This window comes from Harpia harpyja, chromosome 1 (assembly GCF_026419915.1).
Source record: "Harpia harpyja isolate bHarHar1 chromosome 1, bHarHar1 primary haplotype, whole genome shotgun sequence".
NCBI lineage: Eukaryota > Metazoa > Chordata > Aves > Accipitriformes > Accipitridae > Harpia > Harpia harpyja.
The window spans coordinates 40,786,689-40,856,022 of record NC_068940.1 but is presented as its reverse complement, the minus strand read 5'-3'; the positions used below and the strand labels follow the sequence as shown (position 1 = coordinate 40,856,022).

Below are 69,334 nucleotides of genomic sequence, written 5' to 3'. Positions count from 1 at the left end.
TGCTTAACAGCAGTCTTGTTTGAGCTTTTGGGGGGTTGAGATTCACTGGCAAAACTGTGCTTATCTAATCTGAGACTAGAGATCAACATGTAATCTTCTTGGGCAATCACAGCTAACGAGTGCAGTTCAAATGTTAACTTTTGGCCAGCCATGCACAGAGTAAACAAGCTAAAATGTGATTAATTGAAAATCAATTGAAGGGACTTGACATGTGCTCACAGAGATGGCCCAAGCAAAACTAGAGGCTAAATTCAATGGATAAATAACTCATTGTGAGTTATTTGCTCGGCTCTACTTAAGTGGTTGATTATGTGGGTCTTTGGTTAATTGACTTATTGAGTGGCTGGCGTGGGTTTTTGGCTGCTCACTCACTCCCTGCACGTTTTTGCTATTAACTCAGCTGTTTGATGGAACAAGTAGTCTATTGTCTATTTTTTGCTGGCTAGGTTGGTGTTTGGTGGGATATTGGCTCTTGGGCTAATTGAACACATCTGCTGCTGGCTGTATGGTGGCTTGCCGGGTTCATCACTGGCTCTTTGTTTCATTGCCTGTCTGATGTGTTGTCGGTGGCCCAGTTTGTCACAGATAGGATGCTTGCCTACCTAATTTCCTGCTCCTTTGCACTTGAAAACCAGGTTCTTGCTTTTCCCGGTTGCCATTTCGGGTTGCCATTGCCTCTTCCATGATGCTTGGGCTCCCGAGCTGCAGCAAGGACTCCTCCTTGGCAAGCTGCATTCAGTGTATCATCTCTAGGACATCTGAGGATTGTCACTGGGAAGGATGGACACTTTCTGGAAGTCCATTCCCAGCTGTAGCTGTGTTCTGCAGTCCTGGCATGGGTCCATCCTGACCTGTTACTTTTCCCATTGAATTCCTCATTGCTTCTGCTGGGAAATGTGGCACAGGAGCTTTTGGGTTAGAAACAGGTGGGATGCTGGCTCAGACGGGGGCTTCAGCTCAAGTGGGGAAAGGGGAGGGAAACAAGGGGAGCAGGGGAGAAGAGACCTGGGCAGGAAATTATCTCTGGAAGTCTATTAAAAAGCTCAGTTGATTTTGACAGGTGCTCTTCATGCTCTTTTGTTTGTTTTGGCCCCAATCTAACTTTAATTTTGGGGTGAAAGAATATTTTTCCACTGTGGTAAGAACCATTCCTTAGAAAAGCATGCTGGGTAGCCTGGAAATCGGCATCATGCATTGAAATGTATGTTTGAGAACAGAGCCAGGAGCCAGCTGAGGGGACTTCATAAGGGACGAGGGTGGGAAGGAGAGAGAGCCTTCCCTGTGCTCTTCCTCCATGCCTTGCTGGAGCACCTGAAAGCCATTAGCACACCGGTCCCTCAGGGCAGCCCGGCTGGGCTCTGGCTGATGTGAGAGGTGTTGACTGGAGCTGAAGCCGACTTGACAAGGCCCCAGGGAGACACTCAAATTAGCTTGTTTACAGCTCTCCTGCTCTTTCATTTCATCTGCCATGCTTGTAAAACACTCTTACAGAGGAGATAGCAGTGTGTGTGTCCTGCTGTACTTCCTGCTCGTCTGGGGGAGCCTAGCGGGATGCTTGGCAGTGCTGGGCAGCTGTGGCATGTGCAGGCAATGCAGGTGTCCCCCCACAGCCCCCTGAGTGGCTTTGAGTGACCCTTTTGTAGTGTACCCTGTCCCTCAGGCTGAGCACAGAGAATAAATTGGCTCCTGCTGTACAAGCTCTCCAGGTCTAGGTTAAAGTCATGTCCAGGGTGGGAATGCAATGAAATCTGCTCTGGGAGCATCTGTCCCTCAGATGGCACTGCCCTGCGCTTTGCACCCCTTGGAGACCTCAACCTCAGATAGACCAGCCATGACTCAGCGGACCATCCTGAGGGATGCTTGTTGCTCCTCTCAGACACATCATAAACCCCATGGTGTCTGGGCAAAAGCTAGCTGCTTCCCTGGCTAGAGAGTTGGAGAAAGAGCATCCTCCATGTCTGGGCAGTTTCTGTTGCCCCAGCCTCCTTCTGCAATGCCACACAGAAGATATCCTTTGACTTTTTTTTTTTTTTTTAATCCTCTGCTCCAATATGGGGTTTTCCTGGTGAGCTGCAGCAGTGGGTTTGGCTATCGGCCCTTGTGCTGCAGAAGGAGCAGTCCCCTCTGTGCAGCACTGCTCTCCAGCTCGGTGACAGGAGACAAGTTTTTTGTCCTGTGATATCCAGGCCTGGTTCCCCACAGGGGTGAATGATGTCTATGCTCTTGGGCAATTTCTTGGCAATGTGATGGAGGAAAGGGGTGGGATAATGAGGTACCACTGAGGTCAAGCCTTCTGTTTCAGACCTTATCTTGGGTTTTTCCAGCTGTACAGTGCCCAAAAACTCCTAGGTGAATATGATGAATGCAAACCTAAAACTTAGGAGTCCCCTTGAGCAGCCAGGCTCCCTCAGCAGCTGTGCATTCCCAAAGAGTAATAACTTGTGGTCCTGGAGAGTGTGAAGCTTCTGGCTCCCACCACAGACTTGTCAGTAGTGCCCATCTTAGTGCATCTCTGCAGAGCCCTGGGCCAGGCAGGGTGGGAGCAGAGATGAGGAGCACACCTGCCACGGAAAGATCTTGCTCCAGCCATTTGGTTGCACAAGGAATGTGCATGGAAATAATTCTTACATTAGCAGTCAACTCATCTTTTTTCCCCACCTGTCTCATTCTTTCTTTTTTTTCCATTTCTGTGGCTTGTTCACCAGCAGGCAGCCTGGGCTGGGCTGGCAGGAGCTGTCCTCGGGCATGCCAGGGAGTGAGGGAAGATGCTGCCTGTCTAAAGCTCCCTGAAGGTCACCAAAAGGTAAGGGAACAGAATAGGCCAAATTCTACACATTTTTGTTGCTGTCTGAAGTTTCTCCTGTCTTGGAAAATGCCTGCAGGGCCATCTTGCTGGAATCCTGCAGAAAAACATGGGGCTTTGAGAGGGCAGATGAAATGAAGGTGAGTCAAGGGGTTTGGATTTGTTTGTTTAGCTGCTTGGAGAGGCAGTGAGGAAGAAAAAGGTGAGTGATGGGGTGATTCCCACTTAATGTCAGCTAAAACGAGGGAGAGAAAGACAGGAGCAGAGAAAATGGGAAGAGGCTAGACCAGCAACGGATTATGTGCCTCCAGTCTTTGGACTTCAGTGGGCCAGAGATGCCTTCTGCAGACATGGTCCTTGGCTCTCACTTGTAAGAATAAGTTCTGGGAGTGATGCTCTTAGAAAAGAGCCCAAGCTGGGGCTCGGGCCAATGCATGCCCATACCCTGTGGGACACCCAGCAGCTACAGCAGGTTTTCCCTGCCCTTGCTCTGTGCCCTGGTCCTGCTGAGTTTGCAAATGCAAGCCCTGCCATGTCCTGTCCCTTGCTGAGCTCACAGCTTGTTTTAGCCCCTCCATGGTAGCACTGGAAGAGGGGAAGGGAGCCTACCCATCTGTTTTCCAAGCCAGGGGAGGCAAAGCTGCTGGGAGATTTTTGTCTCTCAGCAGCATGGGCTGGGGTGGCAGGTGAGGGCAGCTGTACAGGTGCTGAAAGAGGGTTCATGTACCAGCACCATTAATAGTTTAGATATCGAAGCAGTAAAACATTGATGCTTGTCATGGATGCTGCATCTGTGCTGGCCATGATGTGTCTATATTTATGCAGCCAGTTTCCTGAGGAGCACATGGGTAACGCGGAGCCTTCTGAAATGCTGCTGCAAGAGCTAGATTAGCTCTTCCTGGGTAGATTTACTGTGATAGCTTGTGCAGATCAAGTGATCAGTGATTAAAATCAGACAGGATCTGCCTAAAGAAAGGGCTTGAATTCACATTGCCAAGCCAGCACCCCAACCACTGGGCCAGCTGAGATGCAGCAGCTGGATCAGCTCCACCATGTTTCTGCAAGCTGGTGGCACTCAAGTTCCTCTGATGCTGGCACCTCTGTCCTCCCTGGTTCCTGTCAGCCCCTGCCAGGATGTTTTCTTTAGCTGTTTCCCCAGCACAGCTAGCAGCATGTGGCTCTGCTCTACTGCAACCTGGCTGGACTGCTCTGAATTAAGCAGTGAGCTGCTTTACAAAGCTAAGAGCTGTCCAGAAAGATACTGTAAGGATGGGGATGCAGGGGGAGACCAAAGGAGCTCTGAGGTGTCCTGGAGCCAGCAGGGTTTGTGAGTGCTCAGCCCAGCACAAATATCAGTTACCCTGGGCCTCCAAACTGAGTTTTTTAGCCCCAGTGAAGTGAGGACAAGTATTAATGTATGGATTCTTGTTCTATAGCAAGGAAGAATTTTCTGGATGAAAGCTTTAATTAGATTTGTTTGGACCACGTTCACATGCCTCCTGGGTTCACTTTCTGTGAATACTTTAAATAACAGTTTTATTGGCAGGAACACTTGTGCAAACTGCAAATTTGGGGTCAGCATCTCAGCTGATATAAATCAGTGCAGGCCTCTCCAAGGTGGTGGAGGTACACCAATTTACACCCATAGAAAGGCAGACTCCCTAAATGGATATTGAGAAATTAGTCTTGGAACATAAACTTGGAGTGAAAACCTCAGAGTGTTTGTACTGGAAACCTTATCCTGAGGCTGCAGCAGCTTTCAAATTGCAGCAGGGAGCATCAACCACTGGTCGGCAGGGATCCTGGCATCCTCCAGCATCTCCTCACCTCCTCTGTCTCCCCAGACTGCAGTGCTCTGCTCCCAGCCAGCCCTTCCCATACTGCTCACCCTCTTGTTACCACCATCCGGAGTGAGCTCCGTGGTCTGGACTGGCTGCCCCAGGTGCGTGCAGAGCCCTCATCCTTCTGGGGCTTGATCCAGCCCAGCTCCTGGTGGGGGTTTTGGGGGCGTTGAGTTTGGAGGCTTTGAGGGATGGAAACTAGGGGGGATGGGGCCGAGCCTGGGGATGGCAGGAGAAAAAGGAGGCGAGGGGCCCTCTGATTGCTGTCTCCTGGAGGAACTGGAGCATGCCCAGAAACAATAAATGTCCAGCGATTATTTGATGTGAGTTAGGATGGAAAAGCATCACAGAGGGTGCGTCTGAGACAAGCTCTCACTTTAAACTTCAGTGAACTCTTAAACAAATTCCCATGCTTTTGCAAAGCTGTGTTCCATATGGGCCAGGGCTCCTTGGAGAGGGGGTTGTTCCCTCTCTGGGGATGCAGAACTTGCTCAGGACACCCTTGGCCAGTGCTGCAGACAGGGAGAGGTGAGGTCAGGGATGGCTGGGCTGATGCAGGCGCACAGGAGGGAGCAGAGGTGCTGCCTCAGCTCCCTGTTATTCTGGGGGTCACTCGGGACCACACCTGGCAGGGAGCAGGTCCAGGCCTGGCATTGCTGGCAGGATACTTCACTGAGTGCAACAGTCTTTGCAATCAAACTGTTTCCCAGAACATCTATCTTGCATGATGAAGGCTGCAATATACTATAAGAATGAGCTTTAAACCTAGAGGAAGAGGCAAAAGCTACTCACAGGTTACCACAGGTAAAATTGGAGACCCCAACCATGTTCCAGGTCTTTGTGGACTCACTGTCCATCACTTCTCTGGTCCCAGGCAGTGATGGGGACAGAGCTCCCTGTCCCAGCTGGCATAGCACAGGCTATGAGCAGGGCTGGAAGGGGGCTCGGGTGGGATTTGGGACACCTCCTGGGAGCATCAGCACTCGCAGCCTTTCAAAGCCCCTGATTTCAGTACCCTTGGCTTGGCTGTGGGGCTGAGCTCTCCTGGGAAGCCCCAGCTCCCTCATGGCTGGGCAGCAGGGTGACTTTCCCTGTGCAGAAGCAGACAGAGCAGCAGGGCCAGCTGGAGGGGACCGGAGCCCCTCAGCACTGTGCCTCTGTTGCAGGGGCATCATGGCTCACTGGCTCTCACAGCCCTTTTTAGGCAAATTCTGCATGTCTGGCTGGAGTCCCCGGCTCCAATACCCTCTCTGTGGTGCTACAGGTGGACAGCTCAAAAAACCAAGAGAGAAGTGACTTTCACTGACCTAAGGGATTATTCTTGCTTCCCAGGCCAAGCATCTCAGAAAGAAAGGATGACATCGGGTGTGCAAAGCAGGCTGCGCCTGGCTGCAGGGCTCACGGTGTGCAGATGGACAGTGGCTCCTTGGCAGCAAGAGGAGTGGGAGGCGAAAATTGAAAGAATAACAGCAAAGCAGGAAAACCTCCTAAAAAAAATGCCTTTCCTGATGTCTGCATGTGTCAGATCTGGTGATTCCCTTGCCTGGCCCATTGAAGGCAATGGTGGGGAAGGGGTTGGGGAGATGCTCTGACTTCCCATTCCCTAATCCACTGGACATCCCAAATACTTTCCATCCCAGCAAGTCTCACTCAGCCCAGTCATTTTTGGGGGGCTAGAGACTGCTGGTCCTGAGGTGGTGGTGGGATAGGGCAAGGTGTACAGAGCATGCCTGGAGAACATGGGTCTTTTCAGAGGTGCTTGCACTGCTGGGGAGCCTCTGCCCCACCACAGATGTGACAGCGTGCAAAGCACCAGGAAGAATCACTGGCATCGCAGGGCCTGACCTCCCCTGTGTTCGAGCCACCGGCACCACCCAGGGATTTTCCATCTTGGCACAAAAGTGCAGGGCTAAGCTGGGAGCACTGATCCCACCTGGCCTCAGCAAATGGCACTTGTGGTAGCCAGCCCCAGGCATGAAGCAGTGCTAAAATCAGCAAAACATCAGTGAAATTACCCCCATGCCCATAAATACCACCCAAACCAATTAATTATCTTGCTGATCACCACTGCTCTGCATGTGGGGCCACGGGGAACTGCTCCCTGCCTCCCCCAGGCATTCAGAAACACAGGGAGTTATTTAGAGAAGGGAAATCCCTGTTTTGCTGGGGGGCTGGGGTGCAGGGGGATGAGGGGGGCTGAGAAGGGCATGGGCAATCCAGGCCAGGACTTGTCCTTCGCCATCCATCCCCAGAGCACGGGAGCTGAGCCCCGGGGTCAGGCAGGTAAAGGGCTCTGGGGTCTGCGCAGTCACCTGGAATAAGAAGGGGAGGAATGTGTGGGGACTGCGGCCTCGCTGAGGGGGTTTGGGGTGATGGGGGTTGAGAGGAGGGTGTGAGTGCCTCCCAGGGGCTTTATGGGGAGCAGTGCTCCTCTGGGAATGGGGTGTCACTCCTCAAAACAACAATGCAGTGGAGCGAAGCAGCAGCATCCCCTTCTTCTGAGGCTTGCCTGCCCTGAGGCTCAGGGGGCAGCCCCTGATCGGCCCCAAAGCCACCTCACAGAGCAATCTGGCTCCTTCTCCTGTGGTTTCCATGCAGGGCTTCTGCAGCATGGTGGGGGAGGTCCTGCACACAACTACCCGTGTGCGGATGGTCCCTGCATGCACAGTGAAAAGCATCCTAAACAAACAGTGCAAACCCTCCAAATCCACTCCAGCATCATTTTGGGGAGGGAGCAGGGGAAGGCCGGATGTGGGTAGCCCTGCCCTCACACCCAATAAAGTGTAGCTGTGTCTGGTTTGTATCTAAAGGGGAAAAGAGAGAGAGAAAAAGCCTCTCCGAAATGAGATTCCTTACATGACAGAGTGCTGACATGCTCCGGAGTGATTTTGGCAAGAAACGGCAAGGCTAAGCAGGAGCTAGGGTTTGCAGGATTGTGCAGGCACTCGGGGGGGAGGTTGGGGGGGCTGAAGGGCTGCTGTGCTCCCCGGCCCCTCACCCTACTCCCACCCCTTGCCCTGAAGCTGCTGCCCGTCCTCGGTGCTGACCTTGCCGGGCACTGCCCTGCCAAAAAGGGAACTCTCTGAAACGCAGGTTTTGTGGGTTTATGTTTCTTCCCCTTTTTCTGTTTCCATGGTCCCTCCATCCCTGGCTAAGCCATCAGTGAGAGGGTGTCCAGCAGTCTGGAGCTTTGCAGATTTGGCGCACACTGGCGGTGCAGGTGTGTGTCCCCAGCCGGTGACAGGTCGAGTGTGCACGTGGGATCGATAACTTTGCCTCTAGCTGTGGGGGAAAGGGAGCAGGGAAACATCAGGCTCCCCTGCAAAAAGCCTCCCTCTAACTCCATCACCCCCTGGGCAACGGGGAACCCCTTTGGTTTTGCCCTCAGATGGCAGACTGGGAGGGAGCAGGCAGTGCATCACACCCTAGCACACTTGGGGAAGCAAATGCACACAAAACCCAAATTCCCAGGGAGCAGCTGCATCCCCATCGCTCTCTGGGGATGGTTCTCCAGAGCCACCCCTGTGGTTTAGGGCATTGGTTCCCGGTCTGCACCCCCTCAAGCTGTTTTGCATCATGTGCCTGGTACCTGCACACCAGGGGAGTGCATTTTGGCGCAGGGCTTGTTTACGAGCTGTTGGCTTTGGCCGTGGGCTCTCTTCTGCGCCTTAGCCGAGGGGCTGGATCCCAGTGGGACGGGGCCAGGGGCCACGGGCGCTGCTCCCACTGACACGCAGTGGGGCCGGGGGGATTTGCAGGCGCTTTTTCAAGCATCTGGCGGTTGAATATTTATGAAGTAGGAGAGCAAACCAAACACTGGGAATCAAAGGAAACCAAACCTGATACTTGCAGTTGCTAAAAGAGTCAGGAACCGGTTTCTTCCCACCGGCTGCGGGGCAGGAGCAGCGTGTCCCCCCGGGACAGCGGGGTGGGAGGCAGCAGACAAACCCATCAGCCAGCTCCATCCCAGACAGGCCAAGCTGGGCTGGTGTAACCTGGCGCGGCTGCACGGCAGCCACACTGATTTATGCCCCTGCTGCTGCTCCCGCCCCAAAATATTAATCTCCTTCAGCAGGATCCTGCTCCTAAGGTCTTTTTGGAAAATTCAGTGCTGTCCCTGCATGAGTCTGGTACAAAGAAATAGCTGTTGCTCCCCTGCCTGCAGACAGCTGGAGCTCAGGGAGAGCTGCCAGGGGCGTAGGTAAATCCCTGCCGTCCTGATCCAGCTGCAAGAGGAGGAAACCTCCGGGTGACTGTTCCCAAATGGGCTGAGCATTTCAGAAACGTTGGGAGCTCTGTGCCGCAGCCCCGGCTGCCTCGCCAGCAGCATCGGCACAGGCAGCACAGGAGGCCAGGGCTCGTGCAGCTGGGGTTTATTTCTTCAATCTCTCTGCATTTATTTATTTTGGTTTATTTTAATTATTTTTAATAGTTTCTCTGAGTGCTCCCTGTGGTCTTTTTTCTTATTTAGGGACTTGAGGAAAGCTGGAGCAGAAGGGAAATATTATCAGCCAAGCTGGGATTTCTACCACATGCAGGAGTTTCGTGGCAGGTCCTCCCCTGTGCCCGTCACCACCCTCCACCCACACTCATACGCTGCCAAAGCCAAGAAAAGGGTTTTCTCCATTCACTCAGCCCTGGGGAGCAAAGCAGCCAGTCCTTTCCCTGGCCCGGCTGCTACCTTTGCATGACCACCAAAGCTTTGCCAGTGACTTGCCCGTGTCCCTGCTCTGGGGCCATCAGGAGGACACCAGTAAGGACCTGCCCACCCGTTGCAGGAGGCAGTGCAATGGGCAGCATTGACTTTATTCTTTTCTACAACAGAGAGAAGACCTCAAGCTCAAATATCCCATATTTACTGGTGCTGTGGTGTCCTCCAGGCCTCTCCATGCTGATGATTTCAGACCCATCCTGGTAATGCCCTGCTATCCCCAAGGCTGACAAGCCTCACCCCCCAGTGATACAGCATCACTGTTGCCTTTGGACATGGAGCCTATGCTAAACCATCGCTATCCCCCAAGGCTACTGGTCCACCTTCCCTGGTTGCCAAGCAGGGCTTTCCAAAAGGCTTTTGGAGTCACTTAGGGATGCGCCAGAAAGTCTCACCCTTGGGGATTTCATTACTGAAAATTGCTGTAGGAGCAGGGAATATCTATTAATGTTCCTCATCTCCGGCAGCGTGGAGGATGGAGGGAAGCCTGGAGCCGCTCGGCAGTGGGACCCACAACGCCAGCAGAGGCTGGGTGCTGGGCTCAGCCAGGATGCCGTATTGCAGCAGCTGCTGCTCCCAGAGTTTCTGTGGATCGAGCACAAACCCCAGCATTACCTCTCGGTAGGCTTTCTGGCTCTGAAGCCTCAGGATTTCCAGCCTATCTGGGGACCAGTTTGCTGGGATGAGTTTCCAACAGTGCCTGTGAGCCTGCCCAGCCGCTCGTCCCAGGGGATGTGGGGGCAAGACAGGCAGATCTTCCTCACACTGATGGCACAGCTTTGGGCTGCTTGCACCATCCCCAAAGGAGGCAATACCAAGAGTTTTGTGTAGTTCATCACACCAAACATATGGGAAACATCTTCAGACCTGGGGTGTGGGATACATCCCTGGGGGCTGCCTGTGGTGGGGGCTTCCCTGGGGCCCAGGGGTGGCTGAGCTGGAGGTGCTGCTTCTGGGGCGAGCAGCTCCCAGCAGCTTTTCTCCCATGGGCTTGCTGTTCCCTTTCTCCTGCTTTCTACCTAAACAAGTTGTCAAGCGTTCAGCAGCCACCTCTGCACAGGGCCAGTCCCACATAGGCGATGTGAGAGAAACAAGTTCCCCCTTCCTGGGGGCCAGGTGGGACAGGGCCACACTGTCCCCCAGCCGCATGGACAGGGATGCCTCCAGAGCCACCCGGAGAGATGAGCCCTGGATAACCGGGAGCAGTTTGTAGACACAGCACCCTGGACCAAGGCAGTGGTGGGACCTGTGCCATCCCACATGGCACCCCCCATGGTTAGGGTCCCCCCCCCTACCTACAGCACTCCCTGGGGACCTCCGAAAGGCAGGGGTCCAATATAACCCAAGGGAGATGCCATGCTGGCATATGCTGAGGAGCCTTCTGTATCTATGTGCACTCCTCCATCCGCTCCCAAAGCCCATGCCCCCCAACCTCCAAGGTAAAGCCTGGCCATGCTGGGGTCCCCAAGCTGCTCCTTATAGGAGCTGGGGCTTGCACAGCCCCCCCAAAGCTGCAACAGGCTGAAGCACCACAGAGCAGGAGGCGAGGAGAAGGCTCTGCCAGCTCCCCGTGGCGGCTCACCCCCCTCCAGCACAACTCAAAGCCCAGGTGATGTTAAGGGGGTAAAACACCCCGGTCTGAGCGGTCGCCGTGCTGCCAGAGGGGCTGGGCACAGGCTAAGGCTGGGCAAATGCAGGGGGAAACCTGGGGGGCATCTCCCAGGCAGGCAGGGTCCCCCGCCACCACCTCCACCCACTCAGTGCCTCTGGATGGCTCAGGACATGTTTTCCCTTGGATCACTCCAGACCCCCAGTTACATGGGTTTTACTGCCGGTTCCTTTGGCTGGGTTTTTATGAGCCCACCACCCCACGGTGCGGTCTGCAGGGGAGCGAAGCTGCCAGGACAACACCTGGTCTTGGCATACCAGAGCCAAGGGGAGCTGGGAAAAGCAGTGGGTCGAGCAGCGGCATTTCACCTGTCTGCCTCATCCCATCCCTCGTGATGGAGAGGGAGGTGTACAACCCCACTGGGTGTCCCAGCTGGGTCCCTCCCTTTCCCCATGGCCTTCACTCCCACTCCCACCTCCTCCGCTCCATCTCCCACCCCGCAGCAGAGGGAATCTGGCTGAGAAGCCCAGATCTGACATCATCCCGCAAAAACAGGAGAGTTTCAACATGTATGATGGGAACGGTGCAAACGCAACCCATCTGTTGGAGCCTTTCAATGAGCTCCCATCCCGCTCCCAGCTCCCCATCCATCCTCCTGCCCATGGCTGGGCAGTGCTGGGATGCGGGTTGCATTGTTGGGGTGGCACAGAGTGGGGAGGGTCAGTAAATCACTTTGCTAACCGGAGATGATACTGCAGGGGCTCATGTGGAGGCCATGCCCTGGAGATGCTGTCAGGAGGGTGTGGGATGCTGGAGGTATTACCAGCCCCAGTCCCTGCCAGCTGCCTGCCAGTGTAGGGACTGGGCTAACTAGGAGAGCCCTGCAGTGGGCAGTGCTCCTGGGGATGGGGTGCCCAGAGAGCCCACAGGTGTGACACCCAGGGGGAAGGGCTGGATTCAGGTCCAGGCAGCCTGGCAGCCTTTCATTCCCTCCTGCTGGTGGGGGGGGGGGCGGTGGGGCACAGAGTGGGATGGGGAGGGGAGGATGAGCAGCACTGCAGAAAAATACATATCCACAATTTAGTAAGACCCCCCCCAAAAAAATGTCTCCCAGCTGGGATTCATCAGGGAGAGCTTTCAGGGAGTAATAACAAGGAAAGCAGACCCCAGCCAGCACAGTAATACCTTCGTGCTGGCTGGGGCGAGGTGTGCTCCTGGGAAAGCAGGTTGAGCAGCCGAGCTCCCGCAGAGCGGGGACGAGTGGTGCCTCTCCAGCAAGGCAGGAGCTGCCGGGGCAGAGCATGCCCTGAAGAAGGGCTGTCTTGAAAAGCCATGTGCAGGCAGCCAGAGCATGGGCTGTAGCCCTGCAGGCAGTCCCTCTGCTCAGAGCCACCATGGAAGGGCTGGGGGCTGGGGAACGGGGTCCTGTTCTTTCCCAGGACTGGTGGTATTAAGCCTAAAAAGGGAATTCTTGGAGTCTTTACCAAAGAAGGAAGGCTGGCTGCACTGCCGGCAGGCAGAGCCGGGGGAGGGATGCCATGGCACAGCCCACAGGTTTTGGGGCTCGCTCCCCTGCTTGTCCTGGGCACCCCTTGAATGCACTGGGGCCAGATCCAGGCCAGAGGTGCTGCGGAGGCTGGTGCTGTGCACTGCCCTCCTCGGGGCCATGGCAGGGACTGAGCTGCCTGGATCCTGTGCATTGCGTGCAGCAGGTGTGGGGAGGCAGTGGGGGACGAGACCTGCAGTCCCCTCCATAAATTCACCCCGTTCCTTCCCTGCCTGCACCTGCACGTGTTTAAGCAAAGCTCCCATGGGGCAAAGAAGAAGGAGCCATAACCCAGCTTCCCACTCCTCCCAGGATCGTCCTCCTTCCTTCATCCTCCGCCTTTCACCCTCTGTCCTCTGCCCTCCATCTTCCATCCTCCATCCTCCATCCTCCACCTTCCATTCTCCACCCTTCATCCCTCCACCCTTCATCCTCCATCTTCCACCCTCCATCATCCACACTTCACTCTCCATCCTCTGTCCTCCACCCTCCACCCTCCCTCCTTCAAGCCTCTTGGCACCAGGTGAGGCAGCAGAGGAGAGCTCTGCCCTGGGGTGTGCAGAGACTTTCCACTGCCCTGCACCCCATGGAGGGGTCCTGGCCCCTCTCCTCAAGCTGGCAGATTTATTTCACACCTCCTCATCTCTCTGACCTTGTCACCATCACCAACCAACTGAAGGTCAGAGACAGGCAAAGCATCCTGTGGCTGGAGAGCCACGCCATGAGGCCAAGTGCTGCCCTGAACAGCGAGTGCTGCTGCCATGCAAAGGTCCCAGCAAGGACCAGCCAGAGGCTCTGCCTGGGGCGAGGGCTCCTGAGCTATTTTATAGTGAGGGGTTGCAGCTCTTGATGGGCTACAGGTCAAATGCATGGTTATTAGAACTTAGTAAATGTGGTTTTAACAACCATCTGGCACTTCTTTTATATGCAATAACCATCCCATTACATCGAAATAAAATCCACATTTAAGGCACTTAATTGCATAAGTGGCCTTTAGCTTTTTCTCTCTCATCTCATAAAAAAAAACCTTCCCATTTCCATCTGTCACAGCAGAAGAGCTTGGCTGCAGGTCTCCAGCCTCCTCTCGAGGCTGAGCTGGTGCATGTGGGGTGTTTCAGCCCCAGGGGAAGATGCCGGAGCCAGCCGGGCCCCAGCGCCTTCCCCCAGGGCGGTGGTGGGGTCAGCCACCATGCAGCCTCTCAGAGGGGTCCCCAGCATCCCTGGGGATTGGGTGGTCATCTCCTGTTACGGGATAGAGCAAGGGCAGAGACTCATCTGACAGCTTGAACAGAAGAGAAATGCCATCACACAGGTGATTTTTGAGATCACTTTAGTTTGGCTTCACTCCAGTCCTGGGGAAAAATCTTCCCCTCAGCCCGGTTTCTATCCAGGAAGGGCAATGGCATGGGAAATGCCATCACATCTGGCGGAAATGTGTCATTTGGTTATGGCAAAATGCAAGGTGATGCAAACCCAACTTGGCAAAACAAAAGTGCTTTCTGGGACAGAATTATCAAGATCAGATGCTCTGATGCAGAACATTTTTTTCCTTCCCCCAGGAAAGCTATAGTGACAGGATTTTGCAATGCGCTTCAGAGGAGCTACATCTCCCAAGGGAAAATGGGAGAGGAGTAACCCAGTGCAAGGGAGCAGCCTCAGCGTGGGAGATGCTCAAGGGCACAGATGGGTGCCTGTATCCTCATCTCATCATGCCCATCCATGACGGATGGGTGCCTGTATCCTCATACAGGTACCCATCCATGCCATGAGCATCTCCCGTGTTGAGGCAGTCAAACATGTTCAGGCTAAATAATTGGGGGATTTAGGTGAGATTGGTGGTTCAGCGCTGTGGAAACAGAGCTGATGGGCAGCATGTCTTGGCTGGGCTTTATAAACCACCAGCAAAGCCATCTCAACCACACCTTGGTGTCACCCAAAGAGGAGCCAACATCACGTCACGGCTCCAGCACAGAGGGAGAACCAAGGGCATCTAGGCAGAGCGGGGAGCAGGCTGCCTTCTTGGCAGTGGCTTTCCACATGAAGCAGCTCCGCGGCTCCTTGATTTCCCCCAGTGAGGCCAAGAGCCCTGTCCACGTTACACTAAACGCCTCAAAACCCGGGGACAGCAGAGGCGGAGGGGCGGCGGGATGGGTGTGGAAGTGGGAGTTGCACCAGCTCCAGGGGATCTTCCCCAGAAAGCAAAAAGCACAAGTTCCCAGTGCCCTCTGCAGGAGGAAGCACAGCCCTTTTCCCCAAATTTTGGGGCCTTCCAGAAGGGCAATGAGCAGTGGGATGGGTGTCTGTCACACACAGCTTGCTGTGTCTCCCGTGGGACAGCTGAGCATGGGACAGGGACCCGGAGGCCTACCTGCCCATCCCCAGGGGCTTGTGGGGAAGAAGCCATTTTGCACATTGATGTGTGCGTTGCTTCGCTGCAGGAGCGTGGGGTCCCCGATAGCGTGGCCGTGGCCGCTCCCAAGAGTCACCTGAAATAATCAACATGGGGCAAATTGATGGGGCTATTTATTCCTGAGGCGAATCCAGCTTGGTTAACTGAGAGGTTTGGTTTTTGCATGGCAAAGCTGGGTCTTAAACTTACACTTGCTTTTTTTGCCTCTTTTTTTACTTAGTACTTAGGGAAAAACAAGGGGGGGGAGAAATTAAAAGATGGAAAATAAGGCTCCCCTAAAGCAGGGATTGCTGAAATGATCCCTTAAACCTTGCACGCCTCCATCAAGGACTCTGAGCGAGCAGCATTGCACAGATTTGCTTGTTCACTTGCAAACACCCTTCCTGAAGCCTCGCTGCTGCCTCGGGGAGCTCCCTCCCTCGCCCCCAGCCCCGCGCCAGGAACGATGGCACTGGTCCCGGGGTCTCACCGATGAAGCTCAGGAGAAATACCCGCTCCAGGCTGTCAGAGGTTGCCCACCCCCACCCCAGGGAAGCATGCAGCAGGGCACTGCCCTTTCTGCCCCTGCTTTGCTGGCAAGAGAAAGCTTTTTGGCAAGCAGCAGCCGAGGAGCTGGTGGCTTTGCCAGAAGCTGGCTGTGGGGGTCAGCTGTAATTAAGAGCAGGAGGTTACTGCAGGGGGTGACGGGAGAGGCTAATACCCCCTGCCAGTCACTCGAGGGTGGCAGAGGTAACTGCATCTTGGATTTATTGGCAGCCCTGCATTTCTCAGTGGCTCTTCTGGTGAGTCCCAAGGTCTTTGGGGGTTTGCTGATGCCCCAGGAGACCACTGCCCTTCCCTCAGGCGTGTAAGCACCTTCCCACCACAGCTGCAGGAAAGATGCTGAGCCCCACGGAGCTGGTGGGACACAGGGAAATGGTGCGCTGGGGCTCTCAGGTCAGTGGCGTGGGGAGCTCCTGAAGGTGTGGGCTGCCATGGCACGACACAGCACTGCAGAGCCCATGGCACGGTACAGCACAGCAGGTACGGCATGGCAAGGCACGGCATGGCGCAGCATGGCACGGTGCAACACGAGGCAGCGTGGCAGGACGACGCATGGCACGCCATGGTGTGGTGTGGCGCTGCATTGTACACCGTGACATGGTGTGACACCGCATGCCATGGCGTGGCACTGCTTGGCACGGCAGTGCACAGCATGATATAAAATGCCATGGCATAACATAACACACCACATAACATAACGCGGCATGGCATGGCATGGCATGGCGTTGGTGTTGCACAGATTTGCTTGTTCACTTGCAAACGCTCTTCCTGAAGCCTCGCATGCTGCGCTGCATGGCAAGGCAAGGCAAGGCAAGGCAAGGCAAGGCAAGGCAAGGCAAGGCAAGGCATGGCCGTACCCCAAAACCCGGCGCGCCTTTACGCCGCTTCCCCTTTAAGGCGCCAAGGCGCGCTGAGCGCCGCGGGTGGCTTGGCCAATCAGCGCAACCCACATCCTCGCCAGGGGCCGCCCCCGCCCGCCGCCGAGGGCCGCCGGGAGGCCCGTACCACTCCCGCCGCCCAGGGGAGTCGACGTTGCCGCTTCTCTGGCAGCCCCGCTGCTGCCCGGTCCCATCCCGCCTCCCACCCCCCCACCCCGCGGTCTGCTCTTCTCCACAGTTTCGCAGTGCCCGTAGCGGGCGTCCGTGGGGCTGAGGCCCCTTCGCAAAATACGCCGTCCCTCCCGCCTCCCCCGTGGTGCGGGTGCGATGGTGTGGGGCGGGGCGCGGGGCGGAAGCGGCGGCGTGGCCCAGGCGGCGGGCGGCATCATGGCGGCGCCGGGTGGGGCGCGGGTCGCGGTGGGGAGGGCGAGGCGGCGGGCGCGACCCTCGGTACCGCGGGGAAGGGCCGCGGGGTAACTCGCTTGTCTCTCCGCAGGCCCGCGGCCGCGTCTGACGGCGGCCCTCAGCCTCCTCCTCCTCCTCGCCGGTGCCCAGGCCCTGGCCCCCAGCCACCGCCTCACCGCCCGCGACCTGGCCCGGCTGAGGGCGGCGCTGGAGCGGCCCTTCGCCGACCTGCAGGCCGCCTTCTACTCCATCGTGGGCCTCGGCAGCCTGGGGGCGCGGGTAGCGGACGAAAAGGTGAGCGGTTGAGGGGCCGCCGGTGCTGCCTCTCCCCCCGCCCCCAGCCCGCGCTCCGCCGGCTGCCCTGCCCGCCCGGTGCCGTGCGGCTCCGCACGAGGGTGCTTTGCTGGGTTGAGGAGCTCTAGGGGCAGCCCAGCAGCAAAAGATGAGGCATAAGGAGTTTATCTAGCCAGCTCTGCTTTGACAGGGCCGTGAGGAAAATGTAAAGCACACGTGTGTTATGTTCTTAGCGAGTATCGTAGCAAATCCCTGGTAATTACTGACAATCCGTCGGGTGTGCTAGTTGAATAAATTGCATCTTTGTCTGGGCTTTCTCACGCTTACTGCCTCTAAATGGCGGTTTCAGGGCTCGCTTCTCCATAGTCTGTTGTGATATTACTGTAGCTATCAATTTGTTTCACTGTTTTCTGAAAAAGATTTCCACCTGTGCCATGTTTGCTTTGCTATCCTGTTAAATAGGACTCTCATTATTTCGTTTCAGTTCTGACACCAAATTCAGCCAGGTCACATGCTCTTGCTATTTTTGTATATAAAATATGTTCCCTTCTGTGCAGACTAGAAACAAAGGCTTGTGGTATCAACACGATGCTTACTGCCTCTTCATGTCTTTAAGTGTTTCTAGTTTAAATGTTGCAGGTTGTCCTTGTAACAACCTGCTTACGTAGGCATGCCTGCTTACATGCATGTGCATGCTTACCTGTGCGCCTAAGCTGTAAACATAAGTTTGTTCTTTCCTCGTAAATTCAGCTAGTTCAGTGGTTCTAAACCATTTGGACTTCGTTTTTCTTTGAGTGTTGTGTGTTTGCACCGCAAACTCGTAAGTGTGAGGCTCCTGAAGACGTTGCGGTTCACCACACTGCACACCTTGCTGGTCATCTGCAGGCTAGGCTGAGAATTGCTGCTTTTGTTTATGTCAGTGTGGCTGGGTTTTTTAATAGTTCCTAGTTTTGGCAATGATAATACAACCTTTGCTTCTGCAGGTAAACAGTAATTATTTATTTGTTCCTTGAGGTTTGTGATGAGACTTTTTTCTGGACGGTGTACTTCTTTGTGGGGTGAGACTATTTAAAAGGTAGAGGTAGTAAAAATAATAGCTAGGTGTAACACTTGAACATATATCAGTATTCCTAGGTTAACTGTAGCCTGAAAATCCTGTCCTACTTGTAAAGGCCTATGTTCTACATACTCAAAATTATGTATGAGCAGTTAAATTCTTGGTTATTTTCTGATTAAAATGAAATCTTAATGATCCATCTATCTAGTTGTCAGTTAATAATAAGCTGGCTACAGATTAATGAGCAGTCTTATTGTTTGCCTTCATACTGTAGCTGCTTACCCAACTTTTCTTCCTGTATGCTTTGAAATTCTATATTCTGCATCCATTAATGATTATGTGTGATACACAGTTGGGAAGGAAGCCAGCCCACAGAATTTCTGTTCATCTGTTCTCTATCCTGGGAGATTTTCCCTACTAAATATACCTATGGGACTTTTATTTTGGTAGGTTTTATAATTATACTCAATTTAAATATGAATTCTGGTTGCAGTAGAGTTTGTGAAAATCATTTATCTCTCTTAGCAGGAACTGCCTTTGTTTCTGTGCAGCATTTAGCAGAGTAGGACCTGGGGGGGTTCTAGGCTCTTGCGGCATTGCAAATATTACTAGGGGTTTCGTTTGCCTTTTTTCAGTACAAAAGTGTATAGCAGTGTACATGAAATTGTCCTAGAGTGTCATTTAAATCTCCTCTCGGTGGCTTAAGTCAAGACTGTTACTGTAAGTTAACTTCTCTTTCTTCACAGGCTGCATGCAATTTCATCAAATCGCACGTGGACTCCAGCAGTGTTGATTCTCTTTTCTATGCTGCACAGTCCATCCGGGTCCTGTCTGGCTGTGAGGTGAGTTTGGAGCCCTGAGCTCTGAAGACAGATGTTACCAAGGAAGTATTTACCTTTATCTTTTTCTTGGTTTTATTTTACGCATAACTTCTACTTTTAGTGGGTTGTACTCTGTTGTGTCTTGGGTAAATAACTTGCGAAGTGTCTGGGAGTACTCTATACAAGGTAAAGTGTAATGATATAAAGCAAGTATTTGGTCAGAGTAATTCTGAGGGTTTATTTCTTGATTAAACATTGGTGGCTAAGAAAAAAGGAACCAGCACATTTTAATAGAATTCACAGCAGCTGTGTCAATTAAAAACTCTTTGGGTGGATGATAAACTGGATGTAAACTGTGTGTTGAAATGCTGCAATGATACAAATGCAGGTCACCCTTGCTGAATTGTGGGTGGGTTATCCAAGCCCCATTTTTCATCAGTACCACCAGCTGCTGCACAATGATGTGATGCCAGATGAAAAGCAGTAGCAGGTTACCAGGATAAATCTGAATTGTGGATTATCCTGACTAATTGATAGTTGACAGCAAAACTTGGGGATTTAATTGTTTAAACTAAAAGGTAATGAATGATAAAGGGCTTTTTCCCAGAAGCTTATAGTAGTTCACTGATTGAGTGTGTTGCTCCAGGAAGAAATTGGTGACTAGAAGGCCTTGTTTTTTCAAGTGTGAATCAACGTGTTCCCTGTGTTCTTCTGCAGGTTACCATTTCAAATGAGACCAGGGAGCTGCTGCTTGCAGCTGTCAGTGAGGATTCCTCAGTCACCCAGATCTTCCATGCTGTTGGGGCCTTGAGTGGCTTTGGCCTTCCTTTAGCATCTCAGGAAGCACTTAGTGCTCTTACTGCTCGTCTTAGCAAAGAAGAAAATGTGCTGGCGTAAGTCTTTCAGACGGAAATGATTCACTATTGCATGTTTATCCTCTAGGCAGTTGGATTTTGGAGTAAAGGGTATTTTAACACTTAATTTTTATAATATAGATGTAGTAGAGTAGGTGCTGTGTTTTCATTTGGTGTATTTGTTCAGTTCATTATTGTCCCTCTGGGGGAATGAAAAATGTGGTTTGGGGCTATTTTCTGTGTGATTTTGCAAAGGAGCTTATGTATTCAGTTTAGTCAAGAATAATGGTCAGTAAAGAGGACGTATCCCAAAGAAGCCTCCTCTTTTAAAAAGATTCACAACAATTTTTTGACTTAATACCCAGCCATGGTTCTGTGTCATTTATGGTTGCAGTAGACTTGATGCTCTTCCTCAGCCCTGTCTTTTGTACGTTGGCATGCCTGTACTGTGAGGTGGAAAAAAAGTGCCAGTAAGCAGAAGGAATCTTGGCATTTATCACCAAAGAATTAAGTAATTTGACTGTGAAATGAGAGAACAGAGCTTTCCTTAAAAGCTGGGGAAAAAAGGGAAACTTTAAAATGTGCTTTATTAATGAAAAAAATGGATTCCTGGAAACCTCACTAGCAAGTGTGGGGATCTGTGCTGTGCAGGGATCAAAGTTTGGTTTCTTCACTGCCTTTGAATCTATGAGTTTATTGCAGAGCTGATGAAGCTAAAGTGGCGTCCCGTAATGAATTCTAAGTTTCCACTGAATCACTTCAGATTCATTGTCTTGAGTCAACTGAATGCAGTAACACCTGTTTTGCACTTCGTTCAGAATAGAAACTGTAGTTGCTTTGATTTGAATGATGTTTGGCTTTTAAGGAAGGAAAAATCATACAATTGTTTGGTTTTGTTTGTTCTTGTTTAAGAACCATCCAGGCTTTGGAGACGGCATCTTACTTGTCCCAGCAGGCAGATCTAAGTGGCATTGTTGAGGAGATAGAGGTAGGAACATGCTATGCTCTCTAATTATTCAGGAATTTGTTAGACCTCTGTAGTACTGAAAGATGTATTAATGTGAAACACAAAATGAAAAACCAACCTGGCTAATTCCTTGCCTGCATGGTGTGGGTTGGCTTGGCTCTTCCTTTTAAGCAAGTATTTCTTCTGGACTTTTAACTGTTTCACAGTGGACTGAAACACAGGAAGTCATGACTTTTAAATATAATTAAATCCACTAAAGGCTGAAGGTTTCCTTTTCTTCCTGTTTCTAAATGACTATTGCAAAATATGTCAGTGATCCCAGACAGATAGTCTTGAGAACAAGTTTAACAATAGGGTTAACTTCTGTGGATCTACTAGAATGTAATTTAAATTTTAATAACTCTTTCTGTCAGGATCTTGTTGCTCGCCTGGATGACTTGGGTGGAGTTTATCTGCAGTTTGAAGAAGGAATTGAGACGACTGCACTGTTTGTTGCTGCTGCCTATAAGCTGTCGGACCATGTGGGTACGGAGCCAGCAATGAAGGAGGTCTGTATCTGCCTTTTCCTCCCTTCCACACTGTAGCTCACAAAAAGGATCTGCCTAGTCCCTGTTGTGCAGTGCAAGATGCCGGTATAACTGGGTAGAATTTTTACTGTGAAAAATGAGCACACTCAGTGAAAAGGCACATCTCAGAGGGAATGTGAAGTAACAGAATCTAGAAGGAAATTCCACCTTCAAGATCACAGGCTGAATTTGGTTTGTTTTTTTCTTTTTCAAGTGTACAGAAGGAAATTGCAAGTGAGGTCTCGTTTTCTTTATCAAGACTAGCTGTTTAAAAACCCTCTTGTTTCAGAGTTTGTTCTGGCATTTGGCACTTGTCTAGCACTTTCCAGCATTTCAAAGTGTTTTGCAAATGTTATTTACCTGTGAGGAAATGCAGGCACCCTAGTCTGGGGTGCCCAAAAGGGAGACAATATTAGTACCATATGCCTGCAGGAATCCAGATACAAAAACTTGTTGTCTAAAATGAAAGACTGTTGGAAATTCCTTTTGAGCTTGATTAAGCTAGAAATCATTACTGCAAGCTATCCACTTAGTAATTTTTCTCCACAAGTTAACTGAGTTAGATGTACTTTTGATTGAGAATGGCAGCTCCCTAAAGCACAAGCCAAAGTGGCAGGGTTGAGACAGAAGCCAGTGTAAGGCATCTGAGTTCATTCCTGGCTCTCTTCCATGCTGCTGCCAAACTGACTAATGCGAAGTAATTTTGATGTCATTTTTGAGGTGGTGATTCTGCTACACACAATTCAAACTGTCAGCGTCCAAATGATGTTTAAAAAAAAGACCAATTAAGGAAAATTGTTTAGTGTTGTTTCAGAATTGCGCTGTCAGAAGTGCTATTGTTGGGGCTTAAAGCTTTATCTCTTGTGAATGGTGAGAGTGCCTCCAGAATGCCACAAAACTTTCTTTTAAAATTAACATGTAGTATTTGAAAAAATAGCTCCCTTGTTTTTCCCCACAATTTAAATGAGAGTGTCAGTTGCTGATTAGGGTCTGGAGCTATGCCATGCCCTCCATATGAAAGAAAAACACTGCAGGATTTGCACTATGCGGGAGTTCTGTGGCATCTGTCTGGATGCTTTCTCTAGTTCTGGTGTACATTGGTGCTCATTAATACAAGTAGGAGGGTGAAAATTTGATATGCAGTGGGCTTCATTTAAAAGTGTGCTTTGTAGGTTACTAAATTGTATGCCTGTTGCTTTATTTGGGATTGTCTTTGATTATTCTAATTTCTAATCAGAATTTAGCCCACAATTCTTTGCTTGGATCAAAGTACAGGTAACCAATCCCTCTGTTTTCCAGACTAGCAGGGAGTGATGGAAGAATCTGAATAATATGGCATACCCTGCGAAGTGTGGCACAGATGCACTAACCCTACAAAGTCAGACTGCAAAAACAGCTGGGGGATGTGGTCCCACTCCTACTTTGGAGAGGACAGATTAGCTTTGGCACATCCCAGAGCCAGACCTGGCTCTGTGCTCCTGGTGGTACTGCTTTAAAGCTAATCCTCTTAGCTTGAGGACACTGCTGAGCCTAAGGGGATAAGCCTGCATGGGCCCAGACTGGCTCCTTCCAGAGCCATTAGGATGCTTTGCATCACCACTCTGTGGCCTTCCCAGCCTGGCAGGTAGCCAGGACATGTAGCCTAGTCCTTCTCCACTGTATGAAGACAGTTGTATGGCTCCTGGAGCGAAATTATCTTTTTGCAGCTGCACGCAGTCTGGATAGTCGAGCTGATGGCATCTTCCATTCTGAAACATGTAGTTTGAAGAGATAGATCCAAATTCCGTTTTTGGAAGTTTTCAGCACAATTACAGCAATTGTGGTTGGAACCTCCCAGCCAAGAATAAGAATGCTAATGTGACATTCAAAAAGTAGTTAATTTTGGGTTACCTCATAACTTGAGTTATTTTTAAAGCAAGTGGGAAATTAAACAGTCTTTATGAATGGTGTTTTTATTAATAACATTATACTGAGCCAGTCTGCAATGTTGTGGTAAGCTGCTGGTGCTTGTATGTGATTTGCTTTTCCTCTTTCAGGATCAAATTATCCAGTTGATTAATGCAATTTTTAGCAAGAAAAACTTTGAGACACTCTCAGAGGCCTTCAGTGTTGCTTGTGCTGCAGGTTCTTTATCCCAGAACCGCTACCACTTGCCTGTCATTATTGTCCCCGATGGGCCTGCAGCTGTGTCTCACCATCAGCCCATACTCAGGGTGAGTCCTTAGCCCCAAATCTTAACTCATCTCTTGGCTCAGTCTTTAGTATTGTAGGTCTGGGATGACTGAATGTGCAAGGTGATGTCTTTCATTTTTAGCTCCAGGACTCGGGTTCCAGTAGATCTGGGGGTTTAGGGCTTTTATGAAGTGATTCTTTGGAACCTCTGCTTACCAGACACTACCTTGAGAAGGCACTGTGGAAGTCAGCTCTGCTGATTACAAGTTTAGCTTTCCCAATTATGTTAGAAAGAAATAGGTGAATCTGGGATGGTGGGCCGGGGAGAATTCTGTGTGTATAATACAGAGGGGTAGTGAGTTGTCTGTGCTCCCACATTCCTTCTGGGACAAATGGTTTCATGGAAATTCTTGATTTTTTTCTTGTAGCTACAAGTGACCAATGTTATGTCCCAGCCACTGACTCAAGCTTCTGTAAAGCTCGACTATGCCAAGTCTGCATCTACCAAAGCCACTGTCCTTCAACAGAGAGAATTTGCTCTGTCAGGGTAAGAAATCTTATTTTTACAGTTTGTAAGGCAAACAGGTGTTACTTAAACAGTGTTGGACTTATTTTCCTTATGTGTTCTTCCACCAGAGAAATGTTTGTATGATTGAAAACTCAAAATGCTGTAGTTGCGTTTTGTTGGTAACAGGTGACTGAGCACATTTGGTAGTGATGGTGAATTTCTGTTGCTTTTTCTTTTGATTGGGAGTGGGAAATTGCAATGTTCTCCTGACTTCAGGGGAGCTTTGAAGAATTCTTTTCCTGCTGCACTTAGCAATGTTAGTTTTGTGCTGCATTTGTCTGTTTGCCTGCTTAATATAGCATATTTGGAGACTTCTTGGTAGCAAGATGTGACCTATTTGTAGGTTGCTGTTAGTATCCTAGAGGATACTTAGCACCTTGCTTTTTCTGTTATAGAGACGTCTTTGAGCTGAACTTCATGAATGCAAAACCTGCAAGTGGATATTATGATTTTTCTATCAGTGTTGATGGAGATAAGCGATTTATTGCTAACAAAGTTGAGGTGGGTATGCTTTTTGATGGCATTTTAATTCTGTGCCTATTCACTGAAACAGCTTTTTATTTATACCTGTTAAGGATGTCGTATGGCTTTTTTTATCCCATGTTTTTCTGTAATGCATTGGATTTTGACTCAGGATTATGACCAGTAACCATATTAATATATGATCAAAAGAGATTCATGTAAATTTCAAAACTGATTTATCACTTAGATGCTGATCTGACAGCATATGAACAAAGGCTAACAGTGGAGGTATTTATATGGCAGCCCAAAGCAGCTATGCAAAAACAGTTGCTAAGAATGTTAGTTCTTCAAAACATTCAAGATTTGAGTCTCTAAACCTCAAGGCTTGGCGAGCAGTTATCTGATGATTGCCTGATGTATGGAAGCAGAGCATTTGTATAAGCTCTAGAGCTTTAAAAAAAGTCAAAGGTGTCTTTTGGCATCTCCTAACTGTGTATACGGTGATGCTTTTGTAGTGGAGAGACAGTGACCAAAGCAAATGCAAATGAAGTCTTCATTTCATGCATACATATGCCCTTTTTGGTGGCAAAAGCTGTTACACCACATGTTTCTAAAGAAGAGTTGTATATAAACACTCAGAGTTTTACTTTCCTCACGTTTGTTACAGTGAGAAGAATGTGATCTCTGACTATTCATGTAGTCACCCCCAATGTCAACAGCTGAGAATGTTCTTCTTCAATGATGTCTATTCCCAGGGTTAGTTTTTGCCCTCAATCGCATATTTAAGGAAAAGATTAGCTTTTAAAGTCTTCCAACATAGTCGGCTTGGAGTGGGGGAAGGCGCTTATTTACAACTGCTGACCTTTACACTGTGTATCAAATTGATGTTGTCATTGTAGTAGTAATGGCACTTAGGAGTGTCAAAAGGGGATTGATTGGTCCTGCTTAAGCTCACTGCTGGCACACAGAGGTACCAGTAGGAATGTATTAATGCTGTGGTGGCTTTGTGTGAACTGCTTCTAATAAGACGCATTGTTACGGGGGAGGACTGCTGGGGGAACTGCTTTTTTTCCTTACTGTTATTAGCATTAATTGTCCTTAATGCACCATCATTTTGACAGTAATGAGCTAAACCAGTGGGTTATTACTCCGGCAGAGACTACATTTCCTGGCATTAAAATATTTCAGAGATGTTTGTGTACTGTTCAGTTGGAGGGGCTGTGTGCAGCAGCTCTGAGTTGCCTTCACTTAACTTTTTTAAAATTAATATTTCATTGGTCCATCTTCCTTTACTCCCATCTTGGAACAAACTAAAGCTTTACTAAAGTTAGCCTGAATAGTCTACATGTTAATGGATCCATTTTCAGGGGTAACCTCTATCTTAAATTACACTTTTTGTTGTAAGGGAACTGCCAGAATTGTTGTGTTTGAAGTCTGACCTGAATAGTTTGGTTTATGTTTTTACATATTTTTTCCACAGGTTCCCTGTGAATTATTTTTCAGAGTGAGGGTGTGGGGCTGGTTCACATGAGCAAACCTGTAATAACAAATTGTAGTATATGATGAAAAATATCTTGGCAATGAAACTTTAATTCCCCAGGGGAGCATTTGTAAGCTGTGAGAACAAATGTGCTAATTAAAAACTACAGACTGCAGTAACTGCTTATGTTTGAGAGGGGGACTGAAATCAGTCAAACGCACTGAGGTTCACTGCCTAGATGGTCTGTGGTTTGGTACTGGGGAGAGGGCAGGAAGTAATTTCTCTGCTTAGGCTTTATACTGCCTTTAGTGCAAAGGAGTGTGATAAATGACAGGGCTTTATTGGCTGCCCTATGCTAAGGGATAAATGCTGTGACTCTGAAGGAAAGCTTGCTGAACAAAGTGCAGGTCTGGAGGAATGCTTTGGCTTTTGCCTGCTGGTAATAAAATCAGCAGAAACCTGTTAGACTTTAGGAGCCAACAAAGGCGTAATTGGTTGCTGTCTGGAGACCTCTCTCATCTCACATTGCTATCCAGTAAGCAGAAGTACATGTGCACATGCAGTTTTAAGTTGTATTGTATGTGATGTAATCTTTAATAGCTAGTTTCTGCTAGTTCAAAAGGAAAACTAGTTGGATCTGGATAGTTGGACTGTTTCATTAAAAACAATTTTCCAAAGGGCAGCTAACTCCAGCATGACTGAGAAGGTGGTGTCTTCAGAGCTGGCTAATTGTGCAGGGAGAAAGGGGATGGGTTAGGGGTAATGAATGATGCAGGAGCTTTGCCAGAAGGTAAATTGCGGTAGATTCTTCTGTTCAGGTTAGGTTCTGTCTTTGGCTTAGTGTAAGACCGTCTTTGGGGAAGGGGGCAGAAGAGCTAAAGCTTCTGCAGTGAACTTGACCACAATTAGTATATATAAAGTGCTCTGAGTAATTTTCTGTTGTGTTTTGTTGCAGCTGAAAGTAAAAGTTTCCACAGAAGTTGGGATTACTAATGTAGATCTTTCTATCGTGGATAAAGATCAGAGCATTGCGCCAAAAACAACCAGGTAAAACAATTCAGTGTGTGATCCTTTAATGGGCAACTCTGGCTCTAGACTGGAGGTCTTCTGAGCTTTACCTAATTCAGCTAAACGAGAGGAATCTTGTATTGGAATAACTACAGTTATACACATGCTGTTTCTCTTAAACCTGTAAGTTCATTGGGAGAATACTGATTATTTTTATAGGTGATTTTCCTTAATGCTGAAATAAGTACTAACAGAAGCCAGGCAACCTGAGTCTTCTGTTCCTTTGTTGGCACCTCTCCATAGCGAAAGCAAGTTAAAAGAATTGTGTTAATGTTTCTGGCATTATTGGGCTCTGGTAGAGATGCTCTAAAGCAACATGTACACTGTATTTGGGGGTGTGGCTGTACCGTTGCTAGGTATACTTGAACTTAATGTAATTGTTTTTTTAACTGACATCAGTTAGAATGTAACGTATGGAATTTAACTTAGGTTGCACAGCCTCACTGAGGCTACTCTGTGTGTGTGTTGATACAGCCTTCCTATGCTGAAGTTTGAGTGTCTGGTTTTTTCTGTTCTGCTGCCATCACACCTTTGGTTGTAGCATAGCCTTGGTTAAACGGAATGTGGGGTGTGGTATTAGCAAAACCTTCTGGTGTTCCTTTGAACCTTACAACAAACAACCATTTTACTTGAAAACGGGCAAGGTACGTAGCTCACAAAAATCCTGCTAAAAAAATTCCATTCGTTTCTTTTCATTAAATTTATGGTGGAAGAGAAAGACATGTTAGTTCATCTGACTTTTTGATAAAATAGCTAATCTATGCTGAGTAGACTGCAGTACTGCTAGACAGGCTTGCATGCCTCGGTTTCTTTGAATGCCGGGCATTCTCTTGGAAGATCACCTCCATTCTGTTTGTTTTTTTCCTCCTAGGGTAGCTTACCCAGCCAAAGCCAAGGGTTCATTCACTGCTGACAGCCATCAGAATTTTGCTTTATCCTTCCAGCTGATAGACATGAACAGTGGAGCTGAACTCATCCCTCACCAGGTTAGGACAAATTTTTGTCATTGCTGTGTCACTGAGATGTTCCATCTTGAAGCATCTGAGGTCACAGTTGCTCTCGAAAAGATTTGATACGTTTTGAGAAGCCTTATGTTTCTGACATGGACTGTGAAAGATCACTGGTCTTGGTAGATGGGAAGTGGATTCAGTTCATTTATTTTGGCTGTATGTTAAATGAAGCCTCTTCTGGCTCTGGTACCGTGTCTTATTTAACAAAATGCATGCAGGTAGCCTGCACTGTAAAAGCACACTTCTGCTTTTTTTAATTTAGATTGTTTGCTGAAAAAGTCCTTGAATTTAGACTTTCTTTAAAATTCTATGTTTTCTGTATAAAATAGAAAAAAATGGGGAAAAAAAACCCACAAAAACCATGTATGTATACATCCCTGTTGTGTGCTGTTGCATATACCATGTTGAGTAACATTCACTGTATTGCCCTGTACCCCAAGCGGGCCACTGGATGGTCTTGGTCCTGTGCTAATGTGGTTACTCAGAGACATAGAACTTTGCTGATTTGCAAGGGTCTAAACACCCAGGCTCCCAGGTTATATTCCAACTTTTGTTAATGTTGTGCTTTTTGATTTGGGGATAAATCTCTCATTTTGCTGGCATTTGTAAATGCGCTATGAGATAATCCAGAAGTGTTACAACCTTTCCTTTCAGACTTTTGTCCGACTTCACAACCAAAAGACTGGCCAGGAGGTAGTGTTTGTTGCAGAACCAGATAGCAAGAACGTATACAAGTTTGAACTGGATACTTCTGAAAGAAAGACTGAATTTGACTCTGCCTCTGGTACCTACACTCTTTACTTGATAATTGGAGATGCCACTCTGGAAAATCCAATCCTGTGGAATGTGGTATGTAGCTGGAAGTGTGGTGATGTGGTTTTGAGATTACTGGCAGTCTAACAGGAGGTCTTGGTACAGGTGTGGAAGAAAAAAGCTCAAATGTTTTGTTCTTTGTAGTGAAACAGAATCTTTTGGCCATTTATGGGCTCTGAGGTTTGCTGTTCATTTTAAGTTTTTAAGCAAACATCAAAGCAGGACAGAAAAGAACATTCATTTCATCATGTGGTGGAACAAACTTCAGAATGTTTATGGGTTTGATTTTAATTTCACAGCAAGCACTTCAAGGTTTAGCCTTTCTGTGCTTGCTGTGCTGGAAATTAAGTCCAATTCTTAGTGATGGGTGAATGGCATTATTGCCTCTGTTTAGGAGAAATTGCTTCTTGAAAAATCTGATGGGTTTTTCCTTAGTTTCCTTTAAAAATCATGTCAATCATAGATTGACAAATAAGGAAATAGGCCACAGTAATGCAATAGGTTTTATAAAACTTTTAATATATTAACATCAAACTTCATGAAGCTACATGATTTCATTTCAGGCTGATGTTGTGATCAAATTCCCAGAAGAGGATGCACCATCCACAGTTCAGTCCAAGAACATCTTTGTTCCCAAACCTGAAATCCAGGTACAGTCAAAAACAAAATTTATGTGCAGAGATGGGGGACTAGTCCTACTAGTATTATTTGTTCTCATCATAATTTATTTTTGAAAAGTAATCTCATTAAAAAAAATTAACACTGTGTAAGTAATGTAGTTAAAGGAAGACCAGAGCTACAGCTTAATGGAAAGAAATTTGTTGCAGTCCTCTGGAGTATGAATAAATAAGCTGTGTCCTACCTGTGAGAGAGCAACTGATGTCACTGAGAAGGTTCAAACATGAAAATTTGACTAGGTAAGCACCACAGAAAGCTCTCTGCTTCTGAAGATTTCTCTTGCTTCATTCCAGCCATCGGTGCTGATGACAAACTAGCAAGTGCTTCTGTGAGTGCAAGGAAAAGTTAACTGTGCAGGAGATCAAATGTGCAGAGACTGGAACAGACACTAAAGACTCAGTCTTTGCCTTAAGAGGAATGCTTATCATCCAAAGGAACATCTGGGAACAGCACCAGGGCTGTACCTGGTCCTCTGGGGAACCGAGAAGCTGCTCTGTTGGAGTACTCCTACTTACAAGTTGGTTTTGTTTGTTTGCAGCACCTCTTCAGGGAACCTGAGAAGAGGCCTCCCACTGTGGTATCTAACACTTTCACAGCATTGATTCTCTCCCCGCTGCTTTTGCTGCTCATTCTGGTGAGTGAACTGGGCCACAGAAGAAGAAATTTTTTCCCCTCCAGTCAAAAGTCACTTATGAGGTTGGCCAGCTAAACTTCGTATTTAAAACTCTTGGTTAATCATGACTAGCACAGTAGTGCTGGAGTCATAGCTAGCAAATGTCAGTGCAGAGTGTTGGTCTGGTATTGTCTCTTTCCTAAACTGTTTTTTAGTTTATAGTCAAAACAGAAAAACACTGCTGCCAAGTAGAAGTAGGTGGGGTGGGTTTTTCCAGTGTGCTTCTGCTAGGGATGTTGGATAGCAGTGGGCAGATTAAGTTATAACTAACATTAGACTTCCACGGGGAAAAAAGCAGTGATTCTGCCTTGCACTTAATATATCATCACAAAATCTGTGTTACTTAATCCTATCAGATTGGTTTCCATTTATGGACATAATTAATACTTGTGTGTCTGTAGTTGAAACATCTACTGCTACTCACTGTATCATCAGATCAGTGTTTTGAACTTAATGCAATACAAAATCTCATCTAGTCAAGTTAAATTACTCCTTATTTGGAGGATGAAACTGATCCCTTATTTGCTTGGCAGTAATTTCCCATTAGCTAGTCTCACTGAAAGCTGGCATTCAGATAGTCATGTCCACTGGTCTCTGGAGTTCACAATATGCATGTTGATGACACTTCAATGAAAAATCTCATTGCTACTGTTCCTGTTTCCCATCCTGCATGCCTTTCTCTTTTCTACTCTAAAAACTGCAATTGTTCTTATGAGCAAACATCTTGTATCTATAGCTGTTCTTTGCTGAGTCCAAAACTAGAACCTTACCTTTTTTTGTCTTTTTAATTGAAATTAATTCAGCTGGACAGAAATAGCAATGTTTATTTTTCTGGAAAATGTAGATTTTGAGCAGTATCCACATATCTCATCAGTTTAAGAAAGATAATCGAGGAACTTCATTTGGGCAGTCAGAGGCAGCAGGAGAAATTTTCACTAAAGGACCTCAACAGTGTTGTCTTTAGCAAAATTGCTACTTTGTCCTCTTGTAGTGGTAAACAAGTGCTTCTGTAGAGAATACACTATATTCATTGAAGAACTTAAAGCAAACAGGCTTGAAAGATACTGAAGTTTAAAACAAAAGCTTGTGTTTACAAGGCTGTTGTAACTCAAGTTTTATTTCTTTTCTTTTTAGTGGATAAAGATAGGTGCCAACATCTCCAACTTCAGCTTTGCTCCCAGCACCATTGTTTTTCACATGGGACATGCTGGTAAGTGTCAGAGGCTTTCTGCTTTGTTTGACCTTCTCACCTGGGAGTTACAGATGAGAGCCCTGGTGGTTAATGGGCTTGCAGTCTATTAACTATAATGACATAATAGCATAACATTTGTTCTCTTGTTTTCATCTGTCTTCCTGCTTTTCGTGATTGTTAATATGGTGATAAACCTGTTTTGGCCATCAGCTTATAACAGCCATCATTATCTGGGCTCCTTTCTCACACCATTTATCTGTACTTAATAGAACTTCTTATTTCCAAAGGTCGCACTGTCTTTATTGCATGTTTATCCTTTGTAAGCAGGGAGTTTCTGTGGGGATTGAAACCTGTAGGACTGCTGTCTACAGTGAAAGACTACATCTTTTCTTTAAAGCTCTTCCTGTGAAAGCTGCTCTTGCTCTTTGGCTGGACCAGTTTTTTTCATCAATTTTATTGTGCCCTTGGTTGCACAGTTATTTACTGTCTTGGTAGAATTTCAAAAACATAGCAGGTTGGGAGAACATTGGATCTGCTGTTTCCCAAATGACAGTGTGTTGCTTAATCCAAGCCACTTTCCTTGGAAGCTTTAAAAAGCTGTAAGCTCCTACAGATGTGCAAAGGTTAATGTCTTCTATTGAAATCCAGAGTATCCTCCTCCTTTTAATAGCCCTTAATGTCTATAATATATCCATAATTCTGCCACAAGAGGATTGGTTGTGAGCCATCAGTGTCACATTTCCTCCAGTATGGAGACCCAGATGCCTTCTTCCCCTGGCAACAATGTATAGACTTTAGATCTGCCATTTCAGATCTTCAGAGATGAGATAGCAACCAAATGCTTAGGCCTGGCAGTACAACATAACAATAGTTCTGAGGATGAATGCTTGGCCTTCAAAATGCAGTTTCAGACATGGGCTCTATCTTTTTTTCACAGCAATGTTGGGACTCATGTATGTCTACTGGACTCAGCTCAACATGTTCCAGACTCTGAAGTACTTGGCCATTTTGGGTGGCATCACATTCCTGGCAGGCAATAGGATGCTGGCTCAGAAAGCAGTAAAACGGTAAGTCAGGGATGGATGAGTTGGTGGGAGATGCTTTTAAAATCAGTGGGGAGGGGATCACATTGATGCTATCGTGTGTCAGTAACTGATACAGTAATGAACGCTGCTTTTGGTTCTTAGATCTTGTGTGTGGGGATGGGCTGCTCGGTCCCAGTTTCATGCCTGTTTTCAGAATAAGGGCTTGAACTGGCTAGGGCATTGAGGTGCTGCCACTGAGATACAGCTAACTGATCCTTCAGAGAGAATGGTCCACATGGCCACTTGCTGAAGCAATCAGGCACATGGAGAAAGCAAAGGGTATAAGTATGTTCACTTTGACAGGGGGAAACCCATTCACTGACAAATTTGTTGTACTGCATGATACATTGAGCCCCTTACAATATTGTTAGATAATGAAAGCCACTGTAAATGCAGAAGAGGCCCAACTCCTCTGTAGCTCTGCTTGTGAGATAAGTTTTAAGAGGAGGAAGGTAAGGTGGGGGTATCTTAACTGCTGTCTTCCCCTACCTAAAGGGGGATTATAGAGAAAAGGGAAGCAGATGGTTATTGGAGGTGTGCAGCAACAGACAAAGGGCAACACATGCAGGCAAAACCAGGGAGAATTCTCGTAAATGTTAGGGATACAACAGTCATTTCTGTACTCGCATTGGACTGATTCTTCACACTTATGCCTTCTGCCACACAGTGCCTCGTGAGTGTGCCGTAGCTTAGGCAGCCTGCAGGCAGTTTGTTGACCCGAGCTTCCAATACAGTGCATTAGAGGTCGAACTGTTCCCTGTCCTTCACTTCTGCCATGTGGGGTTTACATGTGAGAGTTAAGTTTTAGCCCTTTTGTACTGATGATTTTTGGCTTTGAAGATGATCTTACTGACCTGCTTTGCCATCAAACCTGTGCTTTTCTTACTTTCCCCTTTTTGAGCCACTGGAGTTGTTTATCCTTGCATACCTATTTGCATAGATATCCCTGGGTTCTCGCTTTTTTGATTACACTGTATTAAAACCAGGACAAGAGCTGTAAAAAAACACAAGACTATAATTTTCAGGGGGTTTGCATTGATTCGTTGTCTTTAAAACATCTCTACTTGCATGGCTGTAGCAGGAAGGATGATTATTGTAATTAACCCTTTCAATACCATCCTCCCAGCTTTCTCAAGCCTTGCTCCCTTGGATGTCCAGCCCTCTCCACTGTGGCACTTTATCTTGTTAGCATAACAGTTCCTACTGGGATTTTGTTGCCAATGGGGCTATGTTATGTCATTTAATAGTATTTCCTTTTTAATTTAAAGAGTAATGATAAAATCATTATTAATTACAGATTGCCTAGGACACAGATTTGGGGAAAAAGAATACAATGAAGCTTACTTCTAAGTGTCTTTGCTCAACCAGGGCTTCTGTTAGCACATAAATGCAAGTGGTTGGTTCCTACTTCAAAACACTGCAGGGGGTGTCTGTATGCTTTTTCATTGTAAATGACATGAAGCTGCAACTACAATGGCAAATTTGAAAGTAAAACTTCTACCTTAGGCTAAAGTTAAACCCTTTGTACATTACTTTAAAGTTCAAAAAGACATCTTTTTGTTAACACGCTGCTAGCCTGTCTCAGATGTTGAAGTGCAGTGATAATTAACTAGATTGCACTTTGAGGCAGAGCTGCTGTTCCACTATGGAGACCGCTGGTGGGTGTGGGAAGGGGACTGTATAAACCATCTTTTTACAGAAGTTACCAGAAGGCCTGGTTTTGCTTTTTGCATTTCTGTCACTGGCTCTGGTTCCTGGAGCAGGGCTGCTTTCCTCCTTACTATCTTCTCTGAACCTTTCTTCCTCTCTCCTTTTGGCAGGATCGCTGCAGAGCAGAGCAGTAGGTTGGCAAAGTATAGAACGCTGCGGTAAAAGGGGGTTTTGCTAGTGACCAGCTCTTCTAGAAGTAAGGGCCTTTTTGGAATTGGCCTTCCTGGGCATGCTGCCTGTTTCATTTCACTTCATCACTCACTCCTTGTACAAAAAGATACTGAGCTGAAGCTGCTTCCTTCCAACATCACTTATTGGGCTTTAAATCAGTCTTTGGGTGTCCTTGGCTACAGCTGGGTTTGCATATTAGCAGTACATGTCCTCTGACACTAAATTGCCTTTGTGTGATTTCCTTAATCATCTGAAGTCAGTTTGGTAATATGTACACATGTGAATATGCTGTCTGGGACACCAAGCAGCTATCAGGTGACAAAATAAACCTAGTTTAAGCAGTGTTGTTCCTGTAAATAAATTATTAGTTATGTTGGTTGGAAGAGAACGTGATGAAAATGGCTGATATCTGGGCTGTTCCCATCCTGCTGTTGGTACTCCCTATCCCCATCTGCAGTATTCCAGTTATTCAGCTGCCAGGCACTCTGACTGCTGAATTATGTCCTCACTTGGGGTGGCGAGAGCTCTGTGTGCAGCAGAGCCAGGTCAGCACCACCTCCTTCAGCTGGTAACATGACCCAATCCAGGGTTCACCCTCCTGTTAGACTGAACTGGTCATGATGGCTCAGGCAGCGGCAGCAGCAGTAGCCAGCTCCCTCCATTCAATACAATCATCTGATAGGTCTCCATTGTAATTTACTAGTGCATAGCCCTTTGTTTCCTTTCATTCTGAGCAGGTAAGGTCCCAGTTTGCTATATCCACAGTGGCGTAGGAGGCAGGACTGCCTGCCGTTCTGCATGCTGCCCAACTCTGAATGCGTGTGTGGCTTCATTTCTCATTGAGTGCACTGTTTTGTTTTGGGGAAGGGAGAGAGCATCTGGGACAAGTCCTGTGATGAGACTGAAATCACTGTACAATGTGCTGTACTGGTACATCTCATGAGCGTCTGCTTTCTCTCATGTTCATAGTCAGTGCTCCAGGCACACGCACACAGACAGTGCGTTGAACGGAGCTCAGTGTGGTGCAATACAAAACCAGTGTGGGTGGCTGTGTGTCAGAAACAATGTGCACTGTGGTATAAGCCTCTGTCTGCAGATCAGATAGTATGGTAGATGGTTTCATGAAAATTACCTATGGAGAATTTGGCATCATGTCCCATATAAAAACACCCTGTTACTATCTCTTCTCTCCCTGGAGTGTTTTGAGGTATTTGAGCACAGAACAAGCCATGACAAGTAACTGGAGAGGAATGGGAGATGGCTGTCACTTGTTCTAGTAGATGAATGCTGGCTGCATCCTGGCTGTGTTTGCTGATGCTGTTCTGGTCCCTGGACACTTCTTTTTACCATAGCTTTGGGCCAGTGGTTTTCATGTTTTTAGTGGCCTGTTACCAAATGCCTCACGAGTGTGTTCTCAACAGCTTGCATGTTTTCTGTTTCTCAGCCTGGTATTTTAACTGCTTAATTCCCCATGGGCTGTGAGTAATCCTGGAAGATCTTGCAAATAACTTATTATCCACAAACCATAAGTTAGGTTTTGCTGCCATGTGCAGTCACAAGCATTTGTCCTTATTGCTGGGTTTTCTGATGCCCCAGATACATCAGTTAAGACTGTATTGTTACCAGCTTCTAGGGCTGGACTGTCAGGTGCTCAGCATTCATTGTTATGCCTGTGTCTGGCATCTTCGAAAGGAAAAGGACCCCAAAAAGATGGGTCTGCTGTGCCCACATTAGACCACTTCATCTTCTTGGGGACATGAAGATCTTTTCTTTGTGTTTGCATGGGCCAACTGATTCCAAATGGGTAGATCGGCCCTTTCTAAAGTAGAAGAGCGGTTAAGGTACCTGCAGATTTTGTATTCAGCCCTGCTTTTTTGTTCAGTTCTGTAATTTACAAGGCTCATTCATCCCTTTTGCACCAGAAACTAACCTTCATTTTGTCTGACCGTTTCCATCCTCCTCAAATTCAGTCCTCCATTCCATTGCAGTACTGGTTTTATCACTCTGATAAGCTTCCTTTGAGAAGCTTATCCAACAAGCTTCCTTTGAGAGAGAATGAGGGGTCTTGGGACACTTTTACTGTGCAAGGAAGTGCTTTGTTGCCTGGAAGAGTTAATTTTTTGGATTTTTCTTTCCAGGACACACTAGTACCAGAAGAATGGAAGAAATGGGGAAAAACAAAGCAAATGCCTTCAGAACAGAAGTGAATAAATAACTGAAAGACCAGAAGAAGGAAGGCAGAAGCAGATTTTTTTTATATATATATATATTAAGTCGAAAGGGTGCCAGTTATACTTTTTTAAAAATTTGATTTTCATCGTTGTGTTCATGCTACTTGAGTGCTTTTCATATGAACCCGGAAAACCCTTTTTTCCCTGGATCCTCCCCCCTTTTTCTCCCAGGACATTTGAATTTCCTTTAGAAAAAAAGGAAAAATAAATCACAATTCTGCCTTTTCCCTCATCCTAAACGATTTGTGAATAAAGAGGAAAGAATGGTTCTGAATTTTGTTTTTTGGCTGTCTTGGAGACTGTGATTGGAAGTTGGGCTCACATGAAAATGAAAAGAGCTTTTTCTGGTGGGTAATTTTGTGTATGAGTCATTGCTGTGTGAAGCTTCCTGTTCTTTCATGTCCTTTCCCAGAGGGACATGTTTATTGGGGGGAGCTTCCTATTCCTGCCTGTCCCTTGTGTGACACTGTCATCTGCATTCCTCTGCTAATGGCTGTTCTCTGGGACTCCAGGATGGTGCTAGGCTGGGCCCTCGGGGGTCAGGCAGGAGTAGTCCTCGGGGCCTGGCCCTTGCAGGGAGCCAGCTGTGGTGCTGGTGTGCCTGGCTGTGTCTGACCCTGACAGGTTTGGTGGGTCCCTGGAGTGGGTTCACTTTCTTTCCAGCCTCTGGAAGTAACCTTTTCACTCCAAATACGAGTTTGAGGTTATTGCCTCTGTTCTTCTATGAAACCGAATGCTAGGAATCTGCTGGTTGCTGTGTGGCCATGTTTGAGTTACTTGAGCTCTAACTTCTCAATTAATTACTACTTTCAAGACCACTAAGCAATGTTGAGGCAGCAGACTTCGGCTTTATTGAAGGACATGTTGATAGTAATAACCAAAGGCCAAAATCTCCTGATGAGCAACTTTCACGTGGGAAACTTAAGAGTTGCTCCCTCCCCTGCATCAATGTGTTGGCTCCTGTTTGTCCCATGTCAGACTAGTTTCTTTAAAGGCCTTTTGGCAAAGGAACTTTATCAAATGTCTTTTGGAGATCCAAGAAAATTATATGAACCAGCAAGTATGTGGATAAAGGTTGTGGAGTCAAATCCTCCAAAGAACTTCACATGTGTGAGACATGACTCCTCTTTTATAAAAGCCATCTTGCCTCTTGCCCACTGCAGTTGTTCACACTTAGCTCACTGTTTCTGTTCTTTGTAATAGTTCCTACCCATTTGTTCATTGTGAACATTATACTGGACACCATAGAGGTTTAATGAACTCCTTTGACCTCCTCTGCACTCCTTCAAAAACCTGATCTCATGCTGCATTCAAGTCCTCTGAGACTACAGGAGTTTTAAGCAAGAAATAGTTAAGCTACTATTTGTAGTATTTTACCCTGGAAGTCCTTTTCACCCTGGTGAGTTGTTTTTGAGCCTGACATTTTGTTACTAATTGCTTATCAACTTTGTTTTATAACTAATTTTTTCTACTGATACTTCATGCTAGGATAGTACTTTCCCTGTGCCTCTAGAGCTCTGGCATGTTATCCAAGGAGAGCACAGATGCAAAAAGAAAACCATGGAGTGCTACTGTGATGTATCTTAGCTAAGCTGTGCATGTTGCTATTGATTTTCTACCTCCTTAGCTATGCGTTAGGAGAGGTTGTTTTTATTCTTTTGGCCTTTTATTCCTCAGATGTTTTCTGGTTTGATTTATTTGATTTTATAGTTAATATCCCAGAGCTTGAGCATTTGTTTCCCCATTTTGATGCAAACTGAACATTCAAAGGAGTCCCTTTTATTCCAAATAGCTCTACTTGCCCAGCTGTTTAATCATGCAGACTTAGGTATTTCCAAAGTGTTTTTGATAGGTCTTTTGATTTTATTGGGTGTATCCAATCTGGTGTTTGCATATAGCTTTTATGCCACTTAACAGAATTGTAATTTTTTTTTTTTGCTACCATGTTTACTTACTACTTTAAGAAGCTGCTTTATTTTTTGTAATTCCTTTCCTTGGAGCGTGTAATTCCTAATGGCTTCAAGTGTGTTAGTTGTTACAGAACAGGTTTACAAACAGATTTTGAACCAGGCCTGCTCAGGTTGTTTTTTCTTTTGCGGGTTCTCTGTCCAGCTGCACTGCGAAGCAGGATGCCTTATGTCTCACTGTGACAGCTGCCTGCCTGCAGAAGGGTAACAGATTAGTGTGCTTGCTGCTGTCACAGGTTCACTGATTTCCCTCAACATCCCCTCATTGCTTCCCATCCTGCTGGGCAGGTCATAATATTTTCATAGTGCTAGAATTGTAAAACCTGAACAGGCAGAATGTAATCTGTAGCGATTCAGTGCAAGTATGAACTAATTTCCATGCATACTGAAGCCTACTGTCCTAAACATGGTCACCTGAGGAAAAATGAGATGGCATCTACTGCAGACTATGAAGGAATTGTTCGGGTGTAAGGAGGGATGATTTCAGAGGCTTTAATAGGTGTTTGTATGTCACTGTATTTCCAGCCTGGTATTGAGTTATTGGTACTGGACCCCGTGCCTTCGTTAGCACAGCTCTGAGTCATCCTCCGTGCACTTGACTGCTGTCTTTGAGCAACATCTTCCATTCTGGGCCCAGAATCAAGAAACTAACTTCTCAACAGACAAAAAGCCATCTTGACCTGCTGTTGGACAGGTTTATTTAGAACAACTTTTATTTCCTGCTAATGATGGGAAAGCAGACCCCATCCTGATGTTATTTACATTTCTGAAGACATAATTATTACACAAACAATAGGAGAATTGGGGTGACAGAGAAGGAAGTAGCTGTATGAGATCACTGGGTTAATAACTTACTTCTTTGAAAACATTTACAGTTGTAAGTCTAGCCACAGTGGAGTTCAGAGCCACTGGATGGCATGTTAAATTAAAACATAGTGACAGCCCAATCTGATGCACAGGGATCTCCTTTAGCTCTTGCAGAGGTGTAGCTTCGGTTTGAACACCTCAAGGCTGAGCAGTAACTGTAGTTGAGCTTTTTGGAGTTCTGTTTTCTGCCAGGGCTCTGTATCAAGGAGCTAGACAGCAGCAGCCCGCAGCAGCATTTCTTATGGGTGGTAGATGTGTGGATTCATGTCTTGCCTCACCCTGATCAGAGCTGCATGTGTGGTTGTGCCATCAGCATCTATTTAGAGGAGTCTGTAATCAATTTACTAAGTTGCCTAAAGGTGCCTTTTGGTGGCCTCATGTTTATTAATCAGGCCCTCAAACAGAATGATGACTTGGCAGAAATTTTGCTATGCTTCGTGATTTGAAAGTCTGAATTAGTAGACAGTATGTCCCCAGGATTTCAAGTGTACTGGTTGTTTTAGTCTTTGTATGTAAAGCAGCCTGAGGTTAAACCACGGAGGTATTTTTTTCTGCTTCAATACATTGACCAGTATTTAGAGAGGGGAGTTAAACTGTAAAGGCTGAAGTAAATTAAGTAGTGCATCAGAACTGTGTTACTTTGAACAGATCTGAGGAGTGTATGCATCAGTTTCCAGCTGGTCATATCCAGGAATGTCTTCATTGCTGTGAAGGGCTTACTGTACAGTTAGATTCGTGAGCTCTGAATTATTCTAGACATAAGTGGGAGGAAAAGAGAATTATGAGAAGACTATGTGAGTGCACACAGAAGTTTTTTCATTCTTTCGAGGCTTTTCCTGGCTGACCTTATTTGTGGAAAGGTAACCAAGTCAAGCATGACAAGAGAGTTGCTGAAATGCCATGCTCTCCCAGCTGAATCCATAGGCACGATTTATGTAACATTCTGATCTTCCCCCCTGCCCCCCCCAGCCCCCTTTTTGTTTAGTATGGACACAGGTCTCTCCACACCCCTTTATATTGTGCTGGCTAGGGTTGGACAGGCCTAATTTCTATGCAACAGAGGAGTAGATAAGGCTGCTTCAAACAGGACAACTGATGTTTGTACGAGTAAAGGTATTCCCAAGGCTGGACTGTTTGCTGGCTCTCAGTCCCCGAGGGCTGGCAAGATTTAGAGCATAATTCAAGTTCCAGGTGACTAATTTCAGGAGTGAGGTGTACAGGAAACAGTAAGACTTTCTCTCCTCTTCAGTGCAGGGAAAACCTGAAATGTCCCAGGGATCTAGAGGCAGGTTCTGCTCCTGGGGGAAGACTTTTGTCTGCCTTTAGCCTAGCTTAGACACTTGGGCACACCGTCTCAGATAGCTTTACAAGGCTGCTTTTGGCTGCTGCAAGCCTGTTCCCAGACATTTACATGCAGCTTCACAACACTCATGGTCTATGTGTTCAGACTAACAGGACTTTAGGTACTTGACAAAATTGACTGGGAGTTTTTTCGCCTTAAATTGCAGCAAGCACCCTTTTTCATGGACATCAGTGGGAGTTGGCTTCACTGAAGAAGAGCCTTCAAACCGACTGAGCGGTGCAGAAGCAGTGTGTTATGTACAGAATTGAGCAGGGAATGGTACTTACCAGAGCATGGGGAGATGAAAAAGGGAGAAGTATTTACATGAGCTTAGCCAAGGTGCTGGGAAAGCCTTCTAACTGACTGCTGGTGATGTCCTGAGGCCTGTGAAAGAAGAGAATAGGGTAGTGATGGCATAATTGGGACTGAGAGAGAAATTCTTTTTTTCCACTACTATTTTACTACTGTGTGTGGTGTGGGCTGCCTCAGGACAGGCTGTTCCTTATCTGCACCCTACTTGCCCACGTAAGGGAAGGGCTGGGTTATGGGGTCAGGTAAGAGCTTCATTCTTTCCCTGAGTGTACCTGAAAGATGATGCTTAATCCAGTAGCTTCACATCTGGAAGCCAGACAGCAATAAGGACCTTGTCTTACTTCTGCAGTGAGCAGATAATGAACTGATTCCCACCTACCTTTGATTCTGCAGAACGGCTCCCAGGAAGTCCCTTAGTACCATCTGTTGGTGGTAGCGGCTGTCCATCAGGATGCTGTCAGACTGGCGCCTTGTCAGAAATTCATGCACCCCTTCTCCTGGGCTGCTCTCGCTGCTTCTGTTATGCAAAGATGAGAAACATCTTTGTTTCAGAGATGCTTTTTAGTCCCTTGCTCAAAGTTTGGCTCAGGCTGAGCAGCACAGCAAGGGAACCTGCTGGGTCTGAGCCTAGGGCCATTCTGCGTAATTCCAGTAAGAAAATTGGTCAGCTGTATTTGCTTCTGTGTTAGAAGAGGGATAGGAGCTGGCTCGCATCCAACTAGTTGGTCTTATTTAGTGGCAGTCACTGATCTATCTAGCCAAAGCTACCTGAGTGGTAGTGGAGAGGCTGTTTCAGTATTCAAACCAGGCCGGGGATAACTGTTCCCTACCAGTGAATGATCATTGCAACTACTATTTGCAAATACTATTGCTTGTTGATATTATGGTAGAGCTCTCAGCTGATCTGACACTTGTAGCCTTGGAGGAAAGGGTTAATTAGGCTGCTTAATGATAGTTGTGATTAGGGGGATCCGAGACATAGGGATGCAGGATGCCCTTTGGGATGTGGAACAGCAGGAGAGATTGCTTCTGTTGCAGTGGAAAGCAGCTACTTCCGCTATGTGCATGAAAAACTGCCCAGTATAATAAGCAAAACAGCCCTAGGACAGCAAAACACTGTAGCTTACCCAAGCCGCTTGCCAATGATGGTCTGTAAGAATTTGCGGGCGGAAATCTGCCCCAGGAATTTCCGGTAGTTGTCGGTGAATATAGCATCAGCATGGCGCTGCATCCTAGGGGTGAAAGACAAGCACAAGGTGTGCTCTCTGAGGTAGCAATGAACCGTCTAGCTGAGAAAGGGTGTTTCAGATGACAAAATACACCAGATGTAACACTGCTGGTATCAGGGGCAGGTAACTATAGCAAATGCCTTTTGGTATTGGACTGCGTTAGTGTTGGAGGGTAAAAGGATTTGAGGGAGCTCAGTCCTGATGTGGAGGCAGGAGACAAAATAAAATGTCCATTAATCAGTATCCACAGTAAAACAAGTAAGGAAGAGTGCCTGCAAACCAAAGGTGACGTCAGAGAACCAGTGGGAAGGAAGAGGAGAACCACAGGCTGGGAGAGGGCAGAGCTGGGGCTGGGACATTCCTGTGCTCTGCAGCAGCACTGTCACCTCCTGGGAGGGCTGTGTCTGGGACAGGGTGACAGGACCCTCCAGGTCTTTAGCCTGTGGTTAGACCCAGGCTCCCGAAAATCCACGGGTAAGGGAAGCACGAGCCACTTGGCTGCTCCCACTGTTGTAAGGATGAGTCCTCTGTGCTTCAGACAAATAACCATCCTTCATCTCCTGGCAGGGTTGGAAAGGAAAGGCTCTAACAACCATGCAGAGGGATTCGCAGAGCTTGGTGGAAAATTATGTTCCCTGCAGGAGCCCTGGGCCTGTGACACTGCCTCTATCAATACATCCCTGCTGCTGGGGGACAGCAGGACATGGCTGGGAACATGGGTGATGCTGAGAGCTGGCACAGTCCCAGCCTTCTGGTCTGGTTGCAGGGCTCAGCTGGGTTCTCCCCCTGGAGCCTGGACTTTGTGGTGCTGGTGGGTCTAAGTGACCTGCTGGTCTGCTCCTGGGCTGAGGGAAGATCATAACCAGCGTACTCTTGCTGCAGCAGGGCTGAGAGGTGGGGTACAAACCTTTTCTCAGTGGGGTCTGTTAACAAACCCTCCTCCTTCTGTTCCTCTGCTAAGGGGTTATGGCTCTGCAATGGGCTGCTGTGCTGTAGCTGGAAGTTCACAGCCTTGCCAGCAACTGGCCCTGGATTGTACCTGCAAGACAAACCCAAGGCATACTGCGAGACGTGCTCAATTGCCAGTCAGGGATCAGTCTTCCTGACCACTGCTCCCCGTTCTCCTGCTTTTTCTTTCTCCTTTTGCCATACGCATCTTATCAGTAATGCAAGTGTTGTCCGTCACTCTCCCCAACTAGAAACTGCCCTCAAGCTATTTCAGCAGTGAAAAGATGGTTGATAGAGCTGCCTCAAACACAATTCCCCCTCGCTGAGCTTCCAACATTCTCGAGCAAAATTCCAGCGATTCTGGTATCGTTATACCATGGCTTTGGCACAAGGCTAAAGCATTTTCTATGGGATGTTGCAAATCCACATTGTAGAACCCAATGCTCAATTTTGTGCTTCCATCGATTTGTAGTGGTGGGAAGTAATATTAGAACTTCTAACACTCGTCAAGGAAATACTTGAAATATTAATAGGCAGCTGTTGAGTTCATGTACTAGAATATCTGCAGTTCTGACTTCAATGCAGGTGGCCTGCAGGCACAAGTTTTACCCAGTGATGGAGCTGGAGGTGCTTCCTGCTCTGGAGATTGCCAGATTTCCATTTATAGAACCCAGCATTCAATTCTAAAACCAACTGTCTGGGCTGAAATATTCTATCAGGTGCCTGCCTTCTTTGGAAACCACCCCTAGGCTAGCAGTGTACCCCAAAAAATTAAGCCAGAGCAAAGAAATAGGCTTACCAACGCACATACGGTTCATCTGGCTTTCAGAAGTGCTGGCAACCTTAATATGGCACGTGCTTATTTTGCACAAAGTCAGAGATGAGGCACGGAGTGACAACGTGGATAAAACACTCAGCAGCTTACCTGAGAGCTGGGTAGAGAGGAGAGGAGATGGAGCATGCAACTAAATGCATGAACAGGAGCAGGGTGGCCTTATCCAGCATCTTCCACCCTTTGGAGTCACCTGAAATGCAGAGCAGTCTGAGTCAGCGGCAGTGAGATGCTCAGGGCCAGGAGGGGAGGCCAAGTGCCACCTTTGTGTTCTCAGTCCCCCTGCTCACTTATCGGCATGAAGGGACTGGAAACGTGCCTCTGTGTTTGTGGTTATGGTGTTTCCCAATGCAGAAATGTCTTGGATGTGGCAAAGTCTTCCCCAGGGAGTGCAATTCCTGGAGGCAGTGGCTGTGTGTGACCCCTCGGGGAGCTGGTGTCTCCCTTGGGTCGGGAGGCAGGGCTGATCAGCAGGGTTTCACCCTGTGGGACCCCCTTATTGACCTCTCCCGCTACTGTGGTTGAAGGAAAGCTCTCAGGCTGGGGTGAGCCCCAGGGACCACTGCACAGGCTGTAAAAGCACCTAGATGCTGGAAGGCAGCAGTTAGCAGGGGCTGCCAAAAGCAACCTCACTGCCTGCACAGGACCATCTGCGACCAGCCCCTGGGACCCCTCCTGCCCTATGCTTTCCTGGGGGTGTGTGTCTGCTCACATGGCTGTACAGCACAGGTCCGTGCATAACAACTGACTGGGCTGCCTTGCTGGCTGTCCAGAGATCAGGGAGAAACAGGGAAGTCCAAATAAAATTCCTGGGCAGAGGGGTAATACTGGCCTGGAGGTAACCCTGGCAAACCCATTTATTGAAGGCAACAGCACTGAGCTTGGTTAGGCAACCAAAATTCACCGTTCCTTCAGTTGTCGTGCTTGGGGAGAGTGGGGGCTGGACCAAAATACGTCCCTTCGGGAGAGATGAACTGCTGCTGTGTCAAGAGGAGCCCCCCACGCTGCTCAGTGAGGCACCTACGCAGCTCTGAGCACCAGCTTTGGTGGAAGGTGAGATGGGCTTGAGCCACGTGTGTCTGCCCTCCAACAGCCAGCTGCGGTGCTTTGCGTCTGCGTCCTGGGGCTGGCTGAAGTGCTGCAAATGACTCAGGACAGAGTCGTCTGAGGTCGCACACCCTCCGGAGCTGAATGCGATGCTTTTGTCATTGGAAGCGAGGGACAGTAGAAAGGTATTTCAGTGAATGCTATTCCTGAGTTTTGATTGAAAGTGATTGATCTTTTGCTCAAAAAAGATTCTTTAAGAATGTGGATAGAAATCTTTAAAATATCAAGTTTCCCTGTTCCCTGTCTTATTTTACACAAGAAAAGAGCAGAAAGATGTTTGATCTCCATAAGAGGAAAAAAACCCTTCAAAATGTATAACAATACTTTCTCGCAAAAGGAGCAGTTCCAAATGGAAAGGGTTTGGCTGGGCTTCTAATTGTCCAAACAAACTTTCCCAGCAGTGGGTTTTACTGACGGTGGTGGTAGGATAGGGCCCTTTCTGATGGAAAGCATCAGCACTGAGCTCTCTTTTACTGCTCGGATGTAGCTGCCCATTCTCCTGATTGTAGATCAACGTAAGTGAGGGGAAAGCTAATTAAGGACCGGTAGTCTTGCAAGTGGGTCCGATCTTGATACCGTGGAAGTTAATAACAGAATTAGTGGTAGTGTCAGAAGTGCATGGACAGACATGGGAAAAGGTAGTGCACTAAGAAATGGGGTTTCCTATCATAAACTCATTCTCAGCCGGGTCCCTGTTTCCAGCTGCTCCTGCTCCCAGCCAGGGGACCAGCAGCTTCCCCATCTGTTCCCCTGGGAGCAGTGCCGTTGCTCCTGGCTCCAGCAGAGCTTCTTGTGAACTCATGGGTGGCTTCCCCTACCTCTGATACCTGGTCTCTTATGGAATCGCTTTGGCCCCTCAGAGAGCTGAGGAATGCTCAGAAGAAGCAAAAAAGTGACTTTGAGAGACTTACAGGGCTTCTGGTATTGGAGCAGATTTCCTGCTTGCTTTTTTTTTTTTTCTTTTTTCATTTGAACTTGAAAAATCATGCCTCTCTTGTGCCTCTCCCCTAAATATCTCCAAGACAAATCCCAGATCAGATCTTTTTAGATAGAGGAAATGATCTAAAGCATCTGTCAGGAGGGTACCAGGAGACTGTCACACCAGCATCTACAAAAAGTGCCAGCCAGGAGATTTAATCAGTACCAGGAAATCTGCTATGTGAGCTGAGAAGTACCAATGTAAATGAAAACCTAGCCCAATGCTGTCTGCTTCCATTTTTTCTTCCTAGGATACAGCCCTGATTACCACTTTCTTTCTGTATCTGGTTTCTCTTCTTTGAATGCTGGGGTTTTCTCCAGAATCACTTTTTGTTCCTTTAAGATTTTTTTTTTCTTTCTCTACTATTAGTTTCTTTGCACTGTTTTTTTTGTTTGTTTCTGGCTTTTACTTTCTTCCCCTGTCTTTCATTGTCTTCTCTCCCTTAATTACAGTCTGCTTCTCATCCCAGCTTTTTGGGTATTTCTGACTCCCTTTCTCCCTCAGGAAGGAGTCTGAAATGAAAGTCCTATGCCCCTTCCCAGAAGTGTCTGTTATTTCAGAGGAGAAGCTGGGGAATTGAAGTGTCACCCTGCATACAGGCAGCTTGACAGCTCTGCAAAACCTTGTCGCCTTCAAAATTCTCCTGAGGTGAGGGACACCTTACTTTCCATTCTGGCAGCATGTGAAAAAATGATTAATAAATAAATTCCCCTTAACATGAAGAGCTTTTAGCACCATTCCAGCAGATAAAGCATAATAGCTTCATTCCATCCTGTGCAACGCTAACAGCAGCATTGTGAAAATGATGTTGGAGAGATGGGATAACAGTCTTACTGTTTCTGAAACCTTAACCTGATCAGTCTTAAAAATACCACTATGTAGATGAAACGAAGCTTTCACCATGCCTGCTGTTTTATAAAGTTCAGACTTTTGTACTATGAAATACTACATTAGAAAAGCAGAAATCCTTTTAAGTGCCTTACTCTGCCTCGTTGTAGCTGGCTTCGCGTTACCGGTAACACACCATTGCGTTTCTCCTTGCACTTTGGTTTGGCTCAAACACAGTTTTATTGACGGGTGAGTAAAACAGTGTTCATTTTCCAGGGTAAAAGGAACTCACATCAGTATCGCAAAAGAGGAAGACTGTGCTACAGCTAGGAAACTTCTAACATGTTTTTACAAGGCTCATCTATATTATAATTCTATTGATTTGCATTTATCCTATAGTTCAATTATTGTTTCATTCTATGACTTGGTACAAAAAAATCTTGTATGGTACAAAAGATATTGTACCTGGCAAAGCTAATTACTGATGCCAGCTTTGATTGCATTTCAGTGTAATTTAATTGTCTCCAATTTCTGAATACACGTTACCTTGTTAAATGCACATATAGAGACTTAGACTTACCGTTCCCTTAGAAAACAAGTGCTTCCTAGATTGGCTCCTGCCCAGATGTTTACTTCCCCTGTTGCAAATACTTCTTCTCTAGAGCTGCCTCTGTGAGCCTTGCTGGGTCTGTCCCCTCCGCACGGTGCCTGGGCAGGACTCGGGACGCGTGCTGAGCAAGGAGGGCACTCTCAGATCTCCCCCCAGCTGTCCTCTGGCTGCCAGGGAGGTGCATCTCCTCTTTTTATACCTGTGCTCCCTCAGGAGTCCTGTGGGCTTCAACACGTCAGAGAATCAATTATCCTCCTGAATTTCAAAGGCTGTGTTTAGCATCCTCTTTTTTTGTGTGTGCAAGGACGCAGGCAGGGAGGTTGCAGGGAGAGTGGTATGCCCATTGTCGAGGGTCATTTTTATGCTTTCTCTTTATCGTTCAAAGAGTGAAGAGCAAATAACAACAACAATAATCTGGCAGAGTGAATGACAAAATTTGCTTTGCAAGGTTAACTTCTCTTTCCCTTTGCAATTGCATTTTTTCCTTCTACTCCACAATGAGAGTGAGTTAACCATTAATACTTTCCCACACTGCCTTCTCAGGAGGGTTTATCTTTTTGCTCTTCTCTTTTTCTTTGATTATCAGCCTTTTCCTCCTTCTCCTTTGTTACTCACACCTGCTAGCGTTAGCAGGGCAGTTCATGCTTCAGTCCCTCGCAAACATCACAGCTTCACATCAAGCACACAAAGCAGCTGGAGACCCCTGCTCCGTTCATGTGCTCTGGAAAAAGGCAAGGGTCTTCCCTGGGGTGCTGCATGCGCTGGCAGCTGTTTTCATTCCTGGAACAAGGTTTATGAAAGCCCCATTAAAAAGAACACGTAGCCTTGGTGCCAGGAAGACCAGGACAGTTCAGAGGAGTTAAAAATGAGGTGCCAGCATGAGCTCCACCTGCCAGATTTTTCGTATTGACTTTATAATGCCCAGAATTGATGGGGACCCAGACCTTCCTGTCTCGGGGCTTGTATGACTCGATGCTGGGAAGAAGTTTCAGCAGGTGAGATGACTCATTTCTGCCTGCTGCTGAATACCTTTACCTTGCACCAGAGCACTCATTGCAGCTATCGGTGGCAGAGATGGATCATAGGAAAGGATGGTGCATCTGGTGTGCATGTGGGTGCCTGTGTGTGCAGGGGCTCAAAAGCATTCAGCACCGGTCTAGCTCTGCCATTGCCCCTTTGCTTCTTGCCAAGGTGAGAAATCAGCACTGTGATTATGGCTCACTTCTTAGCGAAGCAATATCCTACTTCTAAATGGTGGGGTCTCAGTAAGCAGTAACCCAACTGTCAGAAAGGCTTGAGTGAGCTCAGCATGCCAAATGACTCTGGTGTTAAATAACAGTAGCCTCTATACCTAGACACATGTGCACTGATGCCTTTGGGCTCTCCCTGCTTTGAGTACTCCAATGGCTTATGTTCCCTTTGGTATCAAATCAGGACGAGGCCACTTTGCAGAGAAATCATGAAAAAGGATTGAACAGACCAAAGCAGGAGCTCGAGCTGACCCTGAACTGAGCAGCTTACCAGGGCCCTTATAGTGGAATCCAGAAACAGAACAGAAATGTGAAGAGAAGCAAGAACTACTGCCTTCCTCCAGCTGTAAAAAGAAATGGCAACAGCCTGTTCATGGGGAGAGGATCTGCTGTGCAAATCAGGCAGGCATATCATTTGTATCATCTACTCGTGAACACTGGAGAAGGGGATTTCTGGGTAGCACTGAGCAGGTTTTCCAAAATCCCTGTACTGGCACACACAGCTGCGTGCTCTCTCTGCAAACTGGAAAGGAATTTTTATTTGCTTTTTTGAAACAATCTGTTCATGTTCTCTGATGTGTGAGGCCGGTTGCACCAATTTTTCAGCATGACTTATTTTTCTTCCACTGTCTTGGTGCTACACTGGCTGAACAGATGAATCAGACCATGTTGTTAAACCAGTCGAGAGCCAACACTATTTCAAAGTATTATCCTATAGCATGGTTTTGAGCTAATTCTTTATCCGCCAGGCCCATTGCCTTACATACTGCTGCTGTAAGATTCCAGGCAATATCTCTCAGATCAAGGAGAATCAGTCTGTAATTGACTTGTTTGTATCTGCCTGCTGCCCAGCTTGGATAAGGAGGGCTGTGATCTGCATTCATATCTCAAGTGAGCTGCTTTCAAAGAAGGCTATATAAAGCTCCATCATCCTAGGGGTTTCCTTGCACTGCCTGGGTTGGGTTCCTGTCATGCACAGCTGGACCCAGCAAGACTCGCACAACAACAAGCTCTTTTTATGACTTCAGATTAGTTGCAGGAGGCAGCAGAAATTTCTAAAACCCCTCCAGGCTCTGTTGGGTGTATCCAGCTTAGGAGTTCTGAAATAGCATAAATAGAGCAGCTTTTCTGTCCCTGGGATTTCCCGTCCCAGCTTTAGTCAAAATCTTCATATCTTTCCAGGACCCGGAAGGCTCATTTGTGGAGCTCCTCCACCAGACTCCTAGAGCTCTCCCTCTGGCTAGTGAGGCTACTTCTGCTGCAGCAGAAATGGCTGTGATCCCCACTGCTGCCAGCAGTTCAGCCTTGGCTTGAGTTCAGCCTCGGCTTGAGTCCTGTTATGGGTGCTCCAGCGGCTAACATCTCTGGATGAAGATGCTATACAGACTGTGGTAGGATCCAGTGTTGTTTGGAGCCAGTTTTGCATCCACCTGTGTTGCAGTGTATATTTGAGCTGGCAACTATGGCCTTTGTTCTCATGGCATTTTTGTAGTAGGGTAGTCACGCAGGTAGAGCTGGTACCCCCTGCACACGCAGGAGGGTGGCTCTGGCTGCAGTTCTGCACTTCTCACAGCCTGAGAGCTGCTCTGTGCGTATCAGTGGCATTCAAAGTCTAAATGTACTAGTTGTGTGACAGCATTCCTCATGGGAACTTCATTTTAGGGGTAGTATCAATAATAATTTGGCACAGCAGATGACAAACTTGTTCTGCAAAATGAACAGCTTTCTCTCTTTACAATATCTCTTGCTTTGTCCCTAGAACCTTCCCAGTTTCTCCCCACCTCTCCTCCCTACCGCAGGTAGTGTTGTTAGCATCCACTGGCTCCCAAAACATGAGGAATGTAACACTCAAATTACCTCCCACAGATCATCACTTCAGGTTAGCAACGTGCAGGGGCTAAGTGTCTATTTGCCCTCTAAACCCAAGCCTACACCAGTGCAAGCCCGATGGTGTCTACAGCCAGGTACAAGCTGCCACAGGTACCTTCTGCAGCTGGAACTGCTGGATTTCGGAGTCACATCCATGCAGACCTAACCTCCCTAGGGTCCTTGGGTGAAGCACATGCCAGCTAGTTTTATTTCAGTGCCAATCCTTCGCCGACAAAGGACACGGTGTTAGGATTCTGCAGCAATTTCCTAGGTATTGATTTCCTCTTAGCTTTACCTCCGCCGGTCTCCATGCCATGCTTTAAAAAATCGCCCCTGTCTATTCCAGGTGCACAACATATAGCTTCAGATAAGCTGAGCAGCATGTGAAATGGTCCTGCTCACCTTGTGAGGTTGAAACTAATGACAGTAAGAAGTAACTCATCAAATGGCAAAAAAAGGTCCTATATTCTCAGCTGTCAAAAGCTTTTCTGCACTTCTCCAAAATGGCACAGATGGTGGCTGTTGGTCCCCAGCTTCTCCAATCTCCACCACTCCTGACAGAGCCCCACACAACTGTTCTCTCTGGTTTTCTTTTACTTGGGAGGTGTGGTGGTGACTAACTCATCACAAATGCCCTAATGGTAAATTGAACAGAACTGCCTAAGATTAAAAGTTATAATTTTTGCCTAGGTTTGCCATCTTAGAGGTAGTATGGGACACATTTTGGTTCAAATGTCTTATCCCAAGTGGCAGGACACACATTGTAAGCAAGCTGATCATCAATCATTTAATTACATTGTCCATTAATGGTACGTACACAGTAACTTTCATTCCTAAGTTCTTTGCAAAAATGCAATCACTGCTGTGGAAGGCAAGCAAATAAAAATGAGATGAGAAAGATGAGATTTGGCCCATGTTGCCAGTTTCTTCTAAGGAAGAAGCAGAGGGCCCAAAACTTAAACCCAGCAGGTGTGGTGAGACTTGCCATTAGAAAATCATATAAGACTTGGTTTCTCCAACTTGGAAGGATCAAGTGCTGGGATTTGGATCTGAATATCCTCCAGACTCAATCCTTTGAACATCAATAGATTTCCCAGGGAGAATTTTCCCTTGAGGAACTCAGATTGGTAGGAAGCTGAATACAAACATTTATCAAAATAATCTCAGGGAAGGACTCCCTCTGGATGAGAGCACAGTTTGCACTATGAGAATGAGTCTGAAGCAAGGGATCAGATTAAAAATAGACAAAATAAATCAGTAATTCAAAATGTGCAAGAAGTGCTATCAGAAAGGACTGTCTCATAGTGTTAAAAGCCTGCTTGAAAAGCCTACTTAATCTTCAAACATTAACGTATCACTGAGACTACAATAGAACAAATGGCACCAGCCTGCAAGATGTGTATCTGTCAGGAGGCCTGATGAGCTCTGCGGGTGAGATCCATTTATAGAGTGCATACCTGTCTGGCTCTGTTTATTTCCTAGCAGAGCTGCTGGAGTGTTTCAGCATCACCCAAGTGAACTGCCAAGAGCTTCAGCCAGATGTCAGCATGTTACACTAAGCTGTAGGCTTGAGAGTTACTGATTCCTGAATTTCTGGCTCTGAGTACCATCTCCTGCCTCTTCCAACCCCGGCAGACAGAGCTCGGATGCCAGCAGTGAATCTCAGTAATTAAGGAGTTCGTCTTTGGTCTTACCACTCTCATTTCAGTTTGGAAAGGAGCCTTGGCTAGAAGGTTACACAGCACGTTACAGCAGAATCGGTGAACAGGGCTTCAGTCCTAGCCCTGCCACCGACTCGCAGTGACCAGGCTTACAAAGGTCCTTCGGCTGCCAGTTCTTGGGTGCCAGTGCCTCACTTGAGGACCCTACTACTAATTTTTGGAAGCACTGAGACCTTCATACTCTGGGATGGAGAGGAAGTGTAGGAGAGGGTCTGTGAACCCCAACCCTCTGCGCAGAGGGCTCTAGTGACTACCCCAGTGACACCCCTTTCCCATCAGGGCAGGCTGGGTGTTGGTCTGCGTATTTTCTGTGACTTCGTTTCCCATCAGAATCCAAACACTGCTACTAATCCTCACCTTGGGAAAGTGCTTTGAAAGCTTCTGATGAAAAACAGAATTTGAGTGAGATGTGTTACTGGTATCAAGAAAGTGAAACGTAGTTTATGCAGAGGGAGTGAGGAAGGCCACGTTTCCAGTAAGGGCTGAAAAATGAAAGCAGTTATTACTAATTTTTTCCGGGATGAATAATAATATGCAACCTGAGAAGACCTTGGTGCATAGGGGTATGGTACATGTACAATGAATGGTAATAAATATGTCTCACTGCAAAGACATGAGGAAATACTGCAGTGCAAACCAAAAAACAAATGTAGAAAGAACTGAAAAAGCTAAGGATGATTTGGATTTGGAGAAAGGCTTCATGCCTGAGCTCTGTCTCTACTTAGAATTGGGTGCTGACAAAATTGCCATTTCCGCTTGTTGAATCAATTTTAGCTTTGAAACAGACTCACATCTAGTAGGCTTTGGAAAAATCTTCCCTTATTTTATAAATAGCTTCCTTTTTTATCATTTCACAATCAGCTGAAACGAATGGGTCAGTGTGGTGCTGGTGAAAGGCAGGCAGCCAAAGCGGGCTAATGGCACCACCTGCTTGCGGTTCAAAGGCTGAGTGTCTCCTGCGCAGAGCCTGGCATTGCAGTGGAAGTGTTTGATGGTCTCGTAGAGGGAATGGGTAGGAGTTGTATAAAAGCTGCAAATTTCACCTGTTTATTTCTACTTAGAATACGTAGTGCCGTTTCTGTTGGGGGACAGGAGGAGAAAGGAAGAAAATGTACAGTGTTGGTTGCAACCTAAGTGTGTATTTTCCCCGTCACCTGCAAACTTCAAGCTGCGAGGATCAGAGCCCACGAGAAGGTGTGTGTGGACAGCACCACCACCAAATTCAGTGTACTGATAGTACTGGGAAGAATTTAAGCTGGCCGTTTCACCCAGACTGATAGGATCTCTCCTGACATTCACAAGAATTATTTCTCCCTCCTCAGTGTTTTTGTGTCCTCAACAGTCAGTGTTTGGGAGCTGAAAGGGCAGAATTTACTGCCTTTCCTGAGCTCTGGGTTTATCTCTTAGCCAGTACAGCCACTCACCGGGGACAGTGAAAGCTCTGGTAATTATTTGAGAGTAATTTTTTTCTTAGGATTTTTATGCTAGAATTTCTTTGTACAAGTGTCTCTGGCCTCTGCAACTTGCAGCCATGCGCATTCTCCAGTTGACTGTGAAGTCTTCTGCACTAAAAAAGATGAAAGGTTTTTAATCCAATTGCTCAAAACCTTTGAAATTGTTTTCATTAATACCCATTTAATTCAAATGCTTGGTAACAGCCTAGAAAATCCTTTTATTACAAATGCCATACCTTACTCCCTCAGTAGATAAGTAACCGATTAGGTTTTCCCCAAAGTATTTAGGCTCTCTGATAATAAAGCCTGCAGCAAAACTAACCTGGCACTACTGATATTTTAGGGTTAGGAAAAGGGCAAAACAAATCAGATTCTTTAAATACCACAAACGAGCAAAACAGAACACAAGCCATTTTTTCCCTTTGTAGGTCATCTTATCAAGACATCTCCATTTCAGAGCTGGATACTGAATCGGGATTAAATTTAAAAATTTAAAAAAAAAAAAAATCCCCAGCAAAAGCAAAGCCAGAAGCGCGCATCTTAATTGTTGCTGCCAGAGCGCTTCAAGGGAGGAGATCAAAACCTCACGGATACAGAGAAGCCCGCCAGGACTGAAAGGCCACGCTATTGATGGCGGGAATTAAAATGCGGGCACTGATTTAGGGGGCGAGTACATTAACGCTGAGGTGTAAAGGCCCGCGGTGCCTCGCTGGCAGAGGGGCCGACCCGGGCCTGGCCGTGGGGACCCACCGCGGGGTGGGCACCCACAGGCGCTCACAGCCGGGGCGGGGCCCGCGGCAGCGTGAAGCCGAGCGGCCTCAGGGGCCTTTCGGGAGGAACCCGGCGGCGGAGCCCTCCCGCCCGCCACGGCCCCACAGGCCGCCCGTAGCAACGCGGCGCCCCGGGCGGTTGCTAGGGGCGGGCCGGGGTGCACTTCCTGCCGGGCGGGAACCACTTCCGGGGCGGCGAGGCCTGGCCGAGCGGGTCGGTGAGCGGGTCGGGCGGCCGTGGAGGGGAGGTCGGGGTCTGGAGCGGCAGGAGAGGTCTGGAGCGGCGCGGGGATCTGCTGGAAAGGTCTCTGTTGGGAACGGTGGAGTGGTGGCCTCAGCATGGCGCCGCCCCCCCCCCTCCCCCCCCCCCCCCACCCCCCCGGGGAAGCGGGTGGGAGAGCCTCGGGTGCAGGGGAGCCTCGCTGGCTCCGTGGCGGCCCGCTCCTCCTGCTGCAGCCAGGGCTGGCCACCGCTGCTTGAGGGAGGAAACGGCACAGAGCTGTTCTCTCGAGAAGGGAGGAGGAACTCCGGCTGTCCCCCGCTCCGAGGCTGCACAGCTGCTTCTCCTTACAGCCCCCGGGCACGGCTGGCAAACATGGCTGCCTGGCCCGTCAGCCTACAGACGGGCTCCTCGGCCTCACTAATTGTCATGTTTTCAGCGGTGTTAAGCACACGCAAGCCCCCCCGAAGTCAATATGAATTGGCCAGTCTCCATCCCAACACCTACGAAGTCATTTCAGAAATGCAGCGTGAGGGGTTTTTTGCCTCATCCTTTGACAGAAGCTTTTGTGTTCTGCACCGATAGTGTTGCTCTTTATTTCCACCCCAAGAGGAAGCTAATATATGTTACTTGAAGTGCTCCTGTGGCTTTGTCCTACACTAATCATTTATATAGTGCTAAGTCTTGAAGATGCCAGCTGGGAAACACAGGACAGCAAAAAGAAAGGTTTGAGTCTGTCCTGGCTCTATTGAGATGGCTAGTTTATGGCCCTGGCCCTGAAAACACATGGTTATTTATCATAGGGCCTGATCTGCGCCCAGGGGGACAGCCACATCATCTTCCAGAGGTGTCGCTGAGCAAAAGTATGAGCCTGCAGCCCTGAGTAGCCCCTCACTGGTCCAGTGGTACAACTCTGGCTTTGTGACAGGACCAAGTCCTTTGAGGGGGGGGATAGCTAGCTTGCTGTAAAACCCTAATAGAGGCAAGACTGAATATTTTTTTAAAAATAGTCAAAATCAATTCCTGTTGTGCAGTGCAACTGTTTGTGACCTATTTCTGCTGTTATGTTCCAATGAGATGGCCAGGCTTGTGGGGAGAGGTGGTAGCTGCTCTTAAACCAAATGAGTAAGCTGGAGGGGTGGGGGGGAAGCTTCCGCTCAGGGTCTGAAATAGGAGTACTGATCTTTAAGTGCAATTTAAGAACAATTACTTTAAGTGTAACCATGTTAATAGGTGAGGTGGTCTGAGGAAAAAGGTGGTTGCTAACCTGTGGAGAAGAAGAGATGTTAGCTAAGGAAGAGGTGGTGAAACTGTTAGCTCCTCAGGAACAGGGAGGAAGACTCCATTATCCTCCAGGGACGTGTTGGATTAGCTGCAAGGCAACGTGTAAGGAGGTAGTGCTCTCAGTGAGAAAACTCACTTTGCAAGTTTTGCGTTCAGTGCGGAAGGCGGCGTGCCTGACGCTGAGCCCTGGTTCTCCGGTGTTCAACTTCAGCCTGCTTGTTTGTGTAAGGTTTAGCCTCCTTGCGTGTGCAGGTTTGGGCATTGTGTTAACCAGAGGAGTTTTTTTTAAAATGGGAGAATTTTGCTAATATTAGTTTAGGTCCACTCATAGCAGGAAAACTAATGGTCCGAATGTGGGTCGCCTGCTGTGGCTACTGTGCAAGCAAGGACACTCTACTATGACTAGTTGGACCATGATGTCAGGTCTTCTCTGAGCATATTTCATGGGCTAGTGCTTAAAATGGTAGTGGCAGCTGCTACCAGCCTGTGTGAGAGCTCTTGATGCTGGTCGTGTCACCTGGGATTTGTTAGAAAATTACTACTACTCTCAAGGGAGGAGAAATAGAAAAGGGGAAAGGAGGGGAGACTTGTGGAAGAAAGGAGGGGAGACTTGTGGAAGATGAGGATGGAGATTTTTTGTGCTCATTGTATCGGTTTCCTTTTCTGGTTTATTTCTGTATGTTGTGTTTCAGGTGTATGAGTCAGGATTATCAGTAGGAGTTTGTCCTGAGAAAATTCTGGGCGAGGAATGAAGCAACATCCCTTCCTGCCCTGTTTGAGGAAGGGAGTGGGCAAGAATAACGTTTTCAAAAGATATCCCAATAAATAAAGTCAAGATAAAATACAACTCAGGAGTGAAGTTTCCCATGGTTCTGTTTCTTGCTTAGGAACTGCTGCCTTAGTGGATTGGAGGAGATGGTGTTTTAAAAGTTAAAAGCAGTTAGGGGTGAGCCACTTCTATGCATGCTTTGTTGACACTGTTGCATGTCCAGTGCAGCCTTTGGGTCTGTGTTGGGACTTGCTGAGCCTGAGTGTCCCAGCATGTATTCTGACTTCATGTACGGGTCTCATGCAGCCCTTGCTTATTGAATATTAATCAGAATTTGAAAATTTTTTTTCACTGAAGTACAGACCTGGAAGGGACTGCGAGAGGTCACCTATTCTTATCTCCTGATTCAAAGGCAGGATTATATATACTCACACCCCATCCCAGGCAAATGTTTATCTGATCTGCTCTTCTGAATTACCAGTAATAGGGGTTCCACAGTCCCTGTATTCCACTTGCTGGCAGTCCGTGCAGTTGGGAATTTTTTCCTGTCTTTTAAAATTTAGAATAATATCCCATACTTCAGCTGAATTAAAACAAAATAATTATTTCTTGTAATTTATACCACTCCTTTTCGTATGTCCCCAGATGACGTTTGCCTCTTACACAATGGCATTGAGTTGTTGATTGATTCTCAAATTTATCAACTATAACTTTACTCAAATTATACTCTAAGTTTACCATCTTTCTGAACTGGGTCACATCTGCAGATTGTAGAAACCTCCTCCTAGCCTGAGAAGTATAGAGCCTGCTTTGGAGATAATTTCTAGGAGGCAGATTATTACCATTCAACTGAAACGTGCATGCAGCACAATCTCACACCCTAGCTTTAGTAATACAGAGAATTGTAAGTATCAGTAAGGGGTGCTGATTCAGTAAGTACACACCAGGATCATACAGGTCAGGAAAACTGAGTAAGACAGTAATCACAACTGAGTTCTGATGGCATCTCAGACTAATTGAATTTCCCTTTTGGGACTTTACGGTGTACTCCAGCAATTCTGGCAGGAGAGTTCTCCATTATTGTAGAAAGCCATTAGTCATTCATAGAATAAATTGACAACTCCATTAGCAAAAGACAAAGGAAGGAAGAAGGGATGGTCTCGTGGCTGAGAAACTAGCTTGGAACCCAGGAGATCAATATTTAACTCTGCCACAAACTACCTCTGTGACCATCGCAAAGTATATAGGCCTTAGTGTAACCAGCTACTAAAGCCATGCTTAACTTTAAAAACATAACTCGTTCCTCTGTCTTCAACAGATCTACCTTCTGTGTGGTTTATTTTAGCGGTTGGTTTTGTACACCATCTAAAACCACAAGGCTGTGACCACATATACAATGTAAGTAAAAATGAATAATAGTCCCCTTGCATGCATGATCAACTTCAGGGAAAAGTGTATTCTTGCTTATTAAGCTTTTCCGTTATTGTGTTGTGAATATTGTTCCTATTTTGTTTCTCTTGCCCTCACCTGCAAATGCACTAATACTAGTATTTGAAGACTATTTTCTTAGGCAGGTGGTGAAAGAAAAGCATCCAAATAAAATGCAAGTTTAATTTCCCTCTTTGTTATTGGGTCTGTAGATCAAGGGTGTCTTCAGAAAACCTGCATGAGGTAGTCTGTCATTTTTTGATAATAGAAAGTGAATACCAGAAAGCATGGTGCAAATAATTGCTCTTTATTTTTTCCCCCTTGTAGTAACCAGTATTCTTGAGAGCATTAGAGGAGAAGAAGGGTGCACTCACGATGGCTGCTGAGTTGGATTTCTCCCCACCTGAAATCCCTGAGCCCACATTCATGGAGAATGTGCTACGCTACGGACTTTTCTTTGGAGCCATTTTCCAGCTTATCTGTGTGCTAGCCATAATCCTGCCAGTTTCAAAGTCACATAAGACAGTAAGCAGTGCTCTTTAATATTGATATAGATGGGCAGAGTCAGAGAAAATAGGATGGGAGGGGACTTGTGGTAGCTAATGGAGACACAGTGGTCTGCCCCTGGGAATGATGACAGTTTCATTGTTCATTCTCTTTCCTTCCTTCTAGCTTTTCCACCTCCAGCTTTTGTCTTATGATTTACCCCCAGATCAGAAAGTCAGGAACAAATACCTGAGCCAGGGTCTCTCTGAATATCAGTGAAAAAAGTGACCTGAAGCACTGGCAAGGTGTGCTAAATGTACATGCTGTTTCTCGGTGCACTGTGAAGGCTTTAGTCCCAACCCCATATTGTCATCCTACTGCTGATTTGCTCTATTAATTGCCAGGCAGGGTGTCCCCGTTGCAGGACCTGCCTTTCAGGAAGTGACTTTAGGCTCTAGTTTGTGTGTGATTTTTGGAAACAAGATACAGGTGAAATTTCTAGTATATTCTAACGTGAGGAAGGCAGTTTTCAGTACCGGCACCCAGTCCCGTGCAGCAAGAGGAGGGTCCTTTGATGCAGTTAGTACAGGAGAATGTTAAAGTGAAAGGTTGAGGGGAGCTACAGGACACTAATTCCTCTAGAGTGGGCCATGGTGGGACGTCCTGCATCTACCTGGCTTTTCTGATAAGACAGCTGCATGTGCTTGGTAATGCCTGTGCTGCTGAGGACAGATATTTCGGTGTTAGTGATCAGGCTGCAAGTTTGGTGGTTTGATACGGATTTTGTCTAAATGTGTGTGCTATATTGTCACTAACAACTCAGCATGGGAAGTTTTGTTTTCAGGCTATCTTTATTGCCATTTTTGCTCCCTCTTGTGCAGAGGAAGCATGGAAATTGTCAGCCTGTCTGGGGAAGGGAATGCCTGAGGGTGAGGTACAGTGGGAAGTATACAGTTCATGACCCAACTCTTTCACCTTTAACTGCTGGTCTGCTGTGAAGTTGTGTTGACGTACTGGATTAGTGATGCTGCCCCAGCATGGGTGCATGCTCCCTCCCGCTAGTCCTGCAGCAGGAGCTGCAGCTCCCAGCAGGGAGATGAAGCAGGTGGCTGCCAGTCACAATGCAGTGGCATTGCAACTCTTGCACCGTTATTCTGCAGCCACCAGCACCCATCTGTCAGAGTCCATGGTTTCTTTCCCCTGATAAATTTTTGAGAAATTGAGTAGCCTGATTCTTGAAAGCTGAAAAGAGCGAGAGCTTTATTTTGAAGTAGGAAACTGAAGACCAGGCCCCCAGTTAAAACAATAAAGCTCAAGGACCTGTTACTGTTTAAGTTCGCAAGCATGCTTTGATGTTTACATGCTCTACTTTTTATTTTCTCCATATGTATACTGTCCTCTTGATTTACTGTCCTTATGAGTAATTTACAAGACCGTAAACACTAGCAGCTACCCCTCCAGATCTCGAGAATGATGCTTGAGTCTGGGTAGGATACTGAGGAACGTCTCTGTCTTGGAGGCTTCAGGCTTTGAAGTCTACCTTCGTTTGAACATTAGAAGGCAGCAGTGTTCACTTTACGGCAGCAGCACACTGCATCCCTGACTAATAACTGCATGTTGCTCCATTTCTCCAGAGCCTGCCAGCTCCCCATGCGCCGATTAAAGCCTTTGGAAAGCCAGCCAAATCTCCTTCCTTGGAAAGCCACACAGATGTGAACTGTAATAGCCCAGTAACTTGAGAGACGTTTGAACCAAGCTCCTTGATTAAAAGGATACTGTCAGATGCTCGCCTCCCCCTCCATTATCTGGAGCGCTGTCTTGGAAGCTTGAAACTAGCACGTCTTGCTCAGCCATTTTTTGTGTGTCCTTTTCCAGTTGGCACACTCTGACTGATAGAAACCAAGATGCTAAAGCAATATTTATACTCAAATGCATTTAATGAAAGGAGGCAATCTGCATGTGTGCGCTTTCTCAGATGAGACTGGCACTGTTCCCTTGTGTTTTTACAAGATAACTAGACTTTATTTCCCATGGCTGAAATGTTATCTGTCATCTCCCCTGAAGGAAACAAGCAGCATATCTAAGCATTCCTTGCTAGTCCAGGTGAAGAAAGCTTTGCCTGCAATTCCCTCCCTGGATTTGGGGCTTGGTTTAGAGGCTCTGAACTTTACATTCTTACTACTGTTTTGGTGAATATTTTTTGTCTTGCACATGATAACGATTAACATTTGGCAGAAATACCTGCTGAATGTTTCCATGCACACTGATGATTATATGGTATCTTCTCCTTTTCCTAATTTGAATAGTTTTCACTTAGTGTTGATTTTCTTCTTGCCTTTAAAGTTGGTTTTGTTTTTCTTCTCCAAAGCCTGTTTTAGACACTTAAGCTTTTAACGGCTTCTCTGGTAACAAGCTGTTTCTGTGCATAAACTCACACTCATCAAAAAGCACATGCGGAAGAAGCAGAGATGGTGCTGCTCGAGTCTCATTAAATGTGGACTCAGTTTGATATAGATGTGTTCCAACAGAGATACGCAGCACTTGCTTCCTTTGGCTTATGCTCAAATTCCTAAAGTCAGCTGTCAGCAAATTGTAAAAAAAAGTTACTGACTGTTTCTTAATTGATTCTTGTAGGACTCGGACAGTTTTGAGCCTAAGAATTCAGAGACAGTGAAGAAGCCAAAGGCAACTGCTCCACAGATAAGCAAGAAACCCAAGAAGGAAACCAAAAAGAAACGATAAAGGCATGACCGATGAGCCTCAAAAGACAAAATAATCACCTGTAATCATGCTTCCTCAGAGATGACATCAAAGGCAACTAGCTATATTAAATGGTTTTCTAGCATTGCCATGCTTTACCTTTTGGGGACAAGGGAGAAGGAACTTACAAGAGTGAAAAGGGTGGGGTTCTGCCATAGTTTTCTTACAAGCAAAGAGGACTTCACATGTCCAGGACTTCATTTGACGTCATTAATGTGTCAGTCACCATTAAAGTGACTTCTGTCATTTCTGATGGGTAGAGAGGGCTGTTGTCCTAGCTCCTCCATGCTGGCTAGGATTTGTAGTAAAGTCCCTGTGGAAGGTGGAGCATGGGTTTGCTACTTTGGATACTGGTTTGTGTTGTATTTTTTGAAGGCAGAGGGATCAAATGGATCAAGGATACCACACTACACAGCTTTGTATTCATCTCTGTTGTCATCTAGTCTGAAATACATAGCTGCATTTTATGGTTTAATAATAATGTCTTTGTCATATTCTTTAATTCTTTAGGTAATAACTCATCAGATTCCAGACTGCTGTAGATGAAAGCTTTCATTTCCGCAGCGTCGCTACCTCTTTCTTACTCCCCACCCATGCACTTTTCCTTTCCATTCCCACCCTTGAAAGCAGGTGCATTTCAGGGGATTGAGGCTGTGGTGGGGACTGCAATGACTACAAGAATTAGGGAACGATGTGATTCTGGAAGGTGCAGAATTTAATGCCTGTGCTAATAGGGTGCTCTTGGAAACTTGGGAAGACCAATTACTGCATGTTAGAGAAAAGCTGCTCTGAGGCGGGAGTCTCAGAGTGCTGCGTTGGTCATGTATCAAACAGCACTGCCTCGCTGTACTGTTGATAAACCCTCCTGTCAGCTAGCCACGTCCTAACCGTGTGCTCCATTTCAACACAGCTGGGTTTTGTTGCATTTGCAAACTCCCTCCCAGCCTTACCTGCTATAGTTTGCTGCATCTCCTCTTGCTGAATTCTTCCTGAAGTTAAATACAATCTCAGCCTGAGGAGATGTGGTATTTTAAGATCCAAGGGATGGCAAGCTGGCTGTGTAGCATGACTATATGGCAAGAGACATATACACTATGTTCCTTCAGGCTCTGGCTTTCCAGGCCCAGGGACAATCTAGTATTAGATTTAAATATGGCTAGACAGGACTGGAAAGTGATAGGTGGTGACGTAGCCACAGAGTCTCTGTAGGGCAGCTCGAGCTTCCTGATGCCAGCTCACATCTTGGTTTGTTTGATCACGAATGAGTCAATGGGAGGAGAACCTGCTCTTTTAGGCGCACCCAGCGTTCAGAGCAGCTTTGAAGGAAAGGGTTCTCTTTGGCAGGGCTGCAAGTCTGCGATCCTTTTTGCATACATAAGACTCCCATCCTCAATTCACAAATGCCTTGTGAGCCCAGATATGGTAGCAGTGTTGTGCTGCGTGTTCTTTAAGAGGAGTTGAACAACACATTTACAGAAACCATCAGTGTTGAGAATGGCCACATTCTCTGCTCACTCTTGCTTTTGGCGGGTGAGACCGATGGATCCCAGTACCAGTTTGATTCTAACCTCTCACTGCTTCCCTGCTCCAGGCTCTCTGCTTCTCTTAACCAGAGTGCTGACACCAAGTTGCACTTCTTAAAATCCATCTTAGAGCTCTACTTTAAATTCAGGATTTTCTTCTTTTTTTTTGAGCTACATAAAGGCAATACTAGGAGGACAGAACAAAGCGTGGGAGACAGACACTCTAACATTGCTTTAAGCTCTCAGTACAAGGAAACATTACAAAAACTTCCCACGCAAATAACAAAGAACAATATTGTGCTATGAGTTTCCATTTTGGACCTGTGTTCCTGTCTGTGATCTGCAGGGGAAAGAAAAGCATTGCCACTGCCCTGGATAGCTACTGCAGCTCACTTCTTCCATTTTAATAAATGAAGAAGGTGGTGGTTTTATCTAACAACTCTGGCTTTCTGCAGGTTACCTAAAAGGGGGGTTTAATGCTTTAACGGAATTGCAACTGTTGAAAGAGTAGCACGTGCATTGCCTGAAATATAGGAGCACTTCTACAGCTAAGAACCAGTTAGCAATGAGCACTGTGTGGTTGTTACCTGAAATAGCAGGCTACTACATCAACATCTACATCTAGCTATTTGCCAGCTGGCTTACTCACTGCTAATGATATTGGATATTGCGGGTTGTTTTTGTTGCGGGGAAGAGGGATTAAGATAAATTTCCCAGTCTGTTCCTAGCAGCTTTATACCTATTTGAATGCTCATTAGCTGAATTTACGGTATGTTTTTAGAGATTACCAATATCCCATGTATTTTAGTTTGTCTTGAAACATGTAATAAATACAATTGGAATCTCTTTGTTTAAAAAGAAATCTCTTTTTGAAGTTGTGCTGCCTCTTTCCATGCATTCATTGTGAAAGTTTCCAGAACTCTTAAGACTGTAGGAACACGGACATAAATAACCTACTCATAAAAATGATCCATTAAGGGAAAGCCTTTCAGATCCTTTAATCTGAGAAATTGGTTAGTTAATACTGTCAGGCATGCACGTATCTGTGTTTGAGTTGGAAGTAGCAAACTATCTCCCAGTACAGCTTCACCTTCCTAGAAGGAAGGAGGAAGTAGCGCGATGACTAAATTAATTTGCCTCTCATGAGAGATTTTGGCACCAAGAGCCCCCATGAAGCTAGCAATAATAAAGGCATCATTTGTTAATAATATGAGCAGAGGATTAGATGGGGATTCAGTAGACTGGTAATAGGAATTTTCAGTAGCCCCTCAGTGTGCGATTGTAGCTCAGGTTTACAGGGCTGGAGCATGGAGCTGTCTGGTGGCTCTTCTTGGCTTGGTTAAGACAGGCGTGGTAGCCAAGCTCTGGCATGCGTCTGTTGGTTCCCTCACCAGAAAACCAAAACGAGTGGACTGGTGTGGTGACTCCTTTAATTCCCAAGCACTTTTCTCCAGGCCGTTTAGCAATTAACATCCCAAAGAGAGCTGAAGACCTCATTAACTCACTTTTATTGAAGGGGAGTTTTTCAAAGGTCTGCCTTCAGATACCAGCCAGTAGGCAGCACCTCCGTGAACAGCACCTTGCTCTGCCACCCAAAGGCCAGGAGCTGGGCTGAGAGCTGGGTTTGTTACGAATATTTGTTATGAAATTCCTTTCCTTCAACAGGCCAAGCCTCAGCTCTGAAGAAACACAGCTGGGAGTTGAGAATTCCTTGCTTCGTTTTTGATCATGTTCAAGCAGCTCTGCCTCTCCGGCCACGCTCATCTCGAGCTGTGGCCGTCGCCGTCCCCTTGAGCTGTCCCACGCTCACAATGCATCCTTGTGCTCCTCCAGTGCAAGCAGCACAATCCCTTGAGACAGGCTAATAAGTAGCTCGTGACTGGAGTTCCAGTTCACATAGTTCAATTAAATCCCTGTTAATCTTGTTCAGACCTAATTTACTTTCATCCTCATACACACACTTCCCTCAGCTTCAGAGAGATTCTGGTGAGGTTCCCTACTGACAGGAACTGAAGAGCCCGAGGCCATCTTTGAAGAGGACTGATGTTTGCAGAGCAGCCCCCTTGTCGAGTCAATAAGCTAAGATTATTTCCCAGCCTGTCATGAAGAATGTGAAAATATTCCTTCAGCATTTGGATTTCAGGGAGGGTCAAGGCTGCATGTGACGGTGCTCAAGGAGAAAATGAGGAAGCTGTAGGAGGGGAGGACCTGCTCAGTATCTCTGTTTCCCAGGGCACTGCTGAACTGTTCCCCTGTGTATGTGTGTGAATTTTTGGACAGCTGAGAGCTGGGGTGCTGGACTTCTCTCTTGGGAGCCTCTCTTACACACTGATACTTCTTTCAGGCAGAAGTTATGTTGTTCACAGTCTGTGGCCTGCGGGGATCGAGATGACTGTATTGATTTAGTTGTTTGTTTATTAATCTCATGAGGCATCAGAGACTGACTACAGCGAGAAAATGGGATGATGAATGGAGAGTGCTGGAGTACAGAGCACGGCTGCTTGTTTGATGATTAGGTTGATTGCCAGCTTTGGCACTGGGAAGGGATCTGACCCTCCTCCTCTTCCTCATCCAACCAGAAGGGATGATTCGATTGGGGAGCATACTCTTTCTCTCTGGCAAGAGACATGGGCTGTAATCAATGTTTGTATTTCTTCTTAAATTGGCAGTTACTGCAGGTCCAAGGTCCTGCTCTTCTCCTCTGGTAGTTTGTGGCTTTTGAGCGGTTGTTTGTGGGGGCGTTTTCTGGCTTTTGGTACTCAGGCCAGTGTGCAGTAGCTGGTCTAAATGTCTCTTGCTTGGCAATTGCAGAGCAATGAACTTATCTTCCTGACTCTCCCTTGAAATTCAGCTGATTTTCCCATTTCATGTTGATTCTTCCCAATTCATCCACTGTGATTCACCCGCATGCCCCCTCTTGTTGCTTCCACCCTGTAGACTCATGTCCGTTGCAATTCTTCTGTCCTTGCAGCCAGATTTTACCTGTCAGTGACAGACTGTGGGTATCACCTGCTGTTACAAGGACTGATACAGAAAAAGAATACGTAGAGAACCATCCAGGATGGATGTCCCCTTGTGATCAGCCCCCTCAGCATGTTTCTCTTCCCTGATGATTTTTTCAACCAGCAGATGTAACTACTGGGGAAGGACAGCTCTCCACCGTGGGAGCCCCAGGTATACCCAGGAAGCTGTGCCATCCACATCAGCCTACCCCTGAGCCATGAGGAGTTAAAACGATCAAATATTATGCTTCCGAGCTCTTGTGATAAGTGAGCGCTACAGTGCTGTGCGTGCTCCACACCACCCGTTCAGATCTTGCTCCTCACCAGCACACACAGATTTGTCTTGTGCAATCCCCAACCTCTCACAGTGCTCGCTTCCCTCCTCCCAGCTTCCCTGGTTTCATTTAGTGCCTGGAGGCGCCGGTGTGGCTTTGATGCTCCTTGTACCCTGCTTTGCTGGAGTCATGAGTAGCCACGCACCGGGAAACCGCAGTCCCACCGAGTACCATAGCGACGCAGAGCGGGTGGTTGGAGCAGAGAGGCTGACAGGTTCCTCCGTGGCTTGAGTCCAGCACTTTTGGCTGGTAGGTACAAGGTAAACCTGCTTTGGATCACATCTTTGCTTTTTAAAAACAGCTGTTGCCTGGCTGATGTCTCTTGTTGGGCTTGAAGAACTCAGCTCCCAAATGGGGGATGCTGTGGGTGGAGGGGGTTGATTCTTCCTGTCTTCAGTTCTAGACAAGGACCTGTGTCCCTAGCACCATGCAGTCCTATTTACATGCTAAATGCAGCATTCCTTATTTGTGAAACCGGCACTCTGGAGATCCCCTTGTTTCTTGCCAGAAGGCTGTCCGAGTGTCTGAGGTGCCATCCCTGTAAGCGTCAAGTTCAGCCAGTCCTAGTTCATGGACTGGGGCCACGGAAGACATCAGCTCTGGCCTGAGACGTCTTATATTTTGCCCAAGCTGAGGCTACAACCCAGGTGTCCCTGGCTCCAAGGCTAGTTCCTACTGCCTTCCCTTTGGCCACTGCTTCTGCAAAAGCCATCCCAAGCTTGCAAATTGACCTCGCCAGAAGCCAAAGTCCAGAGTACGACAGGCACCTGCGAGCTCTCACACAGCAAAGCCGCTCCCTCCGCTTAGGGAACCAGTTCCAGACGCTTCCTGCTGTTATTTATGCCTCCGCTCCGGCAGCACAGGCAGGAGCCATGCTGGAGCCGTGCTGCTGGCATGGGGCTTGTAGGGTTATGTCCCTCTGGCTCCCCGAGGGCAGCTCTTGCACATCAGCGTGTGCTGGGTGGCCCCATGCTGTAGTGGACGGCTGGACCGTGGCTGCTGGGGTCTGTGTGGGAGAGGGTCCTCGTGGCTGTGGTCCCCACGGAGTGCTACTTGTGATGCCGCGGTGGCTCCTTTGGGTGGCTGAAGCAGATGTTCCCAAGCGTCAGACCTCTGTGGTGAAGAGAATCGCAGGGGGAGCAGTTTTTGAGAGAAGGGCAGAAGCTGCAACCATTTCTGCTCCCTACCTCCCCCCTTACTTAGCTCACTTCAAACTGAGCATGGATCCAAATGTCATATGGTTTAAATTTTTCAGATTCAGACTTTGGCCTCCTTAGCCCATCCCTCGCTCGAAGGACCAAGACTGGATGATTAAGGGGAAACACCCTTGTGTCTGCTCCGTCTCCGCTTGGCGCAGGCTGCAGCCGCTTGCGGGCCGGTAAGCAGCCGGGTGCTGGCAGGGAGGCTGCCTGGGACTCCTCTGCCGCCGAGGGAACGCCACAGCCCCCAGGGCAGGGTTGCCTGGATGTGGCTACCAGAGCTTTGCACTAGCCAGCCATCCCTCTGCTGCTCTGTCAGCAAAGCAAGCCAGAACAAGGGGTATAAATCTCATCTGGACAAGTTTCCTTGGGCTTTTCTGAACCGCTCTTTTCTATTGATACTGAGACTGGCCAAAAAGCAGAATTTCCACCGCTGGGAAATGCTAGCATTTTGTGTGCGGCTTTTCCACTGAGCTGAGGGAAGAAGCGGAGGTGTCAGATTTTTGCCCGAATGAGCTATTCCAAGATAAGTAATTCAGATTGTATCAAAACATCGTATTTTATCAGTCAGAAACCTGACGGAAATGTTGTGCCTCTATTGAACATGCAGATAATTTCCCCCCACAGCTGTTGAACTTGGTGCCTCCTTATCAAACATTTGCACATCACTGACTCAGTGGTTCCCCCCCCTCCACTCCCCCCCCCCCCATGGTCCTTTCCCCCAGGGAATTTTGCAGTGACACTTCCTGGCTGGGGCCACCTCGGTGCTGGGGTTAAGGGCCCCTTTTGCACAGCAGACTGTCACCGCACTGAGGGACACGACCGGGGCCTGAGCTGTCCTAAGTCCTCCTGGTGACTTCTCAGCTGGCCCTTTCTATTCTACAACCTGCGGGACGCTGGCGTTTGCTGCTCGGCTCCTGCAGCCCTGTTGCTGAGTGCGGGAGCGAATGGCCAGAATTAGCATTTCTGCCATGAAATATGGCCGAATGGCTCATACTGCGGGAGTTATTCTGGTCAATCCCCCTTAATAAATCAGCTCGTGAGCTCATAACTGTGGGACTGGTGGTGCCGATCATTTGCCATCACACGCTTGCTATTTGCAGAGCTGTAAAGCTCAATGATCGTAAAATCTCAGGGCAAGAGCCATGGCTGTTTCTGCGTCTGTCCAGCATCTCAAACACAACCATTATATTATTAATAGTAATAATTTGTGCAAATATATTTGGAATTTGCAGTGAACAAAATGCAACTAGCCTCAGGAACAGAAGCCATTAGACAAAACTTATTCACACTTGCCAAGGGGATGCTTAAAAATAAATCTGGCTGGAGATTAATAGATGTTTTGTTGTAAATCCACAGCTACGTTGGAGAGGTCAGGATTCGGATCAATTACTGGACCCAAAAAGCACCCTCTTACTTCGCAGGAAGATTTCAGGAGCCCCCTGGAGCAGTTTGATCTTCACACCTGGAGGGGGAAGGAGCCACGTACGTACTTACTCATGAGCGTGACAGCGCTCTGGCCATCATAACTCTCATTCTTCTTTTTCCTGATGAAACTCATGTAAAGGTCAGCAAGAAAGCACAGAAATACCTGAGCACGTCTTGATTTCTTGTTAGAATATCAT

At 47.1% G+C, this 69,334-nt stretch overlaps 3 protein-coding genes across 6 annotated transcripts; 2 read left to right on the top strand and 1 right to left on the bottom strand.

The window, feature by feature from the left end:
- The first annotated feature begins 16,628 nt into the window (after positions 1–16,628).
- Positions 16,629–36,892, top strand: RPN2 (ribophorin II). 2 transcript variants are annotated; one of them, XM_052789365.1, is made up of 18 exons: positions 16,629–16,741; positions 16,838–17,040; positions 18,844–18,939; positions 19,636–19,811; positions 20,685–20,760; positions 21,153–21,287; positions 23,342–23,518; positions 23,906–24,024; positions 24,441–24,546; positions 26,943–27,034; positions 27,927–28,041; positions 28,720–28,914; positions 29,442–29,528; positions 30,095–30,190; positions 31,364–31,439; positions 32,359–32,488; positions 34,327–34,412; positions 36,526–36,892. In XM_052789365.1, the coding sequence occupies exons 1-17, from the start codon at positions 16,669–16,671 to the stop codon at positions 34,376–34,378; spliced, it is 2,004 nt and encodes a 667-aa protein (XP_052645325.1). In that variant the 5' UTR covers positions 16,629–16,668; the 3' UTR covers positions 34,379–34,412; positions 36,526–36,892. The 2 variants fall into 2 exon arrangements, with proteins under 2 accessions (XP_052645325.1, XP_052645334.1); XM_052789374.1 differs by lacking the exon at positions 34,327–34,412.
- Positions 36,893–39,108: 2,216 nt separating this feature from the next.
- On the bottom strand, positions 39,109–47,806 carry GHRH (growth hormone releasing hormone). Its single transcript, XM_052786952.1, has 7 exons — positions 47,610–47,806; positions 44,209–44,308; positions 43,243–43,374; positions 42,234–42,338; positions 41,486–41,623; positions 41,082–41,178; positions 39,109–40,204 (listed from the first exon to the last, which is right to left on the bottom strand). Exons 2-6 carry the CDS (start codon positions 44,286–44,288, stop codon positions 41,115–41,117), a joined length of 519 nt encoding a protein of 172 aa, XP_052642912.1. The 5' UTR covers positions 44,289–44,308; positions 47,610–47,806; the 3' UTR covers positions 39,109–40,204; positions 41,082–41,114.
- A 7,048-nt stretch (positions 47,807–54,854) lies between these two features.
- MANBAL (mannosidase beta like) lies at positions 54,855–64,035 on the top strand. Of its 3 annotated transcripts, none has more exons than XM_052789330.1 (4): positions 54,855–54,921; positions 58,295–58,374; positions 58,732–58,929; positions 61,525–64,035. In XM_052789330.1, the coding sequence occupies exons 3-4, from the start codon at positions 58,780–58,782 to the stop codon at positions 61,630–61,632; spliced, it is 258 nt and encodes an 85-aa protein (XP_052645290.1). In that variant the 5' UTR covers positions 54,855–54,921; positions 58,295–58,374; positions 58,732–58,779; the 3' UTR covers positions 61,633–64,035. The 3 variants fall into 3 exon arrangements, with proteins under 3 accessions (XP_052645290.1, XP_052645311.1, XP_052645301.1); XM_052789341.1 differs by having other exon boundaries at positions 54,909–54,929; XM_052789351.1 differs by lacking the exon at positions 58,295–58,374 and having other exon boundaries at positions 54,872–54,921.
- The last annotated feature ends 5,299 nt before the right edge of the window (positions 64,036–69,334 follow it).

Coding starts and splice junctions, on each gene's coding strand:
- MANBAL (XM_052789330.1), top strand. CDS start 58,780: ATGGCTGCTGAGTTGGATTTCTCCCCACCTGAAATCCCTGAGCCCACA. Junction 58,930..61,524: donor TTTCAAAGTCACATAAGACA/GTAAGCAGTGCT, acceptor TGATTCTTGTAG/GACTCGGACAGTTTTGAGCC.
- RPN2 (XM_052789365.1), top strand. CDS start 16,669: ATGGTGTGGGGCGGGGCGCGGGGCGGAAGCGGCGGCGTGGCCCAGGCG. Junction 17,041..18,843: donor CGCGGGTAGCGGACGAAAAG/GTGAGCGGTTGA, acceptor CTTTCTTCACAG/GCTGCATGCAATTTCATCAA. Junction 29,529..30,094: donor TTCCCAAACCTGAAATCCAG/GTACAGTCAAAA, acceptor GTTTGTTTGCAG/CACCTCTTCAGGGAACCTGA.
- GHRH (XM_052786952.1), bottom strand. CDS start 44,288: ATGCTGGATAAGGCCACCCTGCTCCTGTTCATGCATTTAGTTGCATGC. Junction 43,375..44,208: donor CCTCTCTACCCAGCTCTCAG/GTAAGCTGCTGA, acceptor TTTGTCTTGCAG/GTACAATCCAGGGCCAGTTG. Junction 41,179..41,485: donor GCCGTTCTGCAGAATCAAAG/GTAGGTGGGAAT, acceptor CTTCTTTCACAG/GCCTCAGGACATCACCAGCA.